The sequence below is a fragment of the Spermophilus citellus genome (assembly GCF_964194105.1).
Source record: "Spermophilus citellus genome assembly, chromosome: 17".
NCBI lineage: Eukaryota > Metazoa > Chordata > Mammalia > Rodentia > Sciuridae > Spermophilus > Spermophilus citellus.
This window is the reverse complement of record NC_138199.1, coordinates 6,924,518-6,996,606: the sequence shown is the minus strand read 5'-3', so window position 1 is coordinate 6,996,606 and position 72,089 is coordinate 6,924,518. Positions and strand designations below refer to the sequence as shown.

Below are 72,089 nucleotides of genomic sequence, written 5' to 3'. Positions count from 1 at the left end.
ATACTAGATGGCAGAAATAAGAATCCTGAACTAGCAAAGGAAAAGGGAGGAAGGAGGAATGATGGAAAACTAAGATCTACATTATCTTTTTAATTCAAGCACATTTCTAAATAACTAAACCCACATGCTACCCTGAGATTCCCTGTTGTTTTCCAGTTAGTGAATCTGGGCTTGTGAGTGTACTCACAGGACCTCCATGATATGCCTGCCTGAACTAAGTCCATGCTGAATCTCACTTGAATGTCCAGAATTCTTCTCCATCCTGCCGATTCCAACTGTTTCCCCTCTGATTCCCACCACAGGTGATTGGGGACCCTGTAATTAATTAACCTTCTGCTTCATAAGAAGCACTGGGACAACTTGATATTCCCCTGCCATTTGAGGAGCAAAAGAACAAGCATCTGATTCACATCTGGACAGAAAAAAAGGGTAAGATGTTATGGTCACAGAGGTGACTCTCTAGAGAAAGGTAAAACTGTCCCATGAGCTTTGCAGGAGCCAGACATCAGAAAGGGGCTCTGCCTGAAATGTGATATGCAAGAATAATTTTTGGTTTGTGTTCTAGCAGAAATTTCACTCATTAGGAAAACTGCTGATATGCAAAATGTAAGCGAGCTATTTACATATATGCAGCATAGGCTTGGAACAATCTTCTGGGCTCTCAGGTGCATGTAGGAATCTGCTCCAAGGTGGAGCATGTGGTAATAATAGGGGACAGACATATGTAAGTGGTGGGAAAAACGAGGTTAAGGGAATAATCCTTTAAAATGAGTCCACTGTGCTGAACCCCACATGGTTTCTTTTCCAAAAAAGCAATTTACCTGCAGCTTTGCCTGACCTAAGTGAACAGGCTATATGACATTCCTTTAGCAAACTACCTGCTATGTGCAGGAGAAATGCAGGCCAGAAATAATGTTGATAAGAGGAACATGAGTTACCCTGAAGGGGGAGATTTTTGTGACCCTTTTCACAGACCAGATCCTGAAACTCAGGGAGTTAAGAGTTATTCTTCTTCACCATAAAATCTGTAAGAATTTATGGTGAATTTCAGAATCCAGTTAGAACCAGTCAGCACGGGCCAAGGTGACATAGAGTGACATTCATGGCAGTAGGGACGTGAATGTCCGAGGTCATCCTGCTGTCAGTCAAAAGTCAAGAGACTCTCTGGAAACTTCTGTGGCATCCCCAACAAAAGTGGAGTGCAAGACAGGCACATTGTCCCTCTCCTCTGTGAGAGGACCCACTCTCTCCCTTGAGAGTGTCCCCTTTCCGTTTTCCTATCCCTTCAATAAACTCTTATTATTCTGACTGACCTGTCTCAAATCTTTCTGACTTAATCACAAGAATCAGGGTTTGATGGAGGGGTCTTCACTTGGCCTCAGTGTCTCTGTAACACTATGGTCTATCAATTGCCAATGAGATGATGAGCCATTCTACATGATAAAATGAGTTGCATAGGAAGATGATATAATGCTGTGATAAATCTCGCACATTTTATTTGTGAACAGAGAGCTTTATAGGCAAAACTCAAGTATTGCTGGTTCTCTGACTGGTGTTATATGACCCCTTCATTACACCAATACATTCTCAGCAGTCTAAAGCACTATCTACAACAAGTTTATAAACTTCTCTTGCTTCTCCTTCCTTTTTCTTTCAGTGCTGAGGATTGAACCCAGGATTTTACACATGCTAGGGAACTGCTCCACAAAAACTGCTGTAAACTTCGTAAAGGAAGAACTATGCTATCGTTTTGGTCATCTTCCAGAGGGTCTTTATTGTACATAATTAACAAATGAACAAATAAATTAACATTAGTTTATAAACAATATGGCTGTGCCTCAGTCTGGCTGGGCACAGAATCACGAGCCACTCAAGCAGGAACAAAACTTTATTTTTGAAAAAGCCGCCAATACTCCGTACGCGCCGGCAAGCCAAAACCGGTCCACCCATGCGCGCGTCTAACATGAGTCCCTTAGCAGGCCAAGGTGAACAGCAGGAGTCCAATTTCCATATGAATGTAAATCTTAACATAATCATATCATCTCAATGGCTAGCTGGCGTCACCTTACAACCGAAAGTGCCATGCATCATATTATTTGCTTGTGGCTCCTAGCATCTGCCCCCTTCTGTTTAATTAAGCAACAGGCAATGTGGCTAGGGACCGTGCCTGTTAGGTATGTCCAATTCAACATATGGTTCTTACCCGTCATCGGAAAACTGACCTCTAGGCGTCAGCCTCCTGTCTTAGGTTGATACCACTGCAACTGAATCATACCCGTCACTGACTACCGGTCCAGTATATATAGCCATACCTGTGGATAGGCCTATGCACCAGTGGGGGGGTGAGGTTCTTTGCCTCACCTCAGTTGGCCCCCAAAATTAGACCATCACTAGTAGAAGGGAGGAGGATACAGAAATGCCACGACATCAAGTCAATAGACGGCTCTTTAGGAAAAATTGCATCACTGGTGACACTACAGCAAAGATACGCCAGCACTACCATAATTCGCTGCATCAACAGATAGAGCACAATGCATACAAGTGATACATAGTCCAGGCAAGTTTTGCAAGCAGTTCAAAGTGGAGGAATCTATCAATATGTCCATTTCCTCCCAAAATAAATCGACTCAGTGATTGAGCATTATTTGTTGAGTTATTATTCATTGATGCATCAGTTTATACAGTTTGTTGTGATAATTATTGAAGAAGTTGTAGTTTGGTTTCATCTTTGTCTTCACCGGCACTGGGATGAAAATAGGGATTGACAATGATGTTAAGAAAAGAGAAAAAAAATGTAACATTTCAACAGGTATTAAGAAAACAATTTTTAGAACAATTTACATTATCCTGAACAGAATTATTAAATATAATGAAAAGGAAAGGTAAAAGTAAACAAACAGATCTGTTAACCTGCTTATTTGTACACATATTAAAACAGTCTTCAACAGCTGTTTACCCAAATTAAATTAAACCATTAAAATCACGTGAATAATAAAAAAAATTTGGGATCCATATTTTTATGAGCGCTCCTCATATATGATATATGGACATACACACATACAGACATACAACACAAAACAGAAATGTGCACACGTAACATACAACATATAAGACAATAGTAAAGGCCTTGTAGATTACCTAGGTGAAATCTCCATTGCAATGTTTAAAAACTCCATAGTCAAAAAATAAAACTGATCAGAAAAACATTAATTTATGTCTGTATGAGCTCAAAATTAAAATGGAACTTTATGATGTGGGAAAAGCAATAATAAAATAGATATTGAAAAAAGCATCCTGGTTGATCACTGTCGAAGATGTAAGAATAGCCAAGCTGGAGTTCTGGATATCAGCTGTTATGGATTTGAGTCAAATCATCTTCTTTTTCTGTAGAAATTGTTTTGGTTAATCTCTCTGGAATCCAAATCGGCTGCTGTTCCTCCTGTGGAAAAACACAGACAGAGCCCCGACTCCAGACTATCACTGGATCCGGACCTTTCCATTGTCCTGTTAGAATATCTTTCCAAAGTACCTTAGGCTTATGTACATTTTTTGGGTACAAATGTCTTTCCGCAGCACTAAGTCCCGATGAATCCAAATTTAAAAAGTTTAGAGTAAAAAGGGTTACTTTAAGTTTATCTTTGGGGGATATATACCCCTTTCCAATTCCCTCCTTTTGTTTTAATAAGTACATTTTAATAGTTTGATGAGCTCTTTCAACTATGCCTTGTCCTTGTGGATTGTATGGAATTCCTGTTATGTGAGTAATGCCAAATGATGAGCAAAATTGTTTAAAAGAGGTGGAAGTATAACCAGGACCATTGTCCATTTTAAACTGTTTTGGAACGCCCACAGTGGCAAAATTTTGTAAGCAATGAGCTATAACATCTTTAGTTTTTTCTCCGGCATGAAGGGAGCCCATCAAAAATCCGGAAGAAGTATCAACTGTAACATGTAAATATTTTAATTTTCCAAATTTTGGCAAGTGTGTGACGTCCATCTGCCAAATATGGTTAGGTATCAGTCCTCTAGGATTGACTCCAAGATTAACTTGTGGTAAAAATGTCACACAATTTTGACATTGTTTTATTATATGTCTGGCTTGTTCTTTAGTTATTTTAAAATGCTTTTGTAAAGTATTAGCATTGACATGGAACCTTTTATGAAAATTTATAGCTTCTTCTATTGTGGAGAAAATATGTATGTCATGTGTAGATTTATCTGCTAGTTCATTGCCCATACTAAGGGCTCCAGGCAATCCTGTATGTGCCCTGATATGTCCTATAAAGAATGGATCTTTTCTGTCCCAGATTAGACTTTGTATAGTGGAAAACAAAGAAAAAACAGTAGAGGAAGGGGAAATCCTACCAGCATCTTCAAGGGATACTATAGCATTAACTACATACTGACTATCAGAAAATAAATTAAATACAGAATCTTTAAACATCATAAAAGCTTGTAATAATGCATTAAGCTCTACCTTTTGAGCTGATTGTTTGGGTACTAAAAATGTAAAAGTTTGATCAGGAGTAACTATTGCTGCTGTACCATTGTTTGACCCATCAGTGAATATATTTGGAGCATTTATGATAGGGGTTTTTCTTGTCATTTTTGGAAAAACTACAGGATGCTTAGACCAAAAAGACAAGAAAGGATTAGATGGTAAGTGATTATCAAATGAAACACTAGTTTTACACATGATTATTGCCCAAGTATTTAACTCATTAGCTAACTCATCAATTTGATCCATAGTATATGGAGTAATAATTTTATTGGGAGAAATCCCAAACACTCCCTTTGCTGCTTTTATTCCTTTGAGTATTAATTGTCCTACAGCCTCAGGATATCTAGTAAGAATAGTGTTAGGAGAATAAGATAAATGTATCCACAATAATGGACCTTCTTGCCAAAATACTCCTGTAGGAATATTTTCTGTTGGTAGTACAATAAATAATAAAGGCAAACTTATATCAATTCTATCCAAATGCATATTTTCCATATATGTTTCAATGATTTTTAATGCTTTTCTTGCTTCAGGTGTTAACATGCGGGGTGAATTTGGATCTGATGGACCTTTTAGAATACAAATAAAGGTCCCAACTCTCCTGTTGGTATGCCTAGATAAGGCCTTATCCAATTTATGTCTCCCAATAACTTTTGAAAGTCATTAAGTGATTTGAGTTGATCTACTCGTATTTGAATTTTTGGTGGACGGACCATGGTTGAGGATAATAGAACTCCTAAATAATTAATTGGAAGATTTAATTGTACTTTATCTATTGCTATCTCTAGATTATAATTTTTCAATAAGTTTGTAAGTGTGGCATAACATTCTAGCAATGTGTTTTTATCTTTATGTGCCAATAACATATCATCCATATAGTGAAATATTTGTAGTTCAGGATTTTGATTTCTAAGTGGCTGGATTGCTTTATTAACATAAATTTGACACATAGTTGGGCTGTTAGCCATCCCTTGAGGGAGTACTTTCCACTCATATCTCTGATCAGGACCTTCATGATTCAGTGCAGGGATAGTAAATGCAAAATGTGGACTATCCTCGGGATGAATTGGAATTGAAAAGAAACAATCTTTAATATCTATAGCTAAAACATGCCAGGTTTTTGGTAAAGCAGACAATTGGGGAATCCCTGATTGAGCAGGTCCCATAATGACCATTTCATTATTAATGGCTCTTAAATCTTGTAATAATCTCCATGTACCAGATTTCTTTTTAATGACAAAAATGGGAGTATTATGGGGGGATACGGAAGGTTGTATATGTACTTCCGCTAATTGTTGTCTGACCAAGTCATGGGCTACTTGTATCTTTTCTTTAGTCAGGGGCCACTGAGGAACCCACACTGGTCTTTCTGATTTCCAAGTAATTTTGATTGTCTCAGTGGCCCTTTCTGAAAACCCAATCCATGTCTATTTATTTCTTGATCTATTTGAATAGGTGCTGTCATACCTTGTTCTTGTTCTCTTAATCTTTTTTCTTTCCTAAAGCCTTGTTTAGCCCTAGTAGTGGGCGCGTTAGGATTGATGTTATTTGTTAATGTCAATCCTAATTGATCTAAGACATCTTGTCCCCATAAATTTACGGGAAGATGATCCAATACATAGGACTGTATAGTTCCTTCACATCCTTCAGGATCCCTCCAATCTAATACCATAGCACTTCTATGGGGATTTGTTGCCACTCCTAGGCCTCGAAGCGTTTGAGTGGCTTGTTGTAATGGCCAATGTTTTGGCCATTCTTGATGAGAGATAATGCTAAGGTCTGCACCTGTGTCCAGCAGCCCATTAAAGTCATGTCCTTGAATATTTAATTTTAGCATTGGGCGAGAATCTAAATTTAAAGACAGCATAGCCCAATCTACACCTGTGGAGCCTAATCCCTTGGAACCTCTTTCTACATTACAACTGGAAAATTTATCATGCAGGCTGGGTATTATTAATAACTGTGCTATTCTATCTCCTGGTGAAATTACTGATATACCTCTTGGAGAACTAGCTATAATTTTTATTTCACCCTCATAATCGGGATCAATTACCCCAGGACTTATCATAAGTCCTTTTAGTGTAGAAGAACTGCGTCCCAATAATAAGCCTACTGTTCCCTGGGGAAGAGGTCCTTTTACTCCTGTGGGAATGATTTGAACTCCCATCTCTGGAGTTAGTACTGCTCTGGCAGAGGCGCAGATGTCCAACCCTGCGCTCCCTCTAGTTTGTCTGATGAGGGATTTAATGGATAATGCATCCTGGGCACTACCTTGATGGTGCTGCTGGGTTCCTCCATTGCCCCGTATATTTGTGGTTTTGGGCCCTGGGGCATTGGGCCCTCTAGTCCGTTTTTTGGCAATGGAGCCTGATACCTTTCTCCACGATATCGTGGGTAAACACTTGGTCCTTGTCCATTTTTTGATAACGGAATACCCTCTATGGTGGTTTGAGAACGGCATTCATTAGCCCAATGTTTCCCTCTATGGCATCGTGGGCAAATACCCGGTATTCTATTCCTTTGATACCTAGTTTTGTTAAACCCTCCTCTTATGGGGCAACTCCTTTTAAAATGTCCTGTTTGATTACAATTATAGCGTGTTTTTGGCCTGGCATCTAAAGCCTGTTGTACTGCTGCTAAGACTTGCCCTTGTTCATTAATGTCTCTACATAATTTAATATATGTGTTTAAATCTTCATGTCTCCATGGTCTAATGACCTCTCTGCAGCAACGATTTGCTTGGTCATAAGCCAGTTGTTTTATAAATGGCATTGCCTGTTCTGTATTTCCAAATATTCTAGAGGCTGTCTGAATAAGCCTATCTACAAATTCAGCGTAAGGTTCATTAGTTCCTTGTATTACCTTAGATAATTGACCTTGTAAATCTCCATGCCCCTGTAAAGTTTTCCATGCCCTAACTGCATCTACAGCAATTTGTGCGTATACGCCAGGGTCATATTCAATTTGCTGTCTTTGACCCTCATAAGGTCCCTTTCCTAATAACATATCTAGATTTCTTTGAGGGTAACTGGCTTCTGCATTTCGCCTAGCTGTCTCCATGCAAAATTCCTCATTGGCAACCTTCCATAACAAATATTGTCCTCCATTTAGCACAGATCGACACATGTTAGCCCAATCTGCTGGTGTCATGTCCAAGTTGGTAACAGATTCGACCATGCTTACCGTGAAGGGAGCTTGCAGCCCATAGGTTGTTACAGCCTCCTTTAATTGCTTTACTGCTTTGAAATCTAAAGCACGGTGAATTCGTTGCCCTCCTGCCTGCTCAAGTACAGGGCATGCTAATCTTTGGGGTCCTGCCTCAGAATTCCATCCATCAACTACGGGAGTTGAGGGCCGCTCAGCTGTAGATGGAGCTGTTGGTTGAATTACGCCCTCTGGTGATAGAACGGAGTTAGTAGCAGCCTCCTGTTGTAATTCTCCACCTGATGGCTGTTTTACCTCTAAGCTTGCTTTCTTTAAATTTTCCTCTGTCTGACTAGCTCGAGAGACCTTCTCTTTTGCTTGACCTAGCGTTTTTTCTACCATAGTTTGGACCTCTAACAATTTACTTAACAGTTTTTCAGTTTGTTTTTTACTAGATTCTAATCTACTATAAAGGTAACATAACCCAATAAGATAGGATAAAACAAAGCCGAAGCAGAATGAAACAAAAACGGAGCAGAGAATGGTTATATGAATTTTCTCATTCTCAGGGCCGAATAACTTCAAACCTTGAGCCAACCATTTTTCCCAGTTCGCCTGAGAAAATTCTAGGGCTAGGGAGCTTGAAATAAAAACAAAATAAATCAAAACAAGAACACATTGTTTTTTGAAATGGTCACCCATTCTGTCGCCTTCCCTCAGGGGCGAGCAATTTTACTCACCTCTAAGTTTCAGGCGTTCCCCGTCCGGGCCACCAATTGCCTCAGTCTGGCTGGGCACAGAATCACGAGCCACTCAAGCAGGAACAAAACTTTATTTTTGAAAAAGCCGCCAATACTCCGTACGCGCCGGCAAGCCAAAACCGGTCCACCCACGCACGCGTCTACCGGAACTGGGGGGGCCTGACCTCCCCCGGAATTCCCTCCTACTATCCTTCCCCAACCAATGGGAACTCTCCAGGAGTCCCGTAACATGAGTCCCGTAGCAGGCCAAGGTGAACAGCAGGAGTCCAATTTCCATATGAATGTAAATCTTAACATAATCATATCATCTCAATGGCTAGCTGGCGTCACCTTACAACCGAAAGTGCCATGCATCATATTATTTGCTTGTGGCTCCTAGCATGGCTGTTTATTCTGCCCAACCTTAACTGTTATGGTTTAGATATGAGGTGTCCCCCAAAAGCTCATGTGTGAGATAGTGCAAGAATGTTCAGAGGTGAGATGATTAGATGCTGAGAGTAAGAACCTAATCCTCTACTGATGTGGATTAACTGGGTGGTAACCGTAAGCAGGTATGGTGTGGCTGGAGGAGGTAGATCACTGGAGGCATGCTTTTGGGGATGGATATTTTGTCCCTGGTAAGCAGAGCTCTCTGCTTTCTGACCTAGAGCTGCCTCCAAGGTCTTCACGGATTTTAATGGCAAGATAAATATGTTCCTAAAAACAGTCTATTAAAAAACGGGAAATAAAAAAGGAAATACCATTGTTGTAATTGTGGATACAACAATGAGATTAATTTATGAACACCAAGGACATTTTATCCCTAAGTCAGAGAAATCATTAAGAAGCCACTGTTGTTTTTTTGCTAGACAGGTCTCTGAATGTTCCAACCTTCATGGAACTATGTGAGGCCCAGAATGAGGTTTTCCTTTCAGTCCTTGTGGAGGATCAATCCTGTTCTCTCTGCTCCTCTGTGACTTCATCTGAAACAGCATGGTTAAAAAGATTTTGAGTGTAAGCAAACTTGTATTAAGTTTCCCACCCCCCCTTAATGCTTCCCAGTCTGTGAATAACTATGTCTCTTAACTGCATATAAGTGCAGCAGGACCAACAGGCTCCAAAGATGAAAGGAAGAAATTCCGAACACTCTGAGGTGCTTCCTGGTCAATGACCAGCCACTAAAGCCAAGGATGGCACTCTGGGTCCTTCTGCCCTGGGATCTAGAGATAGAAACAGTAATTTGGTTCATTTCAGCCCCCAATAAAAATATCTTGTACTTAGTGCAAAAGAATAGTTGGGGAAGGAGAAATTAAGAGAATGAATTTTATTCAAAATCTTCAGTTTGTGAGTTTCAAGTCAGGTAAGAAGAACAAGGGAGCAAATGATCCCTCCATGTTATTGGCCAAAGGGAATTTCCTGGCTCAAAATATCTTGAATCCCATAAATTGTAAATAATGCCTTCTTGAATTATCTCTCAGTTGTGAAAAATCTAAACAGCTATAATTTCAACTGTTCAGACCCATATCACCTATCTACATAGGTAATGAAAGCTTTTCCAATACTTCAGGAGCTAAAATAAAAGCATTTATCTGCTTTTGGATGAACAGGATGAATTTAGACGGTGCTACGTGTCTCACAAAAATACTCCAGATTTTGCTTCTGCTGTTTTTCATAATTTAGCAGAGCATAGAATTATCCTGGGAAATACCTAATGGAGCCCAGAAGAACAAAAAAGTAGATGGGATCACTCTTTATTCAACACCACAATGGCCAATTAGGAAATGTTTCTTGGCTGGAATTCGTCTGAAATGTGGACTCACCATATATTTCTCGGAGATTTAGGTTGTAACTAATTAGGAGGATGTCTCAAGGTGATTGCCAGACCCCTTCAACGCTTGAACCTACACACCTGAATAAAATGAATCCACATATTGAAAATTTTATATTCTATATCTGTGATGTGTTAATAAAACTTAAGCATTTAAATTCTTACATTGCTTTTGTCTTTATTTGGAATTTCAAAAATTTAAAAAAAAAAAGAGGACCAGTAAAATCCCCCAAATAATATCGCTTAAAACTCTAAACTTGTAGATTTAAATTTTGGAATTCACAAACTACATCTTGAGTGTTGTAATCTAAAAGGTATTATCAATCATGTGAAATCAATAGATCCCATCCATGGTGAATTATCTTGCAATTCACAGAAGTCACTTGCAAAGAAGTGCATATGATGTGAAAACTGCCAAATGTATAGAAAATGACTATTTCCACATAGTCATCAATAAAGTAAACTGACATTTTTCTTATACTAAAGCATGCTGAGTTTAGGAAAAATAAGAAGAATTATATTGAAATACTGCATGACCTCACTTATATGTGGAATCTAAAAATAATAATAATAATCTCATTGAAGTTATCAGAGCCTGGGGAGAGTGGAGACAGGGAGGAATGAAGAGAGCTTGGTCTACAAGTGCAGCTTACATGGAGGAATAAGATCTGGTGCTTTATTGCACAGTAGGGTGAGTATAGTTAGCAACAGTGCATCATACATTTTCATTGCTAGAATAGAGGATTTCAAATGTTCTAATAAAGAAATTGTGAATATTTAAGCTGACAGACATGCTAATTTGATCATTATACAATGTATGCATGTACCAAAATGTACCAAAACATCATTGTACTCTCATAAATATGTCGAATTGTTATGCTGATAAAGTTGAATTTTAAATATGAAATACTGTTTTATAACCCTTCATTATCATCTTATGATATATTGTGGTCATGTTGCCATTTTAATAAATATTCTTCTGCAACATTTTTAATGGTTTCTTGGTATTCAACTTTATGGATGATCTTCATTTCTTTAAACATTTTGCAATTATTTCTGTGTTTCCCTCTTTTAAACAAGTCTGAAATAAATATTTTTTATTCAACTGAATCTTTCATATGGTGTTGGTTTTTCCTTTAAACTAAAATTTAAAGGTAGACTTGCTAGTCAGAGGATATTTTCATATGTCATAATTTGGGTACTTATGCACAAATTATATCAATTGATGATCTATACTAATGTTTCTTTTCCAATTTAGTACCCAGAAAAGTATCTTATTTTAATCTGTAATTTTTATATGTGTTTAGCAACAAATTATTAGAGATCAGAAGACAAGTTGGCAAAAAATAGTAACAAATTGAATGAAAACTGAAGGGAAAGGCAAAAAATAAAAATAAATAAAAATGCTAATTGATTAGAAAAACATGTGAAAATGATAAATACAACATTTTTAGTAAAATAAGAGAAACAAACCATTACCAAGATGAATAAATAAAAAATGAGAAAATATAAACATGCAAAAATAGAAATAGGAAACATAGTATGGGGAATTTAGAAAAACTATTAGAAATGCTTGCCTAACTATCTGAAAATAAAATTGAAATTATGAATGAAAGATAAGATTTCTTGAAAATAAATTATCATAATAAATTAGGAATTTGAATACTTAAAGAGGACACATATATTCTTTATATATAAATGGACATATATTTAAGAAAGGTGTCAGAGTACTATCCTTTAGTTGATAGGATAACTATCCAAGAGTGAGGGTTGTATCAAATCCTCAAGAAAAATCAGCAACACTTATGTCATTCAATGTCCCCCAATTAATTTATAAATTGACTTTCTCTTTCAAAATGAAAAGTTAATTTTTGCTTTCAAAAAGAAAGGCCTTCCTGCATAATTCTTATAGCATAATAACTTGTCTAGCTGAGAATTATCAGAAAATCTGGATTAAAACAAAAACCAAACTAAAAACAAACAAACAAACAACACCTAATTTGAGAGCACTGGAAGATACTTGAGAATCCAGCAGTTCCAAGAGAAGAAAATGCGTTGAAAGGACCCCAACACTTCTTCCTGAATGTTCCTTCAAGGAATTTACCAACTAATAAACAGCAGATCAAGAGGTTGGATGGGGCTGTGGTTGTGGCTCAGTGGTAGGATGCTTGCCTAGCATGCATGAGGCACTGGGTTTGATCCTCAGCACCATATACAAATAAAATGAAGATACAGTGTCCACCTAAAAGTTAAATAAATAAATAAATAAATAAATAAACAAACAAACAAACAAATAAATAAATAAATAAGAGGTTTGAAAAACCTGTCCCAGAAGAATATGCATTGGAAGAATAGGGCAGAAAAAATAGAGTATTACAAACCTAAAAGAGTTGGAGAGGCAAAATAAGAGTCAAAGCTACTAGGAAGATAAGGGTACAAGATCCCAGAGAAAAGAGACATGCAAAGAAGCGATTCCTACCAGGCAGAGCAGCTATTTCCCTCAGAGTATTCAGCGTTTTGTAAACAATGCACTCCCAGAGTCTGAGAGCAGAGCAGAAAGTAGCTTCGGAAAGTACAGTTTCTAATCAAAACTCCATTTCTGTAAATTCCTAAAATTGAAATATTTCTCAGAAGCGCTCAAGGACGGAAAATAAAAGTCATCCAAACAATCCCCTGAGAAAGCACGAGATTTTGCAAGTGAAGAAATGTGTTAACTGTTCACGTCCAAGGTCCTGTTTTGTTTGATAGCGCTCAGAAGGACGAAGTATCTCATTCCTTTTTTAAACAAAACTGACCGAAACCACAAAAATAAAAGATGTGTTATCTTTTTTTACACTGAAAGAACAGACTTAATGAGACATTTGGGAACAGCTGGAGCAGGCAGCTGTCTCCTCTTGACCATCTTTAATGCCATAAAATTAACCCACTTGAAGCATAAAAATTTGTTGTTTCTTAGCACATTTACCTTTGCAAAAAATATGTGTAACCACCACTAAAGTTAATTTTAATAAAACATTTTCACCACCTCAAGAGGAAATGTCATGCCCTTTAGCTACTACAATCCTATGTCCCTACCCACCTCTCAGCCCTAACCAACCACTAATCTATTTTCTGTCTCTCTATGGATTTCCCTGTTCTAGACTTTCCTGTGAATGGAATCATGTAATAAGTAGTTCTTTTTGACCAACTTTTTTCACTAACTATCCCATTTTCAAGGTTAATCCTTGTATGTAGCAATACATTGTTGCTTTTCATAGATAACAACATGGTTATGTCAATTGGGTTCATTCATCAGTTAATGGACATTTGGGCTATTTCCACTTTGGAGCCACAATGAATGGAGAGCTGCCATAAACATCTGTGTCCAAGTTTTTCTGTGAGCATTTGTGTTTGTTTCTTTTGGTTTACATCTGAGGATGAACTTCTGGATCATATCTATGTTTAATCCTTTAAGGAATTGCCAGAATGTTTTGCAAAGGGGATGCCCCATTTATATATTCCCGTGAGTAATATATAAGAGCTCCCGTTCTTCCACAATCTCACCAACATGTGTTCTCATCAGCATTTTGATTTTAACTAGCCCAGTGGGTGTGAAAGGATATCTCATTGTGGATTTGATATGCACTCCCTCTGATGAGTAGTAATGCTGAGCATCTTTTTATGTGCTTACGGGTCATTTATATATCTTCCTTGGACAAGTGCTTAATCAAGTGGTCTGCCCATTTTTAAATTGGTTTGTCTTTTGATTATTGAGTTGTAAGCATTCATCACACAGTCTATACATAAGTCCCTTATTTGATCTGTAATTTGCAAATATCTTCTTCTATTTGGTAGATTGTCTTTTCACTTTATTCATGGTGTCCTCCCCCACCCCCCACCCCGTCCCCTTTTATTAATGCACTATAGGTATACATAGTAGTTGGGTTCATTTTGACAAAATCATACATAAATGGACTTTAATTTACTCCATTTCAGTCCCTGACCACCCCCAAACCCAGAATTTCATGGTGTCCTTTAAAGCACAATTCTTTTTATTTTGATGAAATCCAATTTATTGATATTTTTCTCTTTTGTTGCTCATGCTTTTAGTGTTATATATAAGGATCCTTTGCCAAATCCAAAGTCAACAAGACTTATCCTTGTTTCCTTCTAAACTTTTTATATGTCTTGATTCTTACATTTAGGTCTTTAGTCCATTTTGAATTAATTTTTGCATATGTGTTAGGAAAGGGTCAGCTTCATACTTTTGCATCTGTTGGATTTTGTCAAATACGTTTTCTGAGCCTATTTGAAACAATCATGTGATGTTTTGTTTTTTATTCTGTGAACATGATGTATCACACCTTTACTTTCAATCTATATCTTTGAGTCGTAAATGTGTCTCATATAGACAAAATCTACTTGGATCATGTTGTTTTTTTTTTTTTTTTCTAAGTCCAGTCTGACAATCTTTGAATTTTGATTGCTTTATTATAATTATATTATAATTATTTAATATTATGGATATATTTGAATTTCAGTCTGTCATATTTTACTTTGCCCTACAATGCATTTTTCTCTCTTTTTTTTTTTTTTCTTTCTCTTTGCTTCTGACTCTGGCTCTTGACCTGAACACCTCTGCATGATCAGGGCACCCAGAATGTATGATTTATGTCACAATGGAGAGTCTCTGAGGAAAACAGGAAACCACCATTATCTTAAAAAGGGAAGGCTGGAGCAGGATGCTGGGCTCAGCAAAACCAAACTGGTGTAAACGGATTTGGATGTCCTCTTGACCATCTTTGCCCTCCAAATTTCATTTTAATGCTTTTCCTTAGTATAGCTCCCTCCTTCTAATGCCATGGCAGTTTACAATTTCTATGGCATCCCTAGAAGTCACAAAGATGGTCAAAGGAGGGGGTGATTAAACTCTCAGAGATATGGTGTCATCTTCCTGGAATAGTTATAAATATTCTGCTCACATTTCCTTCTTATTTTTGACTTTCAGCATTTTTTTTTTATTTTGGTTTAAACTCAGAGGCTCTCAACCACTAAGCCATATCCCCAGCCCTTTTGCATATTTTATTTAGAGACAGGGTCTCACTGAGTTGCTAGATGCCTTGTTTTTGCTGAGGCTGGCTTTGAACTTGTGATCCTCCTGCCTCAGCCTCCCAAGAGCTGGGATGACAGGGGTGCACCTCCTTGCCTGGCTACGTTTAGGATTTTTACCATGATGTGGTTTTTTTTTTTTTTTCTACTTGCATTAACTACATTAGCCTGACCCTTCCTATTTTAAGAAGACATATGAACTACTTTTGCTTACTGGAGGTGGGGAGGATTGATCTGAGAGCTACACTCCTGTTCCTTCCTTCACTAGCCTCTGAATCAAGTCCTGCCTCTTTGGTCCAATGTCATGTGGTGTGATCATTGGCTATGATCCCCAAGGTTAAAGAAACAGGGTTGGCTAGGTCACAATTTTACTTTCTCTCTCTCTCTCTCTCTCTCTCTCTCTCTCCCCCTCTGTTCCTTCTTTATTGCTTTCTTTTGCCATTCAAGGAGTATTTTCTGATTAGCATTTTAAACTTTTTAATGGTTAGTGTGGAAAAAAATACTACCTTAATTTCAGTGATATGTAGAAATTAGTGCTATATAGTTCTATTTTCTTTCCCCGTTTTTTTTGTGGTGTTATTGTTATTATACATAGTGCATCTATTAATGTCATAACCCAGTAATATATTGTTTAATTACTTTTCCCTTGGAATTCATTGCTTTAGCCCAAAACAACTTTGCTCCCAAGGCTCCCTTTGTGTTATTATTGATCAGTATAGCATAGACCTATTACCTTATATGCGATAGGCTCAATCATACATTACATACATGCTATTTTATACACTTGATTTTAAAACCAGTTAAGAAATAAGAAAAATACCAGCGTTCTTTGTGTGTGTATGTGTTTGTGTGTGTGTGTGTGTGTGTGTGTGTGTGTGTGTGTGTGGTGGGGTATGATGGATTCAAGTTTCCCACTGAGGTCACTGGCTTTCAGCCCAACAAACTTCTCTGATTTTTGTTTGTTTGTTTGTTTGTGGGGTTTTTTTTGTTTATTTGTTTGTTTTTTGTAAAATGGGCTTGCCAGAACAAATTTCTCAGTTTTTGTTTATCTGGGAGTGCGTTTGACCTTAATTTTGAAAGAGCATTACTGGAGAGAGATTCTCGTACACTTGTTTTTTCTTTGTGTGCTTCAAATACACTGTCCAGCTACCTCTTGTCCTTCATCATTTCTTCTAGGAAATCAGCTGTCAATCTCATCGGGTTTCTTTGAAATTGAGGAGTCATTTTTCTCTCAGGGTTCATGAACCTGTTCTTCAGGAAGAAGACACTACCTCTCTCTCTTTATGTATATATAAATTTCCACAGTTTTAAGCACCTACTAGAGGTCTTGGAACATATCACTCAAGGAGAAAGGGGACTACTGTATCTGTTGCTTGCTTGCTTTTTTTCCTTTTCATTCCCAGTGCATGGGTCATACTTTTCTGTTTCTCTGCATGGCTCATAAGTGTTTTCTTTCTGCGGGAAACTGAATATAATTAATTCATTCTTGGATAAATCTTTAAGACTCTCATTTTTTGCTCATTTTTTTTTCTCCTTGTTCTTCAGTTTATGTGCCATTTCAGTTCATCTATTTTCAAGTTCACTTATTCTTTCTTCTACCAGTTCATGTTTAACATTAAATACATTTGATGGTTTTTTAAAAAAAATTAATTATACTTGCAACAACATAATTTCCATTTATTTTTAAATAAATTCTCTTATTTAAATTCTTTGTTCAATGCAACATTTATCATAATTCCTTTACTTCTTTTTCTTTTAGTTTTTGAACATGATTATAATGCCTGCTTGAAAGTCTTTTTCTGATAAATACAACATTATCATAGATAGCACAGGTCACCCTTATTCACAGTTTTGTTTCCTGCAGTTTGCTACTTACAGTCAACTGAACACTGAAAATATTAAATGAAAAATTTAAAAAATAAATAATTAAGTTTCAAATTAGGTGTCATCATGAACAGTGAAATAAAATTTTGTACTGTCCTGCTCTGTCCCTCCTGGGAAACGAATAATATCTTTGTTCAGTGCATCCATCCTGTATATGCTACCCACATTTTAGTCAATTGGTAACCATTTTGATTGTTAGTTCAATTGTCACAGCATCACAGTACCTGGGTTCAAGTAATCCCTATGTACTAATCCCACTACATCACAATGCCTGTGTCATTCACCTTACTTCATCTCAACCTGTAAGCATATCATCTCATATCATTAAAAGAAGAGTAAATATTGTATCATAAGATATTTTGAGAGAGACTAAATTTACATACTTTTTTTGTAGTATATTATTATAAGTTCTCTACTTTAAGTTATTGTTGTTAATGTCATAATATTCCAAACTTAAAAATTAAACTTTATAATATATATATATATATATATATATATATATATATATGAAAAGATATACTATAAAGAGAATTCTTCATAGTAGGGGTCTTATAATGCATCACCCAGGGATAAGAGGGATCTCTCTATCTGCTTCCTCCTACCTCCCAGTGCATGGGTCATTCTATTCTTTTCCTTTGCATGCCTCATAGTTTTTCCTTTGGAAACTGAATATTTTACTATATATATATATATATATATATATATATATATATATATATATATATATATATATATGAATGATAGCAACTTTGGGTTTGGGTTTTCCTACTCATGGATTTATTTTTGTTATTTTCCTGTTTGTTTACTGACTGGCTTGATTATTTTAATGAGTCTATTTCCTCCTTACAGACCTCTGATAGCATTTCTCAGGCAGAGCTTTGGTATGTTCATAGTCACCCAGGATGACAGTGATTTTTGTAGGGTTCCTTTTCTCTCTTTCCCTGACTACTCATCAGTTATTAAACTCTGCTTATTGCAGAGTTGCTCAACTGTTTTCAACAATGCTGTTGCTCTACCAACAAATCCAACCAAATTCTGACTCCTTTTAAATTATAGTTTCTGCAGTGTTTGATTGTAGTTTAGACCCCAGGAGACCTCCTGCTTGTTCGATTTTAATTTAGACCCCAGGAGACAATTTCTATGGCTTGTATTATTCCCCGGTTCTCTCTTGCCAAGCATCATGCCTAGAGTTCAGCCTGTATCTTGGATTTCCTCCCCATTGTCTTTCACCATAACCTCCACTATCCTTGAAGAGTGCCTTAGACCTTGAACTTCTTCCCTCTGTTTAAATGAAGTCAGTTCCTTTGAAAGAGATTAGGAGCTAGCTGTTATGTCACCTATTTTTTCACTCAGGCAAAATCTGAGCCAAAGTTTAATGGGGGTGGGGAAAATAGCAAGCTTCTCTCAGGCACCCTGACTCTATTCACTGCACACTTGGACAGGGGGGGTGGGCGGCTGGTCTGGTTATCAGGTTATCTCTCCTTTTTTTTTTTTCAATATTTATTTTTTAGTTTTCGACAGACACAACATCTTTGTTGGTATGTGGTGCTGAGGATCGAACCTGGGCCGCACGCATGCAAGGTGAGCACGCTACTGCTTGAGCCACATCCCCAGCCCCAGGTTATCTCTCCTGATTGAAATCCTCACCTCATAAACAGGGCAAGAGTAATCAGTGCTTCCATATCCTTAGTACAATGCACCCAAAGTACAGCCTCCATTCCAAAAATGGGGTTTAGACAGAAAAGGGAAGTGGCCACCTCTCAAGTGCACTCATCTGGGGCTGAGCCTCAGCAATAGGTATGTAAGGGCAGAATGAAAAATGCTGAGTCCAGCTTCCCCTGGGAAGAAAGCCCTTTGGCTAGGAGCTGGGGATAGGGAGCCCTGGGTCACTGGCTGGAACGGCTGGATAGAGTTTCTATCACACTGAACTGGGAGGGAAGAAGGAGAGTAATCTTGATTCAAATAGCACCAAATTTCACAGGTGTTCTGGCACAGTTGTTTCTGTGTTTGCTGGTTTTATTTATTTTATTTTGTGTATTTATTTATCTAGGTACCAGGGACTGTACCCAAGGGCATTAAGCCACATCCTCAGCCTTTTATTTATTTTATTTTTGAGTCGCTAAGTTGCTTAGGGTCTTACTAAGTTTCTGAGGCTGAATTTTGAACTTGCAATCCTTCCACCTCTGCCTCCTGAGTGGCTGGGATTATGGGTAAGTACTTGTTGTGCTCAGTGGTATTTGCTGTGTAAACTTTTTAAAAATTTTATTTTTATTTTTTAGTTTGTTCTAATTAGTTATGCATGACAGTAGAATGCATTTTGACACATTGGACATAAATAGAGCACAACTTCTCATTCCTCTGGCTGCAGAGTCATACCGGTGGTGTAGTCATACATGTATATAGGATAATAATGTCCGTCTCATTCCACCATCCTTCCCACCCTCACACCCCCTCCCTTCCCCTCACTCCCCTCTGCCCAATTCAAAGTTCTTTCATTCTTCCTACACCAACCCCTTATGAATCAGAGAAAACATTCAGCCTTTGGTTTAGGGGGATTGGCTTATTTCATTTAGCATGATATTCTCCAGCTCCTGTAATTACCTGTAAATGCCATAATTTTATTCTTTAAGGTGGAGTAATAGTCCAGTGTGAATATGTACTACATTTTCTTTATCCATTCATCTGTTGAAGGGCATCTAGGTTGGTTCCATAGTTTAGCTATTTTGAATTGTTGCTATTTGTCCTTAGGAATGTTATCAGAGGATTTAAATAGTCTTTTTCTTTTCTTTCTCTGTTTTTGTTTTGTTTTGTTTTGTTTTGTGTGTGTGTGTGTGTGTGTGTGTTTAGTTGTTTGTTTTTTCAAGTTTCCACCAGTTTCACTGGGCCATGGATGGGTGGGTGTTCATCTGTAATGCAGGATATTCTCTCTGGCCTCTTTTTGTTCCTCAATTAATTTAGAGCCAGTGGTGAAGGAGAGAGCAGCCCTGGATTGTTGAGAGCCACAGCCAAAGGGGCCCCAGCAAACTTCCAGCTGCCAGCAAACTTCCAGCTGCCGGCTGATGATTGGCTCACAGCAGCCCCAGCAACATCTAGCTGATTGGCTCCTCTGCGGTGATGTTCATTGGGCTGTTTCCCTGCCCTTCAGACTGCCAGCTGATGATTGGCTCACAGCGGCCCCAGCAACATCTAGCTGATTGGCTCCTCCACGGAGCTGCTCATTGGGGGACTTCTTTGGCTCCGCCCACACGACCCAGCCAATCGGCCTCAAGAACAGGAGGATTGTGGGAGGTGGTGAGGGTTGTGTAGGGGTGAGAGGCTTGTGGGAAGCGGTGGTGGCAGTTGGGCTCTGAGGGTTTTTTCCTGAGGAGCTGTTTTGTTTGGTGTGTGTGGTTCTAAAAATAAAGTTAGTTTCTTTTGACAAGTGGCTCCTGAATTGTGCCCAGCCAGACTGCGGCATTTGGTGGCTCACATGGGGAGCGACTGAGGGTAAGTAAACTGCTCGCCCCTGAGGGCAGGGCGAGAGGATGGATAGCCATTCTAAGATTCCTCTTTTGTTTTGCTTCATTTTTGTTTTAACTTGCCTGTCCCTGGAGATGAGTGAGATGGAAGAAAAACCGCTCACATCTGAGGAAAAACTATTTGCATCTGAGGAACAGATAGGGAGAAAGGAAGGATGCACATGTCAGGAGGATAGAAAGGCTGATATAATAATTTTGTGTGGTTCCATTTTTATTGCATTCTGTCTCGGTTTTGTTTGGCGTCATCTTGTTGGGTTGTATTATAGTAGAAATACGAGATCAGAAATTAGTAAAAAACAAACCGAAAGACTGTTAAGTAAATTGTTAGAGGAAGGAGGCATCTCAGTAAAATCAAGAACAGTCAGGGCATACGTTGATACAATACAACAATGTAGCCCATGGCTTTTTAAGGAGGAGTTGTTAGATATATCACAATGGAACCATCATGGTGAAGATTTAAAAAGAATAGAAAAGAACAACCCAGGGACTCTGCCAGTTGGCACATTGCCATTGTGGACACTCGTATCTGGTTTGCTTAGTCCAAAGCCTTCAATTCAGACAAAGGTAGAGGAAGGAGAAGACATATTGATTCAAGTAAAAGAGAAGGTCTCTCAAGTTAGTCAGAAAGAGGAAAAGATTCAAGTAAAAGAGAAGGTCTTTCAAGCTAGTGAGACAGAGGAAGGAAGTTTAGAGCAGAAAAAGCCATCAGGGGAAAAGTTACAACAAGAGACTGCTAATAGCACCTTTCTATCAGAGAGCGTAAGTGTCCAACCATCAGCACCACCTCTACAGGAGACTTCTACTAATAGCATTCTATCACCAGAGGACATAAGTGTCCAATCAACAGCACCACCTCCATATGCTAGGAGACTCCCAACCCCCGCAGTTGATAGTTGGGATCCTGAGACAGGATCTCAAGTATGCCCTGTATTTGAGGTAGGAGGGCAGCGAATTTACCAGGGTTTAAATTTCAAAACAGTGAAGGAGCTAAAAGAGGGTGTAACAACCTATGGTCCTCAAGCACCCTTCACTGTAAGCTTGGTCGAATCCATTACCAACTTAAACATGACGCCAGCAGATTGGGCTAATATTTGTAAAGCTGTGCTAAATGGAGGACAATACCTGTTATGGAAGGTTGCCAATGAGGAATTTTGCAAGGAGACGGCTAGGCGAAATGCAGCAGCTGGTTATTCTCAGAGAAATCTAGATATGTTGTTAGGAAAGGGACCTTATGAGGATCGGCAGCAACAAATTGCATATGATCCTGGCGTATACTCACAAATTGCTGTAGATGCAGTTAAGGCATGGAAGACTTTACAAGGACATGGAGGTTTACAAGGTCAATTATCTAAGATAATACAAGGAGCTAATGAACCTTACGCTGAATTTGTAGATAGGCTTATTCAAACAGCTACCAGAGTTTTGGGGAATACAGAGCAAGCAATGCCATTAATAAAACAACTGGCTTATGACCAAGCGAATCGTTGGTGCAGAGATATCATTAGACCATGGAAACAGGAAGATTTAAACACATATATTAAATTATGTAGAGACATTAATGAACAAGAGCAAGTCATGGCAGCTGCAGTAAAACAGGCTTTAGATGCCAGAGACATTAATGAACAAGGGCAAATTGTGGCAGCTGCAGTAAAACAGGCTTTATATACCAGGCCAAGAACATGCTACAATTGTCAACAAACAGGACATTTAAAAAGGAATTGCCCCATAGGAGGAGGGTTTAACAAAACTAGGTATCAAAGGAGTAGAATACCGGGTATTTGCCCACGATGCCGCAGAGGGAGACATTGGGCTAATGAATGCCGTTCTCAAACCACCATAGAGGGTACTCCATTATCAAAAAACAAACAAGGACAAGGTGTTTATCCACAATATCGTGGACAAAGGCATAGGGCTCTGTTGCCAAAAAATGGACAGGGGGCCCCAATGCTCCGGGGCCCCAAACCACAAATATACGGAGCACTGGAGGAACCCAGCAACCCCATCAGGGTAATGCCCAGGACACATTGTCCATCAGATCCCTCATCAGACAAACCAGAGGGAGCGCAGGGTTGGACATCTGCGCCTCCGCCAGATCAGTACTAACTCCAGAGATGGGAGTTCAAATCATTCACACAGGGGTAAAAGGACCTCTTCACAAAGGAACAGTAGGCTTATTATTGGGACGCAGCTCTTCTACTCTAAAAGGACTTTTGATAAGTCCTGGGGTAATTGATCCTGATTATGAAGATGAAATAAAAATTATAGCCAGTTCTCCAAAGGGTATATCAGTAATTTCACCAGGAGATAGAATAGCACAGTTACTAATAATACCCAGCCTACATGATAAATTTTCCAGTTGTAATGTAGAAAGAGGTTCCAAGGGATTAGGCTCCACAGGTGTAGATTGGGCTATGCTTTCTTTAAATTTAGATTCTTGCCCCATGCTAAAACAAAATATTCAAGGACATGAATTTAATGGGCTACTGGATACAGGTGCAGACCTTAGCATCATCTCTCGTCAAGAATGGCCAAAACATTGGCCATTACAACAAGACACTCAAATGCTTCGAGGCCTAGGAGTGGTGACTAATCCCGATAGAAGCGCAATGGTATTAGATTGGAAGGATCCTGAAGGATGTGAAGGAACTATACAGCCATATGTATTGGATCATCTTCCCGTAAATTTATGGGGACGAGATGTCTTAGATCAATTAGGTTTGACATTAACAAATAACATCAATCAAAATGCACCCACTATTATGGCTAGACAAGGTTTTAGGAAAGGAAAAAGATTAGAAAAACAAGAACAAGGTATAGCAGCACCAATACAAATAGATCAAGGAACAGACAGACATGGGTTGGATTTTCACAAAGGGCCACTGAGACAATAAAAATTACATGGAAATCAGAAAGACCAGTATGGGTTCCTCAGTGGCCCTTGACTAAAGAAGAGATACAAGTAGCCCATGATCTGGTCAAACAACAATTAGCGGAAGGACATATACAACCTTCTGTATCTCCCCATAATACTCCCATTTTTATCATCAAAAAGAAATCTGGTAAATGGAGATTATTGCAAGACTTAAGAGCCATTAATAATGAAATGGTCATTATGGGACCTGCTCAATCGGGGATTCCTCAATCGTCTGCTTTGCCAAAAACTTGGTATGTTTTAGTTATAGATATTAAAGATTGTTTTTTTTCAATTCCAATTCATCCTGAGGATAGTCCACGTTTTGCATTTACTATCCCTGCACTGAATCATGAAGGTCCTGATCAGAGATATGAGTGGAAAGTACTCCCTCAAGGGATGGCTAACAGCCCAACTATGTGTCAAATTTTTGTTAACAAAGTAATCCAGACACTTAGAAATCAAAATCCTGAACTACAAATATTTCACTATATGGATGATGTATTATTAGCACACAAAGCTAAAAACACATTGCTAGAATGTTATGCCACACTTACAAACTTATTAAAAAATTATAATCTAGAGATAGCAATAGATAAAGTACAATTAAATCTTCCAATTAATTATTTAGGAGTTCTATTATCCTCAACCATGATCCGTCCACCAAAAATTCAAATACAAGTAGATCAACTCAAATCACTTAATGACTTTCAAAAGTTATTAGGAGACATAAACTGGATAAGGCCTTATCTAGGTATTCCAACAGGAGAATTGGGACCTTTATTTGATATCCTAAAAGGTCCATCAGATCCAAATTCACCCCGAATGTTAACGCCTGAAGCAAGAAAGGCATTAAAAATCATTGAAACATATATGGAAAATATGCATTTGGATAGAATTGACATAAGTTTGCCTTTATTATTTATTGTACTACCAACAAAAAATATTCCTACAGGAGTATTTTGGCAAGAAGGTCCATTATTGTGGATACATTTATCTTATTCTCCTAACACTATTCTTACTAGATATCCTGAGGCTGTAGGACAATTAATACTCAAAGGAATAAAAGGGTAGGCGGACCTGCGACCATCCGGCAGAGCAGACCTAGCGGTCCGCCAGCGTGGTAGACAGATCACCCCAACTGGAGGAGGATCACAGCCACTACCTGCCCTGCAAGGGAGATTTTTCAACTATACAAGAGCAATATAAATAAATAGAGGGAAAATTTCAAAAACACAACAGTTTCACCAAGCAGAAAGGAACATGAGCAGTATGAAAAGACAAGGAAAGAAAGGACCACAAGCAATGCAGGTCAACTCAACTCTAAAAGAGGTAATAGCTGCAACAGATGGAATGTCAGATGAAGAATTCAGGAGATACATGCTTCAGATGATCTGGAGTCTCAAGGAAGACATGAGACAGCAAAATCAGACAATGAAAGATCACTTTGACAATGAATTACATAAACAAATCCAAGAAGCAAAAGATCAATTACACAGGGAGATAGAGGTAATAAAAAACAAACAAACAGAAATCCTAGAAATGCAGGAAGCAATAAACCAACTTAAAAACTCAATTGAGAATACTACCAGCAGAGTAGATCACTTAGAAGATAGAACATCAGACAATGAAGACAAAATATTTCAACTTGAAAAGAACATAGACAGCTCAGCAAGACTGCTAAGAAACCATGAGCAGAACATCCAAGAAATATGGGATAACATTAAAAGACCAAACTTAAGAGTCATTGGGATACAGGAAGGCACAGAGCTCCAAACCAAAGGAATAAACAATCTATTCAATGAAATAATACGAGAAAACTTCCCAGACTTGAAGAATGAGACAGAATCCCAAATCCTAGAAGCCTACAGGACGCCGAATGTGCAAAATCATAAGAGATCCACACCTAGACACATTATAATGAAGATGCCCAACATACAGAATAAGGAGAGAATTTTAAAAGCTACAAGAGAAAGGAAGCAGATCACATTTAGGGGTAAACCAATCAGGATAACAGCTGATCTTTCAACACAGACTCTGAAAGCTAGAAGATCCTGGAATAACGTATTTCAAACACTGAAAGAAAATGGGTTCCAACCAAGAATCGTGTATCCAGCGAAATTAAGCTTCAGGATGGAAGATGAAATTAAAACTTTCCACAATAAACAAAAGTTAAACGAATTTGCAGCTAGAAAACCATCTCTTCAAAAAATCCTTGGCAAAACATTACAGGAAGAGGAAATTGAAAATAACAATGAAAACCAACAGTGGGAGGTAGGACAGTAAAGGGGGGAAAATAATCAAAGAGGAAAACAAATCAGGTTTAGTAACATTAATAAACAAATATGGCTGGAAGAACAAACAATATCTCAATAATAACCCTAAATGTTAATGGCTTAAACTCACCAATTAAGAGACACAGGCTAGTTGAATGGATCACAAAACAAGACCCAACAATATGCTGCCTACAGGAGATGCATTTGATAGGAAGATATACATAGACTGAAGGTGAAAGGTTGGGAAAAATCATATCACTCATATGGACTGCGGAAACAAGCAGGAGTGTCCATACTCATATCAAATAAAATAGATTTCAAGCCAAAGTTAATCAAAAGGGATAAAGAGGGACACTACATACTGCTCAAGGGAACCATACACCAACAAGACATAACAATCATAAATATATATGCCCCAAACAACGGTGCTGCTATGTTCATCAAGCAAACTCTTCTCAAGTTCAAGAGTCTAATAGACCACCATACAATAATCATGGGAGACTTCAACACACCTCTCTCACCACTGGACAGATCTTCCAAACAAAAGTTGAATAAGGAAACTATAGAACTCAATAACACAATTAACAACCTAGACTTAATTGACATATATAGAATATACCACCCAACATCAAGCAGTTACACTTTTTTTCTCAGCAGCACATGGATCCTTCTCAAAAACAGATCATATATTATGTCACAGGGCAACTCTTAGACAATATAAAGGAGTAGAGATAATACCATGCATCTTATCTGATCATAATGGAATGAAACTGAAAATCAACGATAAAAGAAGGAAAGAAAAATCATGCATCACTTGGAGAATGACCAATAGGTTACTGAATGATCAATGGGTTTTAGAAGACATCAAGGAGGAAATTAAAAAATTCTTAGAGTTAAATGAAAACACAGACACAACATATCGGAACCTATGGGACACATTGAAAGCAGTTCTAAGAGGAAAATTCATTGCTTGGAGTTCATTCCTTAAAAAAAGAAAAAACCAACAAATAAATGATCTCATACTTCATCTCAAAATCCTAGAAAAAGAAGAGCAAAACAACAGCAAAAGAAGTAGAAGGCAAGAAATAATTAAAATCAGAGCTGAAATTAATGAAATCGAAACAAAAGAAACAATTGAAAAAATTGACAAAACTAAAAGTTGGTTCTTTAAAAAAATAAATAAAATCGACAGACCTTTAGCCATGCTAACGAAGAGAAGAAGAGAGAGAACTCAAATTACTAGCATACGGGATGAAAAAGGCAATATCACAACAGACACTTCAGAAATACAGAAGATAATCAGAAATTATTTTGAATCCTTATACTCCAATAAAATAGAAGATAGTGAAGGCATTGATAAATTTCTTAAGTCATATAATCTGCCCAGATTGAGTCAGGAGGATATAGACAACCTAAACAGACCAATATCAATTGAGGAAATAGAAGAAACCATCAAAAGATTACCATCTAAGAAAAGCCCAGGACCAGATGGGTATACAGCAGAGTTTTATAAAACCTTTAAAGAGGAACTAATACCAATACTTTTCAAGCTATTTCAGGAAATAGAAAAAGAGGGAGAACTTCCAAATTCATTCTACGAGGTCAACATCACCCTGATTCCGAAACCAGACAAAGACACTTCAAAGAAAGAAAAGTACAGACCAATATCTCTAATGAACCTAGATGCAAAAGTCCTCAATAAAATTCTGGCGAATCGGATACAAAAACATATCAAAAAAATTGTGCACCATGATCAAGTAGGATTCATCCCTGGTATGCAAGGCTGGTTCAATATACGGAAATCAATAAATGTTATTCACCACATCAATAGACTTAAAAATAAGAACCATATGATCATCTCGATAGATGCGGAAAAAGCATTTGACAAAGTACAGCATCCCTTTATGTTCAAAACTCTAGAAAAACTAGGGATAACAGGAACATACCTCAACATTGTAAAAGCAATCTATGCTAAGCCTCAGGCTAGCATCATTCTGAATCGAGAAAAATTGAAGGCATTCCCTCTAAAATCTGGAACAAGACAGGGATGCCCTCTCTCACCACTTCTGTTCAACATAGTTCTCGAAATACTGGCCAGAGCAATTACACAGAAGAAAGAAATTAAAGGCATAAAAATAGGAAAAGAAGAACTTAAATTATCACTATTTGCAGATGACATGATTCTATACCTAGCAGACTCAAAAGGGTCTACAAAGAAATTATTAGAGCTAATAAATGAATTCAGCAAAGTGGCAGGATATAAAATCAACACGCATAAATCAAAGGCATTCCTGTATATCAGCGACAAATCCTCTGAAACGGAAATGAGGACAACCACTCCATTCACAATATCCTCAAAAATAACAAAATACTTGGGAATCAACCTAACAAATGAGGTGAAAGACTTATACAATGAAAACAACAAACCCTAAAGAGAGAAATTGAAGAAGATCTTAGAAGATGGAAAAATATACCCTGTTCATGGATAGGCAGAACTAACATCATCAAAATGGCGATATTACCAAAAGTTCTCTATAGGTTTAATGCAATGCCAATCAAAATCCCAACGGCATTTCTTGTAGAAATAGAGAAAGCAATCATGAAATTCATATGGAAGAATAAAAGACCCAGAATAGCAAAAACAATGCTAAGCAAGAAGTGTGAATCAGGTGGTATAGAGATACCAGACTTCAAACTATACTACAGAGCAATAGTAACAAAAACAGCATGGTACTGGTACCAAAACAGGCGGGTGGACCAATGGTACAGAATAGAGGACACAGTAACCAACCCACAAAACTACAACTTTCTTATATTTGATAAAGGGGCTAAAAGCATGAAATGTAGGAAGGATAGCATCTTCAACAAATGGTGCTGGGAAAACTGGAAATCCATATGCAACAAAATGAAACTGAATCCCTTTCTCTCGCCATGCACAAAAGTTAACTCAAAATGGATCAAGGAGCTTGATATCAAACCAGAGACACAGCATCTGATAGAAGAAAAAGTTGGCTACGACCTACATACTGTGGGGTCGGGCTCCAAATTCCTCAATAGGACACCCATAGCACAAGAGTTAACATCTAGAATCAACAAATGGGACTTACTCAAACTAAAAAGTTTTTTCTCAGCAAAAGAAACAATAAGAGAGGTAAATAGGGAGCCTACATCATGGGAACAAATCTTTACTCCTCACACTTCAGATAGAGCCCTAATATCCAGAGTATATAAAGAACTCAAAAAATTAGACAAAAAGATAACAAATAACCCAATCAACAAATGGGCCAAGGACCTGAACAGACACTTCTCAGAGGAGGACATACAATCAATCAACAAGTACATGGAAAAATGCTCACCATCTCTAGCAGTCAGAGAAATGCAAATCAAAACCACCCTAAGATACCATCTCACTCCAGTAAGATTGGCAGCCATTATGAAGTCCAATAACAACAAGTGCTGGCGAGGATGTGGGGAAAAGGGTACACTTGTACATTGTTGGTGGGACTGCAAATTGGTGCAGCCAATTTGGAAAGCAGTATGGAGATTTCTTGGAAAGCTGGGAATGGAACCACCATTTGACCCAGCTATTCCCCTTCTGGGTCTATTCCCTAAAGACCTAAAAAGAGCATGCTACAGGGACACTGCTACATCGATGTTCAAAGCAGCACAATTCACAATAGCAAGACTGTGGAGCCAACCTAGGTGCCCTTCAATAGACGAATGGATAAAAAAAAATGTAGCATTTATTTTTACTCTGCACTAAAAAATGACAAAATCATAGAATTTGGAGGGAAATGGATGGCATTAGAGCAGATTATGCTAAGTGAAGCTAGCCAAGCCCTAAAAAACAAATGCCAAATGTCTTCTTTGATATAAGGAGAGTAACTAAGAACAGCCTAGGGAAGAAGAGCACGAGAAGAAGACCAACATTAAACAAGGATGAGAGGTGGGAGGGAAAGGGAGAGAGAAGGGAAATTGCATGGAAATGGAAGGAGACCCTCAGGGTTATACAAAATTACATACAAGAGGAAGTTAGGGGAAAGGGAAAAATAATACAAGGGGGAGGAATGAATTACAGTAGAGGGGGTAGAGAGAGAAGAGGGGAGGGGAGGGGGGATAGTAGAGGATAGGAAAGGCAGCAGAATACAACAGACATGAGTATGTCAATATGTAAATCAATGGAAGTGTAACTGATGTGATTCTGCAATCTGTATACAGGGTAAAAATGGGAGTTCATAACCCACTTGAATCAAAGTGTGAAATATGATATATCAAGAACTATGTAATGTTTTGAACAACCAACAATAAAAAAAAATAAATAAAAAATAAGTATTTTCATGATTCTATTTTTAAAATATAATTTAGCTTTCCTAGAATTTTTAACAATAACAAAAAACACTTCATACCTTCAAATGAACTCAAGAGGGGAAAATCAGTTTGAATCTGAGTATATTCTTTTGCCTTACATTATTTTGTCTTTGACATTCTGTATACCTTCATTGTTAGGTTATGAATCATATATGTTCCAGATATTACAGTTTTATAAGTTTTAATCATCTCTGATGCTTACAATTATTTATGTTCAAATTTTCGTTGGGAATCCTGTTTCATCCTTAAGCTCAGGACTTTAACCTCTGAATTGAATGTCTTTAAGTCATACATACCAATAGAAATTTCATAGAAAATGTAAATAAGGTTGGAGGATCTAATATAGAAGCTGATAAGAGCATTGATGTAAAAATAGATCTTATTTTTGTCAAAAGCGAGATGTACACTCGTGATTTATATAGGCTGGCTTCTTGCGTTTATTGGTGTTTTGAAAATAGCTAATGTTCATTTTCTTTCAAAAGTAAGTACTTTAGTGATTAGTGTGTATTTTAGTATGTTTTTAAACATGGGAGTCATTTTTATTTATCTGTGCAAATAATAAATGCCCATTTGGTAAAAGGAAAATGATGTGTAATGGCATTTAGCACTCTAACTGTGGGTAATGGCATTTATCCATGCTCAGTTTCTTGGTGATATTTGCCATAACAGATTGTTTGCTGCCTATCAGAAACTAGACCACACTTAGACTAGGCCTATATTAGACAGGTTCCCAGGGTGGTGAAACTGTCTCAGGATGGGAGATCATATCAGTCATGTCCAAGAGTACTGGTCACAGATAAGTTATTTCTACTCAAGTGTTTTTATTTGAACACTCCTTTGTTCTTGGTGGACCCCAAGAGTTACATGCAGAAAGTCAGGTCTATATATATAAAGTGGAGTTGGTGCAGTTTTTCTGGAGACTAAGCTGGCAATATCTACTAAATTAAAAAAAAAAACCTCCTTTTGTCTTGGCAACATCTTTATCAGGAATGTAACTCTTGACATACTTCAAGAATTCACCAATATTCATTTATAAAGGTGTTCATTGAAATATTTTGGATAATAATATAAAATAGGGCACAACCAAAGTGCCTATCACTGGGAGCTGGTAAGTAAAGATTTGGTTAGCTAAGTAAAATATACTCAATAGAATTTTAAAAGAATGAATCAGGGTTCATTAAAAAAGAATAAGGTATATGTCAATATAGAATGATTTCCAATTTTTATCAGAAAAGATGTAGAACGGTGTGAGCAATATGATCATTTTTGTATAGTTTTTTTAAAGTATTTACATGAATGCATATGTATTGGACATTGTTTTTTTTCCTTTAAGAAATGTTAATTTATGACCATTTGCCTTTGGCAAGTCAATATGAGGTAGGAAATAGGCTTCAGATTTTATTCTCTGTAGAGATGTTAAAATGCTATATTTCTTTTGCAAATTACTTCTTAAAAGTGCAACAGGGTTACTGGAGTGGGGAAATGTGGAGGACTTTTTTGCTTTAGTTTGAGACAGGATCTTGCTAAGTTGCTCAGAGCCTCACTAAATTGCTGAGGCTGGCAATGATCTTTCAATCCTCCTGCCTCGGTGGCCCCAGGATCGGCTGGGATTACAGGCCTGTGCTCCCTGTTAGGACAATAAAAGTTGACAAATAAAAATTGTGAGATGCAGCCCCCAAACCTGGAGCCAGATGACATGGTTGCCTTTTTCCTATCTCAGCATGGTGTTAGGAGCTCAGTTGGCACTGACTAATATTTTATCCAGAAGTCTAGCCCCAGGTGACCATAATTCAGACCTTTCACTGTATCCTACCTCCACATTAGGGATCTGAGCACAGATATATTGGGCCAGTTCTTTTTACGCCTCTGTGTTCCCCATGCAGGTCATCAGAAAACAGAGCACAGAAAGAGGGCAGAATAAAATGGAATTCAGACCATTTACAGCCTTCATCTCAGCTATAGTTCCCAGCTCTTCAATTAGCAGACATTTGCACAGACATCTGAAGGCATCACATGCTTCCCTTAGCCTACAAGACAGCTGTGATCCTGGTCCTTAACACCACACTACAACCCCAGACACCATCTCAACCTTGAAGCTCTTTACCCGACCCTGACGTGTATCTTGTCCCCATACGTAGGCCCCACAAAAACCAAGAGAGATCAGTGAGTTACTCTGATGTTTATTTTAATGCTTCTTAGTCCACACAGTTGGTATAAAATCAGAAAAAGCAAAGCAAAAAAAAAAAATAATAAAGGTCTGGAGTCTTAGCATCAGAAGGGCACCGTATATACATCTACAGTTGGTGGCCAATACGAATCATTGCCAGACAGTCCTTGGAGGCATAGAACACTCTAGACCCAGCCAAGCCCTGGGAATTCAAAGTCCCAAAGGTCTAGACATTTGTCCTGATGCTCCGACCGTAAGAAAAAAATGTGGGAGTGATGAAGACTTTTAAGATTTATTAATTATAGTAACGCCAGCAACCTAGCTAGGTACAAAAGCGGTTATAAACCATTTATATTACACAGAATTTTTCAGGTCTCCATTTCTATTTTATGTCATAAAATTGTTAATTGAATTTCCAGTGAGTCGTTTAGATGATTAGTGATCATAAGGAATGGTAAATCCATAGCACCATTTCACAGGTCTGTTGTCACTGATTTCTCATTTATTCGGGCCACCAAGGTACTCCACCAGCAAGGGCAAGTATTCTAAAGCTACAGGCCGTATTTTGGCCGAGGGTTCCGGTCTGGGGCATTTGGTCTATGCATGCTTAGAGCTTCACACAGAGGTTTAGGCAGTGAATGTTTCTGTTAAATGCACTGGGACACCTACAATATAAGGGCTTGGGGGCATTTGGGGTTCAAGCCCCACCCTTTGGTTTTCCATGAGGTGGAGTGGGAGGGAGGTATCTTCTTTCAGATGAAAGGGAAGGGGCCAGATTCGAGTTACTTGATTTCTGGGCAAAACAAAAGATTGAAAACCAACAACAAAAATACTGCGCTCGATTATACGGTTAGGGTGTAAAGTTCCTTAGCTACTTTAAGGTTCAACACGAGGCTGATGGTCAACATAAAAAGCAAACAATACTATGTACATATATGTAAAAAGTGTTATAAATAGGTTTTATAAACCATAGATATTATATACATCTTTGATCAACAGCAATCCCGCCCCCCCCCCCAACTGTTTTTTGTTTGGTTTGGCTTGAGTTTGGGTTCTTTTGGCTAGCTTTTTATTTTATTTTATTTTATTTTTCCTGTTTTCTGGTTTCCTTCCTCCCTTCCCTGTGTACGCTCAGAGCCTCAGACGGACTGTCAGGGCACATCATTCGCGTTTCCGTAAGATCACGTAGACGACTCCGCTGAGAAGAGCCAGCGGGAAGGCCACCCAGGCCAGGATGTAGGCAAAGCCGTAGGAGTAGTCAGAGTTCGGATGCCACTCGTAGTGCCTCACCGTGTAGATGGCCCCCGCACTCATCACGCACAGACCTGGGAAAGAGGGACAGGCAGGTGAAGGAGAGTTCCTGCTGGGACAAACCCTCTCCACCACCACCCCCCAACCCTGTGCAGAGAGACCATTTCTAACCCTGGAAGGAATCTGCTTCCAGGTTCCGAATCAAGAGGAGACAGCTGGACGAGATGGGAAAGAGCAAAACAGACTTATTCTCTGGTTCCAATCCAGGCTACTGAGGTCATAAAGGTCCTCTGCACATTTTCTATCCCATTTCTTTTTTCTTTCACCGTGGTCAACTCCCAGGCCACAAGTGAACATGAGGGTTGCAAGAGAAACCTAAATGTCCCTTTCCAAGGGTGAATGGCCTGGAGGTTCCCAGAAATCTGTGAACCACCCTGCAGTGGCATGATCTGAAGCCAATGGAAGGGAAATGACATGGTACCATTATTGGTGTCATGGCACAGCAAAGGTATTAATTTTCTTCAGACTTTTGGAATCTACAGTCTCCTTAGCAGGGTTGCCCCATGAAAGTGAGCTGGCTATGGCTATGGGCACTGCTGGGCAGACAAAGAAGAAGAAAAGGAGGTGAGGAGGAAATGAGGAAGGAGAAGACAATACAGGTGAGAAGCAATGTTACAAAGGGAGAAGATTATCAAGGACCAGCTCCATTTCATTTGGTGGCCTCAAGATCGGGCCCGTAGCCCAAACATAGATAAAAGGGACAGTCACGCCCTTTTTAAAAGGTAGCTCAGGCCAGCCATCCTTGGCCTGCCAATGCAGTTCTTTGATATGGGAAGAAAGCCTCCACCTCTGGTCCTGGGCAGCAATCAGGATCAAACCCAGTGGTCCATGCCCACATGACAGGCAGCATCCCTCTGCAGGGAGGGGGTCTGGTGACATCAACGCCCCAGCCTGGAGCCGCACAAAGGCTCAACTGTTTCCTCCTGAAAACAGGGTCTTTGAGAAGCTCTGAGTGACTCTATTATAAATCCAGTATTCGTGTGGAATTCATGTGGTTCCAAAGCTCCCAAGGCCCCAGACCACCTACATCTAACCTCACTGCTATTTGGGCTACCATCTTACTGGACACTGCAACTTTGTTTAAACAAAGTGCAGAAGTGGGACTGTGTCACATTAACCATCCTGATAAGATTGCTGTTCTGCAGTTCAGAGGGGGAAAAAAAATGCCCACACAAATTGACCCCCAGAAGGAAAGCCACACAATAGTCTTAAAAACTATCGTGGGATTGGGTCCAGGGCTGCCTGCTATGTACAGAAAGTTCAGGAAATTGCAAAGATGCATGTCAGATGGGAACTATAGCTAGTGGATTGCTAGCCAAGAAAAAGAGCAGTTTTGATTTGTGTTAAGGTCTAAGATCTCTAAGATCCTCAATTATTTTGCTCTAATGATCCCTGGCCCACCTCTACAAAGTGTTCATCCTTGTTTTCAAGAAATGATGAGGGCTGGGGAGGTAGCTCAGTAGTAGAGCACTTGCCTCGTATGCACAAGGCCCTGGGTTTGATCTCCAGCACCAGGGGAAAAAAGAAAACATGAAAGTTGTCTTTTGAGATATATGTGACTTACCTAACAAAAACAATGCTATAAGGAGAAAAGCTTGCCCACCGAAGAGAACAAGGTGTTAACAGAGAGCAAAAGGGCAAGAAAATTGCTTATCTTGTGAGCAGGGCTTCCGCACAGGGAGTTTCAGCAGCCACTGGCATGAAAAAGTGCCTTGGTAGCCACATGGATTAGCTATGGACCGAAATCACTGGCAGAGAAAAATATCAGGTTCTGTCCTTGAACAAGAGGGACAGAGGCAGGATGCCCAAGTGTAGCAACTAACTAGATGATGCAGTTTGCATCCTTCACCCTAATAGGAAGGAGTGAATCTAAGCTCAATTTCAATAAGCAATAAGCTTAGAAACTTTCAAAGCCAAAATGAAAATACACAATTAGCACTGTTAGGAGGAGATTGATGTTTTAGAGGATCTATTACTATTTCAAGGCTCCCTGCCCATTAAGCAATAGATGAGTGTTATGAAACAAAAACGGAATAAAACATGGGCTCTGGCTGGGTACCCTCTGTCTGCAGCCCTGGGCAATAAATTATTGTCAGACAGTAGTCATCCCCTGAGCCAAACATTCCTCCTGATAAGTGATGTGACTCCCTGCTTTTCCAGCAACCAGTAGGTGAAGATGTGTCATCAAGGTCCCCAGGGACAAAAGAGGTGTCACAGATGAGCCACCTATGCTTTGGCAGTGACTGGGACTCCTTAGGAGGGTCCCCAAGTCTGGGGACACAGGGCAGCTTTATGCGGCAGGACAAAGATCCTATTCAAATAGCATAAAGTACTGGGCATTCAGCTCACAAGAGTCTCTACCTGTTTATGGCTGGCTGGCTCTGCAACAGCCACTTGAACATTCTCTATTAAGTCCTTTGGAAGAGAAGGAAGGTCTCAAGTCCCTTCAGCACACAGAGACTTTGGAAAGAAGCCACCATGGAGATGGATATGGCGAAAACAACTAAGATAATTCTCCATACTTCCTTAGCATTTCCATTCCCCTGGGTCCAGTAAATGTGTAACGAGTGCCTCCTGTATGCAGGCACTGTCCTAGATGCTAAGAACATCAAGATAAATGAGGTGAAGCCCTTACTTTAGGGGTGTCTGTTCAGAAGGCAGATATATCCATACATACTTTTTATATAGTTTTAGAAGGAGAGAAATGTGCCAGATGCCCTGAGAGTACAGATGGGCATGGAGTCCCCAGGGGGCACTGGAGGAGCCTCAGGAGGAGATGGTCATTGAGTTGGCCCTAAAGGATCTATAAGAGGTGGCCAGGTGAAGAGAGGTGGGAAGGGAATTCTAGGCAGAATTCCACTATTTAGCAAGAGTGAGTCTGAGAAGACAGAAACTATCAGCAGATGAGGATAACAGTATCAGGGAAACCCTGGAGGAACATTCAGATACATGTTTTGATACATGTTATGATCAGATACATGTTTTAGAAAGATGACTCTAGCGTCAATGCAAAAATGGGGGTGGGGCAGGGACAAGGCAGATGACCAGAAGGTACATTGAGGAAGCTTTTGCATATTTGCCATGCGGTTCATGAGTAAAGAGAAAAGTACCTAGAGGAGTGTAGTACCTGTGGGGGATGATGCAATGGCTTCACTCAGGAGTGGACTGAATCTGGGTTGAGGGAGAGAGAAGAGTTGAGCAGGACCACCCAGTGCATGAGCAAAGGCAGGTGGGAACAAAGGAATATTTTGGAAGCCCAAGGAATACAATTTCAAGGGCAGAATATTCAATATGGAATATAATGGAGTGACCCTACATTAAAGACTTTACAGTATAAATACTTTACAGTATATTTTGATGATTCCTGCAGAGGCAGCTACAGAAACTAGAGTGAAGTTGGCTAAGAAAGATTGGACCACTTGGTATTGGTGTGATGATGCTCTATCACTGAGCCACATCCCAGTCCAAATGCTCAATGTTCTATCAGTCTGTCTACAACAAAAGAAACAAAATAGATGGGAAAGGTGAGACTCGATCTAGAGTCGAGTTCTGCCATCTTCTTCGTTTTTCTTAATCATAGTGATTACACATTTAATCTGAGTCAGATTCTGCCACAGGAACACAGTTATCCAATCATCGAACAAACTGTTATTCAGGGCCTTCTATGTGCCCTGCTTGGTGCTAGTGTGGATCTAAGTAGTCAAATGACTCAAAACACGCAGATCTTTTCTCTCTAGGTCCTGTATCTTATGTGAATTTCTTGATTTTTTTTTTCACCATCTCATGTAATGCAACCCAACAGAGCAAAGGCAAGGATAATTACTATCTAGGAATAGGTGACTATAGGTTCTGAAAAGAAGAAAGACTACAAAATCCACATATAGGATCAGGACACACCTTCTCTAAAAAAAAGGGATTAGAAGAATCTATAGCTTATGAATGGGATTAACTGTCTGTGGGAAGATGTCCTAGAAGACCGAATACTTCAATGGCTTTACCAATAGTTCTCGAACCTGGGGGCACATCTGAGTCACTCAGGGAATGGCCACACCCCAGAGCTATTGAATGAAAGTCTCCAAGGATGTGCATTGGTGTTTGTTTTTTTTTCTTTGTCTTTTTTTTTTTTAAGTACCCCCAGCTAATTCCAATGTGCAGCTCTGATTGAAAAGCACTGAATCGGAAGGAGCTGCCTTTTGGTGTGCCTTCAGAAAGCAGACACCTAAGAAATATGGAATCCAGGAAGACAGGTCTTAAATGTAAGGCTTGTGGCTCAGTGTGAACTAGAGAGGTGATGATGTGGAAAACCAGGGAGACCGCTAACCCCTCAAGAGCTGCCATCTAGAAGAGGGCAGAGAGGACTCCTAAACAGAAACCAGCCCCAGAAGCCCACCCACCTGCCACCTGCCTCTCCCGCAAGAGCCAGTGTAGTGTCCATAAAGATCACAGTGGGCCCTTCAAAGGGAAGCTATGCACATAAACCAGTCTCTTGGGAAACTCAGCAGAGATCCTGGGAGTTTCCACTTAAAATGCCTCAGTGCTCTGAAGAGTCACCTAGGGCTGGGGACATAGCTCAGTTGGTAAAGTGCCTGCCTCGCATGCACAAGGCCCTGGGTTCAGTCCCCAGCACCACCAAAATACAAAAACAAAAGAGTCATCTGCCCTGTGTGGAATCTGCAGATTGTGGTAGGCGTGCTCTTAGATTTTTGTCTCCTGTGATCATAGGACTACTTTTTTTTCTTTCCTCCCTCCCTCCCTCATTCCTTTTGTTCTCTTTCTCTCTCCTTCTCCTTCTTCTCTTCCCTCCCTCCTGATTATTTTAGCTTTTCTGACTTCTTCTTTGATTTCAAGCCATCATTTTCTATACTGGGAATTGAACTAAGGGGTGCTCTGCCACTGAGCAACATCCCCAGCCTTTTTTTATTTTTTATTTTGAGATATAGTCTAATTAAGTTGAACTTGTGATCCTCCTGCTTCACCCTCCCCCTGCCATACCTGGCTCCAATGACTAACTTCTTAATAGGCCACGAGTTGGGGAACAACCTGACGAGGTTGACTTAGAATTGTCACAGCCTCAAGGAGTCAGGAAGTTTGTAAGTAGATTCCCTAACTCTTAGTTCTCAGCTTTGGTGGGAAGACCCTAGAGCCATTTCAAATGCACATTCTAAGCCTCCTTGGTTCCTACGAGGCCAATCTTCAGGTCATTTTGACTGGAGTTGACAAGCAGGCACAGAACCTTCTTCAGATTTAAAAATTATAACTGCTATTTTAGTTTGACATTGCTGGCTTCAGATAACTTCCCACTTAAATGTGGACCACTCAACCAACAAACATAACTGAAAATGAGGTCTTGTGAGAGATAAGCAGCTAGATTGGAAGGGGATAAAGAAGAGACAAATCATGTGCTTTTAAATTCAGAGATATTTATGGCAGAGTTCTGAAACAACGCTTGCACTGAGTTCAGAGGGGGGAAGCAAAGCCGTGAAGCAAGGGTGGATTAGTAAAGTACTTTGGAAGACTGTAAAATCTCCAGACCTCAGAGTTGTTCAGCTGAACAGAAATACTTTAGCCCGCAGCGCAGTGACATGTGAAGGGTTCTTATCTCTGGACTTTTTGTTCTGGCCTAGCAGGATGTTGCTAAAAAGACACTGTTAGAGGGTTTAAAGTGGAAATATCTCAGTGCAAAGAATAAAGGTGGAAGTTCTGCCTATTCTGAGAAGCACTTCCACAGTAATTTAGTCCTCAGTTCAGTATTTTTTATTTGAAGAGTTCTGCTGGTGCCAGCTCTTATTCATCACAGATGCTTAGAAACTTTGGAATAATAAATGGTACAGATGAATTGACTTTGCACCAGAATTCAGTTTTAATGAAAGATAATAAAAAGGCAGCGATTATGCCTTTGATTTTACGTTTCTGATAATTTGGGGCGGGAGAGGTACCTAACTGGAGGGGTATGGGAGGGGTTGTAACACTCGGCAGTCCCTGCAATGAATGGGGTGACCTTCATGTACCCTGTCTTAGGTTCAGCTTATTCATCAGCAAAACAATAAGCTTCCATAAATTAAATTAAAAATAATAAAATGAAACTTCTGGTTCCTAAGTGTATTTTAATTGATAATGAGCTACAGATGCAATGGGTATGATCATTTCATTTGATATCCAGCTATGTCAGCAGTGAGCAAAAAAAAAAAAAAAAAAAAAAGAAACCCTAGAAGGCATTAAACAGTTTTCTATATTATGTCTGGAAACAGACTCTTTGCTTTACATATACCTAGAAATGATATCACATTGCATAATTAGCCATTTCACAAAGCTGGTGATACTCGAGGAGCTGGCTTGGTATTATAAAACCAGGGCCAACAACAAAACAGTGTTTGGCTTTAAAATCCTGAGATCCTGAGTATTGAAATGTATTGAAGTGTTTGGTGAAAGGGGGGGGGGGGCTCTTCCGTTTACTTTCTTGGGAACTCTCTGGCTTCTAGAAAAGGTCATCGCATTCAACCTCAGGCAGTCTTTCTGTACAACCCTTTTTGAGGCCTCATATCTGCTGGTTAAACCACCAAGCCCATGTGCGCAGTTTCCAACCCTCCAGTCACTACTGAGCACAGGGTGACGAGAGAGCACCACGGGCTTTCTGAACATCAATAAAAACATGAAATGATTTGTCCTTTGCCTACGTAGAAAGTCATAAGTGAGAACATCTCACAGCACCCAGACCTACTCTGGTAAATATGAAGGTCATGATTTATGAACTGGGACTATAGAATCTACCATGATATCTGCCTCTTTTATTTCTCTCCAATGCCCTGCAGACTCACTCCACTGGCAGTCAGCAGATGGAAAATAATGTCAATTGGAAGCGAGATGCTGGCCAGAATCTAGAGAAAATGTTGGAAGATGCCTCCATCTACAACAGAAGCTTCTGTATACTGTGCCTGTGAATAACCTATTGACGACCATATAGGGAGGAGAAGAAGGGGAGACTGCTATTTGAATGTCCCATATTTGAACGATGGCATATTACATAGGGTTGCCCAAATGAAGACATGATAAAATGACAAGAAAAAAAATCAAAGTCTAGTGAAATCTAAGAACTGGAGAATAGAGGGTCAAAATGTGTCTGCATAATTTCATCCCTACTTACAGGTAGAAGACACATACCTGAGAGTTACCTTGCCAGTACTCAGCACATCAGGGCCATTTTCTGCACTGATGCAGAGATGATTTCTTAGACTTCTAATATAATCTACAGAAAGCAGCCCTCAAAACTGGGCTTGGCTCTACTATTACCCTCCGTATTGACCTTGGATGATGTGTCCAGATTGTAGCTTCTGGCTTGGTTGGGGAACTTCCTTCCAGAGCCACTAAGTCTTTTCAGGAGCACCTCAATCCATAGAGAAATGGGGGGTTCCCAAGTTCAAGGATACATATACACATACACAAACACACACACACACACACACACACACACACACACACTGAACTTTATGATAATGCATTCAATGTTCAGACTCATGAATATCCATCATTCCAGGGCTACATCCTTGGACAGGCCCCGCTTCTACATGGACTTTACAACTTACCAGCAAGAATTTGGAAGACTCCAGTGATGTAAAACCGGCCTCCCTTGGTGAGGGTGAAGAGCTGGCAGAAGAATAGGAACAAGGACAGAACGCTGAAGATGACGGACAGGATCATGGTGGCCTGGACGGATTGCAGCCATTCTGGGGGAAGAAATACTTGGTTAGAAAAGGTGGACGTGGCCAGAAAGAGGAGGACCTGCCATGAGGTATGTGACCCTGACTGCTGAGTGCCACTATCCTCTTCCCTTAGCAAAACTCAGACATTTTACTTTTGCACTTTAAAAAGACCTTCATTTCCTAATTTTCTTTGGGAGAAAAAAAAAATATATATATGCACTACACACACACATATATATATATTTTTTTCTCCTTGTTTAACTTTGGACATTGTAGGGAAGGGCCATGAGAAAATTACAGTCCTGTTATTAGGAGTTAAAATCAATTTAAAACATACTGAATTTCCTTCCAGTGTTTCTGCCAAGTGTGTTACTGAGATATACAGATTATCACTGACTTATAACGGCTTAACTTGTACTTTTTTGACATTATAATAGTGCAAAATTGATACACATTCAGTAAAACCCATACTTCTGATTTTGAATTTGGATCTTTTTCCTGGACTGGCAGTACACAGTATGGTCTCTCCTTCACAATGCTGACAGGGGCCGCGAGCCACAGCTCCGAGTCAGCCATCCAATCGTGAGCAGAAACAACCAACCAGTCTACAGTATTGCTAAACTGTGATGTTCTGAAGGTTAGGTATATTAAAAGCATTTTTGATATATAATATTTTCAGCTCATGATGGGCTTATTGGGGCATAACCTCATTATAAGTCAAGAAACATCTGCATGTACATGTGTTAGAGGGCCTGAGCCTTACCCAATCTTGGAATTCTTGCTTTCAGGGATCTTAAAGGGCTTATAGGAACCCCTAAAATGTTTCCCAAAAAGATGAGTTTAAACCACTGTTCACAATATCAGCATCTCCCAAAGAGGTCGTGGGGATGGTTGTTAGAGCCCAAACTAATTTTGTAGAAAGTTGAAAAAAATAATGCTGAAGATGACGGCTAGACTTTATATAGGGACAGAAACCTACTTGCTTGGCAGAGCTGCGTCTTTTTTCTTGGGCAATGTTGATCATGGTTTTTAGCCTCAGCCCAGAGCAGTTTGTGCCCAGTCAGATCACCAGATAGGTTCATGGGTTACATATCCTCATCTTTGTTGAACCCCCAACCTTTAATCAAACCTCTAAGCTTCCAGCTGAAATTCAAACAAGAAAACAGGTCCCCCCTGTGGTCTCTCCATTTCACAGTTTGCTGCAAATTAATGTCCTTTCAGGAGGGAAGGGAGACAAGGAAATAACCTTAGTTCACAATAGGGGGAAGCTCATGGTATCCACCTAGATGGGCTGCATTAGGTCTTGCCCACCCTGGGTGGGAACTGGGTCAGGCCTTGCTGCCAATGGAAAAGATGATCTGAAGGAGGCAGGGTTTTATCTTCCCAGCTAATTGCAATGGTTTAAAAATGCATCCAGAAGTGCTTAAAACAATATTCAAAGCTAAGTAATCTAGATGGTTTATACAGGTTGTGCATTCCTGACCCCAAAATCCAAAATGCAAAAATGCTCTAAAACACAAGACTCTTTGAGCCAACATGATACCACAAGAGGAAAATTCTACACCGTGAAACTTTGTTTCCTTCACAAAATTATTTGTTTCATGCACAAACTTATTAAAGATATTATATAAAAATTACCTCAGACTATGTGTAAGATATATAATGAAATACATGAATTTGGTGTTTAGACTAGGGTTCCATCCACTAGATATCTCATTGTATATATGCAAGTACTCCAAAAATCTAAAAAAAAAAAAAAATCCTATCTGAAATAGTTTTGGTCCCATGTACTTCAGATAAGGGATACTAAACCTGTAATTATAATTAAATACAATTAAACCTGTTTTGAGCTCCAGTAGAATTTTAAAGAATTTTAAAGATGCTGATTAGGCTTCACATAAGATTTTTTTTTTCCCCCAGACTCAGACTAGAAGCATTTTAGAGTTAGAAGAAACCTGAGATCAACTAATCCAGCTCCTTTGCACTGAGAGAAATTTCCGGAGATGTTTTTGATGAGCCTAATTGCCACAGCCAAATCTGGGAGGCCCTTGGATCCAATCTAGTACTCTCTCCCTCCAGTGTAACAAACATGCGTGCTCTCTCTCTCTCTCTCTCCCTCTCTCTCTCTTCCCTTCTCTCCCTCTCTCTCTTTAGGTCAATTAAGACAAGAAGATGATGTCTAATGGGTTGTGAGAGCCATCCTGATTTCATTTTAATGTAGCCTTAATTAAATGTTTATCTTTATCTAGCATGATGGTTCTTCTGGATGAGCACTATGCAGAAAAATAATGTTGCCATAATATCATTTAAAAAATGTTATCTAGCACTCTGTTAGAAGCAGCTAAAAGCACAAAGTAATCTGAAACCCAAATCTGAAATGAAAACAGTGTGATTCACTCTGGCTGGGAAATGTCATGAGGGGCAAGCCTGGTGGAGAGGACAGTCTAGATCTCAGGATTTTTATTTTCCCTTCCCTTTCATCATCAGCATAAGCTATTACTGGGTCTCACAGAGAAAGAAAACTTAAAATCTTTATATGTTAAATGTACACTAATAAGAAAAGTACCATAGATTTAATAATGTACCTAAGTCCTTGTTGAAACCTCTTTTGCCAATGTTTTGAACTCTAGTCTTCACCCAATTACAAACAAGTGATCTTTCCCTAAGCTGTTGCCCAGATAAGACTGGAATTAAGGAACCAATGAGCTTTTGTTGAATGTCTACTGTCTTGGGCCAGTCCACTGGTTGGCTCTCGGGGTACAAAGACAAAGAAGGCAGTTTTCAACCATAAGCACAATAAATAAACATATAAATTAAGATAGTAACTCCAACTATATCATCAGTTATAATATATGTGAAATAGATTCAACTTACTCATAAGACAAGCAATATCACTTTGGATTTAAATCATTCTAGTCATTTTCTGGTCTGAGAGATACACCTAAACAAATGGTAGTTGGCAACAAAACTATTTTAAAAAGAATCCCAGGCAAATGTTAACAAAAAGAAAGCAGTTAAAGTAAAGATAACATCTGGAAAAAAGCAGAATTTAAGTTGAAAAAAATAACCAGAGAAATGTTTCACAGATTTAGTTTACTTGATCTAAGATTGAAGAAATAATAACATATACATACACATATAACAACCAGGCCTAGAAAAAATAGAAACCAAAAAATTAAATATGAGAAGACATTGAGAAAACTGCAGAGAGGAAGATTTTAGCTCCTCCTTCAGGAAATAAATCAGAAGACTGAAAATAAGGAAGCTTCAGGATTATTCGTATAATAAAATCAGCAATTTCAATCCAATAGATACATAGAAAATTTGTATCCAAATGACAAAGACTATAAATTTTTCAAACACATATGAGACAATCTTACAAACTGACTATGTATTAGGCAACAAAAAAAGCTCTCCAATCTCAAAAAAAAGCATAAGTGATATAGACACAATATATAACTAAAGGAATTTAGAAAATAAAAACACTCAAACTTGTAAAGATACCAATTTTATCCAATCTAGATGCCATTCTAATCAATATCCCAACTGGAATTTGATGAAGTGATTCAAAACTTCATCTAAAAGTCAATGAGCAATAAGAACCAAGAAAATTTCTGAACCAAGTACAAAAATAACAACTAAAACACAAACAACAACAACAAATGAAAAAAATCACAAAGACATACCCAAGGAGATAGCATGTGACCTACCAGATATCAGACATATATCTATGTCGTGTCTGTTATTTTGTATGATATATATTGAATATATAAAAAATTAACAAAATTATATCTTCATTATGAGTAATTATTAAATTAATTCATATATTTTTATTTGTATTATCTGATCAAGTCTGAGCAATTCAAACAATGTAGTATTAGTCGTGAAAGAAAACAGAATGGGACAGAATGACGATTTGGGAAGTATATATATAAATTTATTATGCAATAAACATAGCCTACAAATCATTAAGGAAAAAATACTACAGACTGTAAGTGATATTGGTTAGGCATTTGTGAAAATAAAATTGGATCTCTGCCTTATATTTAGAAAGTAAAGTTTATAATGAAAAATTAAAAAGCCGTAAGATGTGCGATTGGCAAAGGGAAAATATGAATAGACAGGAAACATTAAAAAGTGCTCAACCTCACCAGGAACCAAAAGCAAACAAACAAAAAACAAACAAAACAAAACAAATGAAATCTATGAAGAATGTGATACCAATTTTTTATTCATCGGATTGTCAAAATTAAAAAAAATTGATTATATCAACAGAGTAAATGTGCTATTAAGTACCTGTATAGGGATAATAATAATAATAACATAATAATCCTTTTGTAATTAGAAATTTGGCAGGATATATATAAAATTCCCAATTCTTATAACATAATGAGTCAACAACTTAATCACTACATTAAATACTTGAATCAGAAATGTTCGAATAAGTACATTCATGGTAGTATATCATTCTTATCAGGGGAAATATATTACAGTATATCTCCATGATATAGAATATTTTGCCACACTTAAAAATAAATCATGGTCTGGAAAATGAAGAGCCTTTGAAAAATTACAATATAATCAAAACAGTAAGGTGTATGTACACACAGTATATCGTTATGTCAATACACACCAAAATCTATATATATGAATACATATATCTGTATGCATGCTCATTTCCAAGAAAAAAGAAACAAAGGTATATCAAACTAATATCCCTGAGTCCCCCAGGAACTGGAATTGGAATAAAGAAGAGTTTGGTCAAGAAAACTTTCTAATTGATCTATATCCTTTGATTTATTTTTAATAGGGAATATATTTTCATACAATATAGTCAGTCCTCCATATACCTATAGCTCCACATATTAGATAAAAAAATGCAGATTGAAAATATTTGAAAACAAAATTGTGTTTCTACTGAACGTAGACATCCATTTGCCACTACTCCCTAAACAATGGAGTGTAAGAACTACTTAATAGTATTTATGTTAGGTATTATAAACAATCTAATGATTATTTAAAGTACACGGGAGGATGTTCATAGGTTATTTGCAAATACTACCTTGTTTTATATAAGAGGCTTGAGCATCTGAGGCTTTTGGTATGGAAGAATCAGAGAACAAAAACAACTATGGGTAGTATTTGAAAAGTTAAAACCAGGGCTGGGGTTGTAGCTCAGCAGTAGAGCACTTGCCTAGCACGTGCAAGGCCTTGGGTTCGATCCTCAGCACCACATATAAACAAATAAATAAATAAATAAATAAAATAAAGGTATTGTGTCCAATTACAACTAAAAAATAAATTTTAAAAAAGTTAAAACCAATTTAAAAGATGATAAGTTAAAAAAGATGTGCAATCAGTAATAATATTTAGGCTTTCGAATTAAATATTCCTGGGATTCCTGGGCAGCGTTGAATTCCCACATACACAAAGAAAAGGGACTTCTTTCATCGAATGCCATCCATCAGAAGCTTCCTATGAACATCCTAACCTAGGAACATCTTCCCGTGTACTTCAAATCATTACTAGATTATTTATAATATCTCATACAATTTAAATACTATTAAATAGTTCTTACACTCCATCGTGTAGGGAGTAAGTGTTCAGTCAGTACAAACATAATTTTGTTTTCAAATATTTTCAATCTGCATTTTTTTTTGATCTGAACATGTGAGGCTATGGCTACGTGGAAGACTGACTGTATTGTACAGGCAGCAAAGGAAAACAGAGCCAAGCCCATTCCATCCCTGAAGACTCAAGAGCTCTGTTGTCATTGTTCAAAGGGAAGCCTGAAAGGCCCTGAGGAGATTCCTAAGCTCAAATGACATTGCTCCCCAGCCAGAATCATTCTTCAGAACTGGAATGGACAGATGACCAGGGAGGTGGTAATGGAGAGCAGATATCACACACTCCGGAAAGGACAGGTGTTTGATCCTATCTGAGAATGCGACCTCAGAAGAGGATGTGTAAAGCCAGACTCTATCCAGAAGACGTGTGCATGTACTGTGGTTAGAAAAGCGCAGGGAACAGCTCTGTTGCCTGGTTCTGCTGACCATCAGCTTAACTTGCCACTTACCTATTTTTGATCTTGATTCCTTTTCACCAACTTGAGGTACTAACATACAAACATTCAGAGGGTTGTTGTGATTATCAAACAAAAGAGTTGCTATAAAATTTCTCTTAAAGGATAGAGCAGGGCTGGGGGTATAGCTCAGTAACAGAGTGCTTGTCTAGCTTGCATGAGACCCTGGCTTCCATGCTATCCTTCCATCTTCATCCCCATCATTGCAAAAAAAGAAAAAAAAATATGTGCAAAATAGCTCCATTAAGGCCAATATTGAAGGGTAGTGTAAATAAGCATTTACGAATCATTAGGAAATTCAGTTTCTGGCACATCTCCATCTGGGGAAGATGTGCCAAGCAATGTCATAATAGGGACACAGTATTAGTGCACCTACCAGAACTCTAATAAGTGTTTTGATACAACTTTGATAGCAATTCATATATACTCTCCAGATATCAGTACAGATAAGCAAACTTTCTGTAAAGAGTCAGTTGGCAAACATTTCAGATTTTGGAGGTCACAGGATTTCCGTAGCAACTTCGCAACTCTGCCGGCCTTTGTAGGACAAAATCAGCCATAGCCAGTATGTAAATCAAAGGGCATGTCCCATTCATCCAAAAAAAAAAAAAAAACTTATTTACAAAATCAAGTAGTGGGCTACATTTGGCCTGCAGGCTATAGTTTGCCAACCTGTGCTACAGCAAGACAACTCAGATATACAGAAAATGGTTATTAGAGTTGAGAGAAATTGGATGTAAGGGAGAAAGTTGTTAATTGTGAATCTCTTTTACATAGTCAAACCCAATATAACGCCAGTCTCAAGGAGCAAACCCATGGATTTCTACACAAGCTCTTGTGCTGGGATACTCTGTCCCCCACAAAATGCAAGTCCGCAATTATTTAACATAGTCCATGTTGAGCACCTGCTGTCATTCTCTAGGCCTCACTCAGTGTAATAGGAATTTGTGGAACTGACAGTGCAGTATTCTAAGCCAATCTCCAACCTCGGTGTTGAGCACTAGAATTAAAAAGCCCTGCAGATCCCTGCAGACCTAGTGTTCCAAAGAGAGCGACAGGTACAGGGGCTGCTGGCAGCATTCTGATGCAGGCTGTGGCTGGACACCCACCAGCTGATAAGGGGAAGCCTGAGTTGCACAATGACCAAAGTTCCCTTCAAGGTCAGATTCTTGCCACAGGAGCAGCTGAGCAATGACGGAAATACATGTGCCCCCTCAGCTGTATTCTTAACTCGGGCCTACAATCTAGTGGGCCAAGGGCTCAGAAAACGTGAATTGTTCATCTGCACCTTACATCATCAGCATGGTCAGCAGCCCTTTCTTACACCTGCCCCATCTCTACTCCCACTTCAGGAAACTCACAAAACTTTGTCTGACTCAAGAGAACAGGCTGTAGTGAAAGTGAAAGGAAGAATTATTGCAAGACAGAGCATAAACTGGGAGGCCACGAGAAAGAGGTCCAACAGAGGTGTGAATCACAAAAGCAAACATGAATAACTCCCCTTTGTATAGTGCTGCACTGTTTTAAAATGCACATGAACCCCCCAAGACCAAGACCCCTACCCCCAAACCTCCCAACCTACTACCATCACCAAAATCACCATTTTCCCTATTTCTTAGGATGAACATCATTCTAGAAATAGATGAATTTCCAAGAGGCCCCCACCCTAAACAATGTGACCTTTGCCTTTACAGTTTACCCACCAGCTTGGCATGCCTGGAGCCCAGTGTGGGTCCTGCCCCAGTGTTCAACAGACCAGCTGGTAACTATGAAATGGGGCTTAGTTCTCAGGCTATCTTTGCCTGTGAGCCATGCAGAAATCAAATCAAATGGAAAAGCTACCCCTTGTTCCCAGAGCTCACAAAGACATTGAAGATCACATGAGAGGCTCTTTCAACAGGTAATTATGAGCAGTGCATTAGCTACAACAAACATATATGGCTGGTGACTAATAAACACAAACCACTCAGTAGCTGAAAAGAAGCTTCATGTCAAGGTATTCCGGTTCAACTTGATACAGATTGAACATCACTAATCTGAAAATCCAAAATGCTCCAAAATCTGAAACTTTTTGACTATCAACATGATACCACAAGTGGAAAATTCTACACCTGGCCAAATTTGACAGATTGCAGTCACCATGCAGGTGCACTGAAAATATTAAATAAAATTACTTTTAGGTTACGTATATAAGATGAATATGAAACATAAATGAATTTCATGTTTAGAATTGAATACCTACTATCCTAAAGATATCTCATTGTGTACATACAAATATTCCAAAATCTGAAGGAAAAAAAAATCAAAATCTGAAACACTTCTGGTCCTAAGCATCAACCTGTACAATTATTCAATTAATTGCACTCCTAATTAAGAGGCTCGGTGGCACACAAACTAGTTTCTTAGTCTAGTTTAGTGATTTGATACCCACATTCCTGTTCTGCTAACTAGTTCTTAGACTTGAAAAGGGAGTAATATGTAGCCCTGTGGTAGCAGAGTTTATCAGAGAATAGAAAGCTAAACTACAGAATCAGGAAAATCTGGGTAGGTTGTGCTTCTCAAACAATTGCTCTTAGAAGACTTATCCCATTAGTTGATATAAAAAGGGGGTTATCAGGTACATGATCAAATATATTAACCTTTCTTTGGACATTCACAGTGTACAATGTTTATTAAAGGTTATGAGAAGTCTTGCCATTAAAAAATAAAATAAAAAATAAAGCCTGCTGGTGTGCAAGCCTATAATCTCAGCAACTCGGGAGGCTGAGGTAGGAGGATCACAAGTTCTAGCCCAAGCTAGCAATTTTGCAAGACTCTGCCTCAAAATAAAAAGTAAAAAGGGCTGGGGATGTAGCTCATTGATTGAGTGCCCCTGGGTTTAAGCCAGGGTACTATAGGGTGGGCAGGTGAGAGGATGGGGAGGACCCACTTAACTTTTGAAATTTCCTGTTTTCATATTTATTTTACATGATTCACTGGGGAACCATTTCTCTTTAAAAACAGCCCAAGTACAAACACAGAATTTGGCCACAGTAGTGAACTACAGAGGGAAAGGGCACCTGTAAGTGCCTAATTGTGAGCTGCACAAGTGGAGAATGGAGAGGAGATACTTGGGTTGCTGTGAAGATCTTTGGGGTTTGAAAGAAATTCTCTGTATGAAAAAAAAATCAGAGACACCCCCCCCCCCGCCCCCGCTGCCCCGCCCAAAGCATACAGAAAGGCTGAGCATCCTGGAAATCTAGAGTGAAAAACGAGACAATCCCTACTGCAGTCACAGGAAGCCACCAGCTCTTCCCTAAGCACAAAGCCCTTCTGCTCTCCAGGCCTCCTGAAATGCTACCCGATTTCCAAGGCCCTGGTAGTAGAGCAACCAGTGATGTGGGAGGAACGCCTTGACAAGATGGCCTGCGACTGATTCTACCCAATTTCCAATTTCCCTGTTGGATCTTCCTATGCCACAATTGTATCCCAAATATGTACAGTGGCCCTGAAACTGGTGCAAGAAAGGGCCCCTGACTCCAACTCCTACCTCAACTCCCACTCTACTAAGGAAACAAAGTATCTGCCTCAGGATATTCAGCTTATTAGAGGTAGATCTACTTCATAACACAGGGCTCCTGATGTCCACTCCTCGAGTTTTCCATGACAGCACACCGTGAGTGCCAGGCAGCTCAATGATATGCTTGAAATATACTGAATTAAATGATCCAACGGGCATTTGTTAGATTTATAATCCACAAAATGTGGAGCGGAAGGAGGGAGTATGGTGTGGCAAAGGGAGAGAGGGGTCCCTCAGCTCTCCCTTCACAGGCTGTTGAACCAAACCAGTGACCAGACCTCAGAAGAGCAAGAAGAGGTCGGTACTTGCTATCTAGAGACCACATTTTATGCAGCTGGGGATTCCAGCAGCATCTGACTAGCACCAGAGAAGACACTGAAAGAGGAAAGGAGTCATCAACAGAAGAGAAGTTAAAACTGTAGTCTTTAAATATTTAAGGGCTATTACACAGAGGACAAACCACAGTCATCCTACAGAGGTTCAATCTCCTTGAGGATGAATAGTAAGACTTGATAAACCCCAGACTACAACGTCAGGCCTCATGAAGACAACCAGTAGTAACTGGGCCAGTCGAGGAGGAGGCAGGCTTGGTCTAATGAGGGAGTTTCCTAACTGACCACATTTCAAAGCATCCCTCCCACATCAGTGGTTGCTCCTCCTCAGTCTCCGTTTCTTCTCAGATGCCCCATTCCCCAGTCCCCCAGACTCATCTCTAGACCTTGCGTCCTTCCTTCTACTCCCTTCTGATCTGCTCCCCAAATAATGTCATCCAGCACAATGACATCGAATATCCTTCCATACAGACTAACCACTCCCAAATATGAATCCCAGGCCAGACCTCCCCTCCCCACCAAGCTACAGATGTCTCAATCCAAGAGATTCTTTGCTGACATCTCCGATTGCCTAAACCCGAATACTGATTTCTATCTCCTCCTGAAACATTCTGCTCCTATCTCTTCTAGTTTAGTCCAAGACCCCCATTTCACACCTAGTTTCTCAGGCCCCAAACCTAAACGTCATGACTAGTCACCTTTCCTTAACCCCCTACATCTAACCTTGCAGCAAAACCTGACATCAGCACTGTCTCCTCCACTCCACCTAGCAGGCCAAGCCACCACCTGCTTCCTGGGGTTCTTAACAAAGATTAAATATCGTTCCCTTAGAAGAATGCCTGGCACCTATGTGAGTATCATCATCTTCACCATCATCACCATCACCATCATCGGTATCTCATTATCATTATTCCAAGCCATGATCATTACCATGGGCTCATCAGTCCCCCAATTCCATTTCTGCTTCTCCCCCCCCAAATTGTTTTTTTAATAAAACACCTGAAGTGAGCTTTTAAAACATAAATCAAATCTTGCTACTCTTTTGCTTCAAGTCTTTCAATAGTGTCCCAATGATCCTCCTCAATAAGCCTGAAAGGTTCTAGACGTTCAGCCCAGTTCCCCTCTCCTGCCTCACCTCACCACCTTCCTCCAGCTACTGCACTAAGCCATACCAAACCCTTTCCTGCCTCACGGCTCTTTCTCTTTACCTTCTGGAATTTTCTTCCCATGGTTATTTACGTGACTGGTCCTTCCCTGACAATCCACGTCTAAATCTCTATGAAAGGAAGAGGCCTTCTGTGATCAGCTCCTTCCTTCCCAGAAATGACTCTCTATTTCACTCTACAGAGCACTTTCCACTCTCCATGAATGTTTACTGATTATGTATTGCCTCTGTCCTCCAACTAACAGTGAGCACCACAGAGCAGGGTCCTGGTCTTTCTCATTCACCTCTGTATACCCAATTTATGGAACACAGTCTAGTACAAAAGATTAGCTTGATATATTTGAAGAATAAATGAGTGAATCTCATTGTTATCTCCTCAGAAATGAAAAGGGCTCTCTTGAAAGGTAGAAGGGTCCATATCTACCTTGTAGGGTGGACAAGTGGTAGGCATATTGCAGACAGCTGTCCTGCTTGAGTGGGTAAAAACCTAAAAATGCTGGGTCATTTATTGTATGACAGAAGGCCTCATTCTAAAACCAAGATCTACCACCTTAGGCCACATCACTGCCAGTCCTTCCCTGTTCCTGAAACATAAAAAAAAAGTTCTAGTAAAATCCCAGGGATGTGACTGAAGTTTTTTTGCTTTTATTTGGTTTTTGAGATGGGAATCTCACTACGTTGCTGAAGCTGGTCTCAAATTCTTCCTGACTCAAGTGATCCTCTCACCTCAAACTCATCACTGAAGTTTTGCAAAGCAAAGAATAACTATGAACTTGGGGTCATCATTCAAACACAGGCTCCAACAAGCATTCCACATTACTCCTAGATATTAGCATCCAGGAGAAAAATGAAGGGTTAAGATAACAGTATTTTAACACCACATCCCATATCTTATACTGCCCTTTCCCCTATAGGGCACTGGTATCCCAGGGCAGGGCCCTGTAAAGTCAAGAGCCATTCCTTGGGTAGAAATTATGGGTTGGCCCAGGGAGCCACAAAAATTTTAAATTGCAAAACATGAAGCCATAAATGCAGAGGGCCTCCTGTGTTTTCTAAAATCTGACCCAAAGCTGAGCCACAGATGAGGAAATGGTCTGGCATCCTTGCCAAAAAGACAGTGACACCAAATGGAAAAGCAAGATACAGTCTGGGATCACTCTGAAGATGGAGACCAAGGAGAACAACAATGTTTCATACTGGGAGCTGCTGAGGCTTGTAGGATTTTTTTTTTTTTCAATCCAAAGCATTGATCCAATGCTACCCACAATCTATTCAGTGTCACGAATTTGTTGTTGGTGGTTAGGATGGAAAGAATAAATAAGGAATGGTTGTCTTCTCAGCTTGAGGCCCCCGTCTCAGTACACACTTGGCAATGGAGCAGACCTGCCTATTGTCGTAGGAAAATGAGGACTGCCTTTATAAACTGGAAGGGTGAAGGATGCTTTGAGGACAGATTCGAGAAGAGCCCAGTTATTCCCTTCATGCTTTGGACCTTGCCTTTAAAACTGAAAATGATTCCAGAATGTACACATTTACTTCATTCATGTGCCGTAACTCTTCAGTATAAAAAAGTTTGCAAGACAAGAGAGGCCTTTGTAAATGAGCATAGGGCACAGCAGCCTGGTTTGATGAAAGACTACTTCTGCCTGGGTCCTGTCTCGGTGTGGTTCTCTGAAGCTGATAAAGACCATGCCAAGGGACAGGGCAAGACCAGGTTATGCCCTTCTGTCTCTCAGGTACCCATGACCTGATTCCAGTAATCTTCCCCACTCTGCTACATACTAGGTTCATGCAGATGAAAAAAAGAATAGAAGAAAGCTTATGTGGACTTGGAATTAATATTTAAATAAATTGAAGAATCAAAAACAAAAAAAAAAGGGGCTGGGGATGTGGCTCAAGCGGTAGCGCGCTCGCCTGGCATGCGTGCGGCCCGGGTTCGATCCTCAGCACCACATACCAACAAAGATGTTGTGTCCGCCGAGAACTAAAAAATAATAAATATTAAAAAAATTCTCTCCCTCTCTCTCTCCTCTCTCACTCTCTCTTTAAAAAAAAAGCATCGTATTATTTAATAGCAAGCTGATGTTTTATCTATATGCTCTGTGTCAGTAGATTTTAAACTTGCCCACAGAGACTTGGGGATGAGGATTGACACATCCTCTACCCAAACCAGAGCTTCACAGATCTTATTAGCCTTGGAGTCTAGAAACTGGTGTCTTCACCTCTGCTCCTTTTGGCTTGTGTGGATGCTACAGCTCCCACCCATTGGGCCCTGTCTGCCTTCATCCAAGGCTCCATATCTTAAAGCAAAGAGAATTTTTTTTTATTATTATTTATTATTTTTTTTATTATTTCCTAAAATAAAATTCTGTTTGTAGCTATTTACCAATCGTCATCAATGAGGGAAATGTGAAAGGAGCAAAGTCACAGAACACAGTGGACGAGATCCCATCGTCTGGGATCATCATATGATGATACGTCGGTGCGATTCTATTTTGTAGAGTTTCTGAAATATCCTGCCTTATGAATGTTTCTGGACTATTGCTACAGCTGGGGATAAAACAGGTCACTGAGAATTTAAAACAGTTCTAAATGTAATCAGAAAAATTGGAAATGCATCCACAGGCATCAAACTCCTTACTAGTGTCTGGAAGGACCTTCAAGACAACCTGCCATTCTACCCCTTTACTCTGTTCCCAGGACTCTGGCCTGCCCGCTCCTCTTCACCTAAGCCCAGCTCCTCCTCTCCCTGGTGATCTTGCACTTGATGGTCGGTCCCCCTGCATGGAACCTCCCCCAGATGTTTCATATAGCTGAGTCCCAGGCATTTATTTCAAGGAGTCATTCTTATCTTGTTCTCTTCATAACTCCCGGAACTACTCCCAAATTGTCCATGTTTATTGACTGATTTGCCCACTGCCCTGTAAGTTCTTATTCACGCTTGTGTCCTTGATGTCTACAATAGCATCTGTCACATAATAGATGTGTAATGAATAGTTCTGAGGGAAAGAACAGAAAGAAAGGAGGGAGAGAAAGAGAAGATGATCTTGAGATGTGAGAGGAGATTTAGGAGAAGCCAGAAGAGATGCACCAGGTGGAATCCTGTGGGCCATGTTAAAGATTGCATCTGGAGAGAAAGACCTCTGAAAGGTTTTTTTTTTTTTTTTTAAATTTCAGGAATAATAGGATTAGATTTGTATTTTTAAACACATCACCCTGGCTTCAATATGAAAAATGAATCACAAAGAAACAAGAAAGGCTCAAGCCAGCTACTCCAAAGGCTGCCTCAGTGGCTCTCACAAATGAGACAAGAGACATCATTAAGCATAACAAGACTTTGCTCATGACTAGGAAGATGGGAGACAAATAGAGAGAAGCTAAGATCCCACAGTTTTCAATATGGGTGAGTGCAAGATTGGCGTTGGTGTTGACAGAGCCCAGGATACATTAGCAATAGAATATCTGGAGTATGGTAAAATAATTCGGTCCTGCCCTGAAACTCAGAGGACCTGGGTGTGCTATTGTAAAAGAATATAAATGGGTATGTTGGGTGTGGTCAAGCCTCAAGGAGATTCATTTTAAGACAAGATTACAGGGAGGTACTTGCTTTTAACTTTCTACAAATTGAGAAGCTATGTTCCCCATAAGGCTAAATTCTCAGGCTCCCTTCTAAATAAGTGTAGGTATGGTCATGTGACTAAATCTCAGTAAAAATATAGAAACGAATGTGTGTGGTCTATCTAGAGCATTCCATTAAAAGGGAAAAGAATATATTCTGTCTTTCCTCCTTTGTCCACATTAATTCTAAGATCATGGATAAGATGGCTGGTACTCTAGCTGCCTTTTGGTCCATGAGGATAAGAACCAAGCACTCCCCACCACCACCCAAATGGCAAAGAAAGTAGCTAAAGAGTACCTGGGTGTCTAACAAGTTCATGAAATCATCCTCTATCTCAGGCTGCCTACTTTCAGACTTCATTTAAAAGACAGAGAAATAAGTTCCATTGAAGCCACGGCCATTTGAAGATGTATCATCCTAAACAGTCAATTCTAATCCTAACCAGAACACTAGTCAACCGGTCTACCTTATCCCATGCATTGCTTGTACTGCAAGGGAATATCCTCCCCATTGCTGGTATTTACTTAAATCCTGTCCATCCTTTGGAGGGTGGATCAAATTCCACCTCCCACTGGAGATTTCCCTACCACTTCCTCCCCTGAACTCTGGTGCCGTCTGCCTGCCCCCACTTCTTATGCATCTGACCTTTGTGTCTTCACAGTGAGTGATTCAACTCTCCAAACTTATCCCCTGACACCTCATTGAGGCTCCATATCATCAAAGGCATGGTCCCCATGATGTCCTAGTTCCTCCATGTATTCCTGAGACTTGAGAGGCTTTCAAATGAATATGCCTTCTGGGGTGTTTTGGGGATTTTTGTTTGTTTGTTTGTTTATTTGGTTGGTTTTTGTTTACCTCTGCCTATAGGCCTTACAGGTACGAGAGACAGAAAGTAAATAAATAAATTTTAAAAAGAAGAAGACTACCACAACCACAGGAAGAGTGGAAGGCAGTTAGTAAGAAACTCAGAACCAGTTAGTAAGAAATTTAGAACTACTCCCATTTAAAGAGAGAGCTTGGGGGAAAGATCTGATACATCTCCATCAAATTCTATAGCACAAATGTTAGATTGCCTCAAAACACCAGGGGGCTCCATTCAAAGCAAAGAGAGTCCCTTCATTTAAAAAAAAAAAAAAAAAAGCCACAGGTACATTGGTGCAGTGGCTGGGCACTATAGTTCCAGCTACTCAGACAGGAAGATCACTTAATCCCAGAAGTTCAAGGCCAGCCTAGGCAATATAGCAACATCCCTGTCTTTAAAAAATAATAAGAAGAAGAAAAAGAAAAGAAAGAAAGAAAAGGAAGAAGTCATGTAAACCAAAGTATTTTCCCATTGCACATTTGCAACACAATCTTTGCAAATCAATATCAACAATTACTTTGAATCACTTAATAAAGTATGTTTCAAATATTCTAAAAACAAACACAAACAAGGTAAGTGATTTGTAATAGTAGCAGTTCATTGTCTGATGCTTTTAAAATTCTGTATTTTTCCACCTTATTCTTTTCAAAGCAATTGCTAAACCCAATCAAAAAAGCAAAGGGGCCTCCCAGGATTAACTATGCACTGGTAAAGTTGTATGTAATACAGGCCAGCACATCAGGAAGATGTCAGCAGAGATAATTACTATTGGAGAAGTTTAAACGGAAACTTCTAATTTAGAATTAGCCCAAGTGGAAACAAGCCCAGCTTGCTTAGGGGCATGTCCAGATTTCCTCAAAATGTCCTTATTGTGAGAACCAAGAAGGCAAATGTGGAGGATAATGGACATTCTGGGGTGTACGTGGAAAGGCACTGAGTGGATATGGAACTAACACTCAGGACTTCAAAGTCATTGTAAGTGAATCCAAGATGTTGAGCTTGGCACACAAGGAACAAGTTAAGAGATAAGACATTTCCTGTTTTAACTAATGACAGTGCCTCTTTGAGATCTTCTAGCACCAAGTGACAGCTATTTACAACTTCGGCAGGCACTGAAAGCAGGTCAGCCACAGGCTACACTGCAGTATCGCTCTCCTTCCTGCAGTTTGCAGCACAATTTAGCAGTTCCTGGGCCTCCTTTTTCTGCTGAAACTCAGCCGGGCTTTAACACGCCTGCCAAAACTTCCCCCTTCCGGGCCTAAGAGTCCAGGATTCCATGCCAACCCCACGTGGCTAGATGCCACTTGGGGACAGCGCCTGTGGACACAGAGACCAGAGCCTCAGAAAGCCTGTGGCTCAGTTGCCACTTGTGGCCACCAGGTGTCAATAACGAGTAGGAAGACTCCTGTCCTGAGTTGTCAGGGAACTTGGGCCAGACCCTGAACTGGAAGAAACCGGATGCTGTGGCTTTAGGGACAAGCAGCACTATCATCACATTCTCAGGCATTCATTTACTTATTTGCCAACCTACCATGCAAACTCACCATACAACCTCTAGGATGGCTTTAATTCCATGTTTCTCATACACTCAGAGAAAAGACATACTGCTCACTTCAATGGGACTGGGGTCTTTTACCCTATCCCCTCCCCCAGGAAGGTGGAAACATAAAGTACAGTTTTCTACTCTTTGTCTACCCTCCCCATGTAAGGTTTTGAAGGAGTATGTCAGCAGCATCTATTTATACCGAGGATCAAGGCACTTGGTTTGTAACATGTTTGGGGACTACTGGGTACAGAGTCCACGGGAGGGGAAAGTCTAGCAAAGAAATCAGATGGTGCAAAGTTAGTACCAAGTGCCATTTCACTGCCTGCTTTATCGAGCTGGATCTAAACTGATTTCTCTTATCAGATGCAGCAACTTCAACATAAATATCGGATCTATGAGTAGTTGCTACAGCATTTAAAACTGTACTTTATTGGCCTTTCAAACCCAGGAAAGTTCTGTTCTACATATAGCTACTTGCCTCTCCAGGACGAGGACGCTTCCTTTGGAACTCAAGACTATGTCAAACCAGGCCCACCAGTGTTTCAATACCAACTACTATAACCTTACCCAGCAACCAAACAACACATTTTATCCACCTCTGCCTCTGTGTATCCCAAAACACAAGATTCCTACTAAGTATTCACCCCCCTCTGAGTTCTTGGGGGATCTAGTGGGTGCTTCCCCTGATAACTGTCCCCTTAACTTGACCCCAAGTAAGCCTGGCTTCAAATAACTCATAGGCAAAGATGCTGTGCTCAAGAGGAGAAATGCAATCTTCTGGATAAAGGACCGTCAGGCTCAGCTTTGGGTTTTGCAGACAGCTTCAAGTCCCCATCTTGCAACAAGGAAACACTCAATGGTTTTGATACTAGGTGGCACCATGGAGGCCCAAGACCTTGGAAGTCACTTTGTAATGAGGGAACCCAAAGAGGATCCAGTCATCCTCAGGACAGCCTGCTGTCACTCCAGCAGAAGAGGCAAGGCATTTCTGAATACAGACAGTCACCAAACCAAAGACACCCTTTAAATCACGTTCCCAGTGGAATCTGCTAAAGGTCTGGCTATGACACCACCTTTATTGCTTACCTGTATCCCAATTTCTTGACTCACAAATAGCATTACACTAAATGATCAGGAGGAAACTCAAGGGCATTTCTCTCGGCAGAGAGAATCCCAATGGTACCCAGGATCTTAGCTTCCCGAGTGAGGCGACTGCCCCTTTCCTTCCACCTTGGATTCATGGCTGGGTCACATTCCACCCACCCCAGCAATCACGTTTTAGCTGATGTTTTTCAAGAACAGGTGTTTCCAGGTCTAAACTGATAAACAGACCCCAAAGGACAAGCTTGTGGAGCAAAAAGCCAGTCTCACCATTAGCTGACGAGGAGGAACAGTGCTGGATATTTCCTGAAGAAGATGTGCTACAGTTCTGCCAGAGATCTGTCGCATGTCCATTGCCCACGATCCATTGCTAGAAAGAATCAAACACCCTGAATCAAAGGAGGTAATGAGGAGTAAAGGGAATGACAGGAAGCAGTCCGAGGGACGGCAAAGAGCAGCCCTATCCACCTGGCTGTCTGGCCTGCTGCTGCCCTCCCCAGTATTATACTAGTCAAGTTCACGGTTATGATCAGAAAATAAGAGGGGTGACAGTCTAGTACAGACATCATGCACTTTGCAAATAGAAAAGTAACACACACACACACATACACACACAAAAAAAAATTATGTGCAGAGGTGAGTAGTACAGAAGAAGGAGCTATGATGTCGTCCCAACACAACTTCATTCAACCATCTTTACCCTTTTCATGTCCTGGGTATCATTCCCCAAGTGATTCTACCCCCTCTCTAAGCCTGTTTCCTTACTTACAATTCCTATCAATTTGACAAGATTATCATCACACATAATTAAGGTCTTATAAAGATGTCTGTAAGTGATAAAGCAATTCACAAATCTCTAACATAATTATTTCTCATATAGACTTAGAAAATCATGTGTACAGCTTGCTTTACGTTAAGACGTTAAAGTCACAGGCACTACCTGAGTTGCTGCTCATCTTCACAGGCAAGTGAAAAAGTTTAAAATCTAATATGTTTGATGGTTTTGTAACAAGTTATTCTGCTGACCTGTTCACATCAGTGGAAGCTTGACTAACACCCATAAAGCAGATGTGGAACTTGCAAACATTTTCCGGAAAAGCCAATTTTAACTTTCTAAATTCAAGTGGTGTTTTATAAAGTAAGCCACCCATCTGACCTACGGTTTGGATAAAACAATTTTCTTAAGTGCTCCACTTACTTCCTCTAGAAGGTTGCATCAAGAAAAAATAAATTGCTAAACAGTCTTATCAAATGAAGCCTGCGGGACAGTGGATGGGCCTTGAAATTATTTTGTTATAAATAGAAGCCTAAGCGGCTAACCTAGTCCAGCGATTGCTTGCTTTCTACCCCAGAATCTGCTCGGGTTTTCTCAAAACAACTGAAAGGAGGCAGATTGCCAGAAACAGAAAGAAAGAGAGAAAAAAATGCTCTGGGACATCTGAGACTTCTAGTTGTCTGCAAATAACAACCCCGCTCTGAACCAGGAGGGGTACTGGCTGGGAATCAAGGTGAGGAACTGCCCGCCACCCGGGGAGTCTCCCCTGCCCGCTGGTCACTCACGCTGACGATCGTGGAGACGAACAGTAACACTAGCACAGCGACGTGGAGGACAATGATTCCCAGCAACAGGAGGAGCATTCTGGCAAGTTCTGCTCAGCGGAGTTCCTGCCTGCACAGAGAGAGAGAGAGAGAGCCCAAACTGGATGAGAGTCCGAAGGCACTGGTCGGCCAGAGGCGCGGGCAGCGGAGCGAGGGAGGAGCGCGCCGAGGGAGGATCCCTGTGCTAGCGGAATGCCGGGTCCTGGCACTGAGCGCCGCTGCCCGCCTGCCCGCGCGCACCGCTGCCAAGAGGGGGCGGCAGCCGACCGTAAGATCCCCGCCCAGCCGGCAGCTGGGCCCGCCTGCAACCGAACATCTTTTGCATTTGGAACAAAACAAGCGGTGTGCACGTCTCAATCACCCCAGGAGGAGTTTCTAGAATGACTAGTCCACTGGAGGCCTCCAAGCGTCCCGGAAGCCTCCCAGGGACATCCTGACTCAGGAAAGCGGAGAGACCGCGCTTTCCTAAACACGGATTTGGATGGGGATACCCCCTCTAGGGTAGAAGTAGGGATAAGGGAAAAGTTAGCTCCAGATTTATGATAGGCCTGGAGTCACCAGAAGCCAATTAGGAGGGAGAGCGCAGCAGGAAGGATGGTTTCCCAGACCCCAAAGTTCTCGGCAGTTCGTTGGTCTCCAACTTTCCACCCAGTTTTGCCAGCGTCGGGGAGCCGTCCTGGCCTCAGCTCCGCCTGGCGTTAGATCTACTGGAGACTCTGGAGAGTCAGCGCAGAGCCAGGGGAGTGTGGAAAGGAAAGAATGGCCCGGGAGGGTTGCCCGGACCCGGAGCTTTCCGCCCTTAGTGCGCTTTCCCCGGGCAGCCCCTGAGGGAGGGGGACATTCTGCTCCCGGGCTAGCCCCTGTGATCCCCGGGGGGGGGGGGGATCTAGTCTGCATCCCAGGCACTTAGAACCCCAGCGCGGACCCGGTCCAGTCTGGGCGGGGCGGGGGAATCATGAGCCCAGGAGCTTGATCTCAGGGGTGTAGATGTCTGGCGGGAAGGAAAGACAGAGGGTAAAGAATTAATTGGAATCCCAGAAGAATTCCAATTGGTTAGAGCTGGCAGTAAGAACATCTTCCATCCGATTTTGTGAGCTCCTAGACTCTCATTTACAGACTTTAAGGTTGGGGTGACCTGTTAGAAGGATTGTGTCTCTGAGGACCAGTTAATGACAGTCTTGTGCCAGAGAGGCATTTCAGTGTTTTAAAAGTACCCAAATCCCTGGAGCCTCCGTTTCACTCCACAAGCCACACAGCCAAAGAAACCCCGAAAAGCACAGAAGAAATAACCAAGGCTTTCTGATGTCTTTTAGAAGGGTTAACATTAAATGCAATGTTTCCTAGTGCCCAGGAGCAAGAAGAAGATGCTCGCTCGGGCATTTGGCGTGAACCTGAAGGACCACAGGGGTCCATAATCCTGGAATGTCTACTCTAGGGAATGTTTTACCAATGCGTCCTGGAATCCACCCCTCTCCAGCGAGTCTTCCTGCGCCGCCCTTAAGTAGCCTCTTTCCAAGACACCACCACCACACCCCGCGCCTGGTACGGTGGTCTACAGACCAGAAAGGCACTCCTCACGGTCTGCTTCCCAGGTAGGAAGGAAATGAGACAGACAGAGGTCTGCAAGCTCCAGACAGACAGTTCAGGGACCTGGCCAGAGACGGTGCCTGCTCTCAGCCTTCTGGCAAATTCCAGACAGGAGATGCCCATGTTTCTCCCCATCTCCTCGCCTTCTCCACCACATTACTTACAGCCCAAAGGAATAGTTGTCTTGGATCAGAGCGGTCTTGGGCACAAACTTGAGTCTCTGTTGCTCTGTTGCTGGCGTCCCCAAAGACAGCTGTGCTGCGGGGCTGCGGGCGCGAAGCAAGGGGGCAGTGGGAGGCTCCTGGCTTTCCCCTTTAACCGGAACAACGCCCTGTTTGCGTCGCGGCACCAGGGTGTGTCTCTGGGTCAGCGTGTGCGGGAGGGCGGGATTCAGGGAGGAGAGCTGGCAGGAGGGAGTAAGGGAGGGCAGGCGGGGGACAGTTATTTGGCCTTTAATGCGCCTCGGGGGAAAAAGCCGATCTCTGCAAAACCAAGGCGACTTTTACTGGAGACTAGAGGCCGCTGAACTTTTCTCACCTCCCACCTCTCCTTGACTCCGCCGTGCTCATGGAAACTTATAACTTGGCCCCTCGGCCCCCTCAGTCCACGTAGGAAAAGCCAGCCAGATGTCGCCCCAAGGGTGTCCAACGCGGGGCTTCGGGGCGCCCTGGCGCCAACTGAGCGCACGCGTGGGCTGAGGCCAAATTCTTCTCCTCCCTGTAGCATGGAACCTGCGCTTAAATGCTACCGGAAGACTTCCCTCTCTGGACATTCCCCCACCACACTGGTCCCCTCTGTGTCTGCATCTAGGAAGTGTGCTGACTTCTAAGATTCCAGGAGACCAATCTAGAGGACCCTGCTTGGAGGAAAATTAGCGGGAGGAAGAAGAACCAGCTTGACTATGGGACAGTACGTTGGGATCCCGCTGCTCCTAGCCTAGGCAAAACCAGACTACCAACGAATAAGTTCCAGGCGAAGTTTGCCTGAGGCAGTCTGGCTTGGCTCCCATCCTTGGCCGGGCATCCTGGCCACGGGGTGTGAGGGAAGCGGCCATTTGAGGTGGGGGAAAAGCAGCCAGGGAAATCAGCTGATGCACAGCCGCCTGAGTGTGGCCCGCCCAGCTCGATGGAGAGAGTGGCTAGCACTTCTTGGCTTTGTGCAGGTGCGCCCATCTAAGATGCTTTCCAGCCGGCCAGCCCTGGTGCACCAAACAGGGAGCCAGAATGTGGCTGATAAATGTCTTCACGTGCTAATAATGCAGCAGTTTACACCACATTCTCCCTACCTGTGTCATGAGGCCTCATCACCCTAAATGGCTCAAAGAATCCAGATTATTTTGTCATTTGAAAGTAGCTGTTATTTTAACTAATCTTATATCCTTACTCTTTAAGTAAAAATAAATGCAAAAGTTTTTTTCAGTGGTTTTTTTTAAAAAAAACTTCAAATTAAAAAAAGACTTGTAAAAACTTTTATTCAATTCCCATTAAATGCCAGATGCTGGCATATAGGGTCCATGGGAAGCAGTGTGGTACATTGGATAGGCACTCTGGCTCTGGACTTGGACAAACCTGATCACCCACTTGCTTCTGTTGTGAATCTGGGCAATTTCTGAAGTTCACTTCAGTTTTATTGTTTATAAAGAGGGCTTTCAGTTCAGTGTCAGTTTTCTTGTTTGCAAAGACAGTTAATACTGCCTGTTTCAAAAAGTTTTTTTATGATAATTAAAGGAGACCACATGTATCAAACAGTCAGCATAGTTATCTAGAATAAAATAAGGACCTAGACCCCAAATTGTCACCACTATTATTATAATATCTCATTTAACCCTCACACTGACTCTTTTCAAGGCACACCAAACCACCACGACTCTAAAATAGCTTATAAAGCCATTGCATGAGAGTGCATATGCAAGTGGAATGACTAGAGAAATGGAAATATTTTTTTTCTACTTCGTGGGTCATTTTATAAGCCAGATTTGCCCTAGAAATTATTGCCTAGTTTTGTGCTATTCTGCCTTTTATTTATATGACAAGTATTTATGTACTACTACCTATCCAGTACTATTCTAAATGCTTTACAAATATTAGCAATATTTAACTCAGGATTTTCTTTCCTATCCTTTCTGTTTTTTTAAGTAAACTTTTTAATAAATTATACATCTAGAAAAGTTCATGCATTATAAATGCACAACAGCTTGCTTCTTCTTTTCTTTTGAACCCAATATTTTAATCAATAACTACTCAGGTCACAGCCACACCTTAAGCTTCCAGACTGGTGAACCCATCCATCTCTTACAGCCTCTTACTTCCTGCCTGGTTCCCAGTAGCAGAGAAGAAATGCTGCTCAATACAGTGCCAACCAGGCCACACCCAGGACCTAGCCAGCTACAGGTGGAGGGGTTTTCCTAACCTACTTGCCAAGATGACTTGCCAGCTGTTTCTCATCAGGGAAAAAAGCATCTAGCCCTCTTTCTCTCTTCAGTCTGGATATGGTAGGTTTCCTAGATCCTCTTAGATGATTCTCCTGCCTCCCCAGCCAGAGTATATATACATATATATCCAGCTCTGAACCAAAATTTGTAAAAAAAATCCTCTGATTCTCCAGTCAATTCAAGCACAAATGTGCTTTTTCATTGAAGTTCCTTCCTTTTAAATTTGCAGGGGTTAGGGAATCAGGTAACTCTCTGTAAACAAACACACCACCCAGAGGAACAATTTGCCAATAAAACTCACCAGACCAAACAGCGTAACCCCTTCCTCCACGCAGGTTTCTTTGCAGTCAAATGCAAAGGATAGCGAGGCAAGCGCCCTCCCCACTGGGCAGCCAGTGACCCACAGACAGATTAAGCCCCAGTGCCTTCAACCAGGTTCCTGGAGATGTTCCCTGCAACTGAACTCAGACCAAGCGTCTTTCCAGTTTATTCAGGGGCTGGTCCAATGCTGGGATATGTCATGGTGGCCTGAGAAGCTCTCAGTCTCTACAATTTAAAGAGACAGTGTCCAGCTTTATGTACCTTCTAGAACAGCATGATCCCCAGAGGCTCTGCAGGGAATGGAGAGCCTGCAGTCAACTGAGACAAGAGCTTAGGGTATGCCTGAAACCCGGGAGAGATGGCTGTTCTTCCTGGGAGTGCCAGCCAGCATCCTAGCAGAGAAGTTCAGACAATTCTTAGCACCTCCCCTCAACTCCCAGAGAATTCTGCAGGGATGAAATCTACTCTGTGAGGGTCTGTGTGTGTCGTGTTATATGTGCACAGTTAAGTTTCATTTTAAATCAACAACATCCTTTTAAGCACTCCAACATGGCACAGATGACTTCTCAGAGTATCACCCAGGGAGGCAAATGTCTCAAAATCACCAAATCAGGTTATTTGCTCAGTTGGCAAAGATCTCTGCTACCTGCCCCACCCCAGTATACCACACTGGCAGTGTATTAGAATAAAGCTCAGAGAAATGGCTCTTCCAGCTCTGTCTTTAATGAGCCCTCCATCAAGTAATTACTAAATGTTGACTTTCATAAGCTAATTCAATTCAAGTAAACAAACCTCTACAGAAAACATTCTGACCTGTCAGGCAGGGTAGGCTGAAAAAGCAATTGGATAGCCACAAAAAGTTGGCAAACAAAGGCATGATCTTCTTTTTAGCTTCTCACTCTTTCAGGCTCTCAAAAAGCGTTCCCATCTAGGCTTCTCTGTCCATGGGTGAGAGCAGCTTAGTAAAAGAATAAGCAAAGCTCCTAGGTGGGTGCTCTAAGACAAAGGGTTGTGGTTCCATTGAACAAATTTCATGGAATTCTGGCAATTTCCCATCTCTTATGTCAGGGATCCCCAAATTGGAGCTACCCATGGAATTTGGAGAGGTCCCTGTCTGCTAGGCTCCTTAATCTTCTAGAAGTGAGTCTCAAAGGCCCTGTTCAATTATTCTGCTCACAGCCAGCCTCTTTCCAGTCCAAATGAAACAATTTCACTTTTTTTTTTTTTTTACCATGTCTTAAGTCATCTTTATTTTTTGCAATGTGGTTCCAGCCCTGATTGCTCTTTGGAACCACCCAAGAACTCCACCAATGACCTAGCCTAGACCTGTGCCCAGAGATACTGCTGTTGGTGGTCAGGGAAGGGGTTCAGTGTGGGTAATTTGTAAGGTTCTTCTTCCCCAGAATGTTTCATTGTCCAGCCAGGTTGTTGGGAGTTAGCATGTCCCTGTTTTCCTTCCAGTTCCCTTCTGCGGTGGGACCCAAATTGAGGTAAGGATCAGTGTGGGCTGCAGTGTTTCGCAAGTTGAGGTTTAGCCTTGCCCAGAAAAACAGGGTGTGTGTGTGTGTGTGTGTGTGTGTGTGTGTGTGTGTGCGCGCGCGCGCATGCGCGCAAGAGAGAGAGAGAAAGAGAGAGAGAGAAGGGAACACTCCTCAATCCTCCTGTACAGAGCACGTGGGAACCAAGGAGCATGGTTTTTCCAACCTCTCTAGAAATGCATCCCCATGATTAGACCTGACATTGTATGATGGAGGTTGCTGCCCTTTAGGCCAGGACCAAACATGGACACATCTGAGAAGACCATTCCTCTTCCAAGAGCTAAGAATTTGGAAGAAGAGTGTTGGGTGAGGTGAAGGCTGATGGTATGGATTTTGCTTCTAACTGAATAGAACTGTTCCAATCAGCCAGCCTCCCCACCCCCCCAACTCCCCCACCCCACCCCCCAACCTCCATGAGCTTCTCTTTCCAGAACCTGCTTTCCATACCCTTTTTCTCTTCTCTATCCTAGCAGACAAACCCTAAAAGTCCTTCTGGGTTGGGTTCTTTCCCCCATACTTCTATGGAGCCAAATAAGAAAAATACCTTTCTAGTCTTCTCTCCCCTGTTTCAAGTAGCTCTCTTCTCAGCTGGATGGTACACCTATCCTGGACATCTACCTTGAGTAATGTGTCTGCAGGGCCATGGAGAATATTCATCTGGGCCACTTTCCTTATATAATGATCACATAGAACAGTCATCCAATCAATCAAATTTATCATTAATATTTTCTCCCTTTCACACATAGGGAAAATTAGAATTATAAAACTTCCCTGGGGAAACATAGGTTAAGTCAGATTGGTTAATTCTAATACTTGTACTTTTCTGCTGCAGTAACAACACATTATCCATAGTTATTGATTAAAATACTAAGAATAGACCATATTTATTTGGTGCCCATTAAGAGTCAGTCACTAACCTGAACAATTCAATGAATCAAATAATTGAATCCTTACTTTATGGAATTGACATCACTATCCAATGCTTTTATAAGAAGGGGAAACTGAGGCACAGCAAGACCTTGAGGAACGTTCTCAAGACACTGCTACAGTGCCCATGCTGTCTTGCATCCTACATCGCTCCTACCTGTGTCCAACACATCTATCTTCTTTTGCTGTGTTTTTCCAGCTAAAATTTAATTTTCTTATTTCATGAAAGATACTGACGTAGGGTACCTATTTAGGTAGTCACATATCCTTTGCCATTAAAAGGCAAGAATGTGTCCCAGAACATCCACTGACTACACCATTCCTTAAATGACATCTTTCAAATTCACAACTTCATCTTGGGATAAATTGCATCTTTAGCCTCTTCGTCTGTGGGAGAGAGAAAGCACAGAATCACATGGGTGCCACTTTCCAGCATCCTGCCTCTTCCGGTCAACAAAATCATGCCTTCCTGTGGGAAGGACGATTCACATATGGGTGCAACACCAGCAACTGGGGAAAAATCTGCTTGTGGGAAACAGTTGATGTCATTAAGACTGTCACTGTCATCCATGCAGAGAGGACCCCAAGCCAACTCCAGAGAAGGAGGAAGTCCTTTCTGCACTTTGTAGCCAGTGAAATACTGTTGCATATAGTATCTCATGGGATGAGCAATCACTATAACCATTTTCTACATGAAGAAGTGGGGCTTGAGACATTTACCAGGTTATCTCCAGGGACCAGCAAGGGAAGGCCAAGGAGGAACTTGAAATCAGATCCTCAGTTCCCTACGCTGTGATTTTTCCATTCTGTGGACTCCTCCAAGAGCAAACTAGAAACGAATCTGAATTGGGCAGTCATCCAGGCGATGAAGTGGTCGTCGAAGCATCTATCACACTAGGTTCTCCATGTATCTGGACAGTGTTTACGTTCCAGTTGAAGCCTTTCCTGTTTCACTGAAGCCAGCAGCCTGCGTGGGAGTTCTTGGCTGGACCTGGATGCAGCTGGTCTGAAAGGGTCCTCAAAAGTCAGGTTTCTCCCTCGTTTGGATGCATCTAGGCTTCTCTGACCATGGGTGAGAGCAGCTTAGTAAAAGAATAAGCAAAGCAGGGGAGGCAGAAAGCAAAGAAGGCAGGAAAAGAGGAAGGAAAGGGGAGAGAGGGAGAATGAAGAGGAGGAGAAGGGAGAAAGAAAGGAACAGAAGGAGCTAGTTTGATTTCCATGACAGACCCCTCTATAAATAGATAAGTTTGAAATTATGCATTATGTCATGTCTAAGTCCCAATAAACAAAGACAGGCATAAAGCAACATACAGACACACAAAATGGCACGGGCCATTCCCTAGCTGGCATATTTAAAATTCACAACTTCATCTCGGGATAAAGTGCATCTTTAGTCTCTTCACCTGTGGGAGAGGGAAAGCACAGAATGATTATGTCCCAGCACTGAAACCCTTAAACAAGTACAAAGTACAAAGAACTCTTTGTTCCTCAATGCATTGTTGCTTAGGGAAGCTGGATTCCAGAGATGCAAGTGGAGGGGGGAGAACACAGTCTTTTCTCTCACATCTCTTGAGCTAGCGGAGGAAGGATGGAGCATTTTACATTTAAGCAGGAGAGGGTGAGGAATGGATTTGTATTTGGGAAAACAGGCTCTGAAACCTTTTCTAAAACTCTTTACTCCCAAGTGACAGTCTCCTGCTCTAGCAGAGGTGGAAAAGCTGAGTCACATATTGCCACATAAGGTTGGCAAGGAGAGGAATAGGAATGAATGGATTTCCTGGGCCCCTGCAAACCAGGATACTACTACTAGGAAGGCAGCTGGAGCTTTGATGTCCTCGTTGAGAAAGGTAGACAGGAAAGTCTAACATAACGCAAGGGAACGCTTGATTCAGACATACCAAGAAATGGAGCATTCCACTCCAGTAAGAAGAACAGCATGAACACAAATGGTCCTAGATGAGAATCTGGGAGGTCAGCCCCATTATTATCCCCATGATGTGTGTTCTGTGTGATCCTCTGGCTTGAGGATCAGCAGCTGCACTTAGAATGAACTTGAGGGCAGATGTTTTCTTCATCTTCAAGTCTCCAAACTAGTTCTCAAGTGTGAAACCTCAGCTCAAGCATGGAAGGTCACTGGCAAAGGTCAAATCCTTTTGAGAGGTTCAAAGAAAAACTGGGCAAAGCTTCAAGCATGCTTCCTCTTCATTGTTAAAGACTAGGAAATATCTAATCCAGAGGACTTCAGTGCTGAGCTTGGGCCTCCTGGGGTAATTGTTTTAAAATTTGGGGCTCAGAAACTAAAGTTTTAGAAATGCACCTTAAAATAGTCACAGATATGCAAAAAAATTGGCTGTAAAGATATTATTGAAACCTTTCATCATGAAGAAAAATGTGAATGTCCTAAATCTCAAACCCTAGAGGAATGAATAGGTAGATTTTAGTGTCATCATGAGATGAAATACTATTTAAGTCTTGAAAATAATGTGGAGGAAATGTATTTAATGAAATGAGGATACATTCATGATGCATACATATTGCACTTATGGTTTTCTGGGGCACTTGCTATGGGCCAGAAATTGTGCTAAACCTCTCATTTAATACCTACAATAATCCCACAGTGAAAGAGCTATGACCTTCTAAGACGCCCACAAAGCTGGTAAATTGGCAAAACCAAAATGTGAACTTTGGTCATTGGAAGCCGAGACACCATATTCTTAACCACTCAACTCTCTCAGATGTATAGTCTCAGATTTCTATCGTGATAATAATAAAAGCAAAACCCAAAAGATTTCAAAGTTGGAGGAACCAATGAAATTGCATTCTTTTAACACTACACATTGTGGTTTGGATCTTAAGGGTCCCCCAAAGACCATATGCTAAAAGGCTTAGCATTCAGCCTTTGGCACAATAGGGAGGTGATGGACCCTTTAGGAGGTGAGGCCTGGTGGAAGCAAGTTAGGTTTCTGGGGGCATGTCACTTCCTTTCTCTGTTTATTTCCTGAATTCCATAAAGTCAAAAGCTTTCCTGCACCATGTGCTTCCCACCACAATGCTCTACCTCACCTCTGGCCCAAAAGCAATGGAGCCAGCCCACCATGGACTGAAATTCCTGAAATCATGAGCCAAAATAAATCTTTCGTCCTTATAAGTTACCTCTCTCATGTATTTTGTTATAGCATTGGAAGACTGACTAATACATTGTTTCCAAGTTCTGATATAGGATGGGAAAAACAAATTTGAATGGAGTTGAACATATAATGGGAATAATTGGGATGAATAATCATGCATCTCAGGCCTCCATTACAACAAATCTGTGACTTTCTGGCTTAAGAGGAGGAGGTACACACTGGGTCCACTCCAGGAGGGCCACTGGCAAGTGCCCTACTTCATCTTTTGCACTGCCTCCACAGGAGTCTCACATCCAGGCACAGAGGGAGGATGACACTATTGAAGTAAGTTGTGTGTCTCACAATGTGGACGGTAAAACGCAAGCATTTATATAGACTTAGAGTTTGATAATCTTATTCTGTCCTTTTAAAATCATATCTGGATGCTCAAAAGAAAAGAAGTGACCTATATCTTCCTTTATCTCGAGGGACTTTTAATGTGCCAAAGTTTATTGGTTTAGGTATGTGATTTTTGAAGATTAGAATCCTTATTACCCATAGCAAAATCATGATTGACATGTGGTTCAGATAAGTAAAAGTACCCTGAAAATTATGGTCAGTTTAACCAAGGGAAAAAGCCCTGTGTGGTACCAATGGTCCATCATCTACTACTGTATCATTTTATTTTTCAGAAAATCTCTTTCTTCTCTCTCTCTCTCTCTCTCTCTCTCTCTCTCTCTCTCTCTCATCTCTTTCTTTCTTCCTCTCTGTCTTCTTTCACCCCCTCCCCTCTCGAATTTCCCAGCCTCACAGTATGCACCCATAGTAAATAACATTAATATCTGAGTTCCAGTACCTTGTGAGAGTCTCAATGATTGGG

At 40.5% G+C, this 72,089-nt stretch overlaps 1 protein-coding gene and 1 long non-coding RNA gene across 3 annotated transcripts; one reads left to right on the top strand and one right to left on the bottom strand.

Annotated features, from left to right (window-relative positions):
* Window positions 1-33,445: 33,445 nt before the first annotated feature.
* Window positions 33,446-65,777, bottom strand: PMP22 (peripheral myelin protein 22). 2 transcript variants are annotated; one of them, XM_081270970.1, is made up of 5 exons: window positions 65,618-65,777; window positions 61,260-61,368; window positions 59,970-60,069; window positions 41,317-41,457; window positions 33,446-33,750 (listed from the first exon to the last, which is right to left on the bottom strand). In XM_081270970.1, the coding sequence occupies exons 2-5, from the start codon at window positions 61,335-61,337 to the stop codon at window positions 33,587-33,589; spliced, it is 483 nt and encodes a 160-aa protein (XP_081127096.1). In that variant the 5' UTR covers window positions 61,338-61,368; window positions 65,618-65,777; the 3' UTR covers window positions 33,446-33,586. The 2 variants fall into 2 exon arrangements, with proteins under 2 accessions (XP_081127096.1, XP_081127095.1); XM_081270969.1 differs by lacking the exon at window positions 65,618-65,777 and adding an exon at window positions 63,050-63,199.
* On the top strand, window positions 63,350-64,298 carry LOC308635997. Its single transcript, XR_014019320.1, has 2 exons — window positions 63,350-63,794; window positions 64,048-64,298. It is a non-coding gene; the product is annotated as an uncharacterized lncRNA (long non-coding RNA).
* Window positions 65,778-72,089: the final 6,312 nt, after the last annotated feature.

Coding starts and splice junctions, on each gene's coding strand:
- PMP22 (XM_081270970.1), bottom strand. CDS start 61,337: ATGCTCCTCCTGTTGCTGGGAATCATTGTCCTCCACGTCGCTGTGCTA. Junction 41,458..59,969: donor TTCCTCCTCGTCAGCTAATG/GTGAGACTGGCT, acceptor TTCTTCCCCCAG/AATGGCTGCAATCCGTCCAG. Junction 33,751..41,316: donor AGTCTTCCAAATTCTTGCTG/GTAAGTTGTAAA, acceptor CCTCTTTCCCAG/GTCTGTGCGTGATGAGTGCG.